At 34.2% G+C, this 52,633-nt stretch overlaps 1 protein-coding gene and 1 pseudogene across 3 annotated transcripts; both read right to left on the bottom strand.

Annotated features, from left to right (window-relative positions):
* Positions 1 to 3,009: 3,009 nt before the first annotated feature.
* On the bottom strand, positions 3,010 to 33,898 carry LOC128212205 (uncoordinated protein 58-like). Of its 3 annotated transcripts, none has more exons than XM_052917537.1 (4): positions 33,706 to 33,898; positions 8,504 to 9,016; positions 4,346 to 4,554; positions 3,010 to 4,169 (listed from the first exon to the last, which is right to left on the bottom strand). In XM_052917537.1, exons 1-4 carry the CDS (start codon positions 33,776 to 33,778, stop codon positions 3,123 to 3,125), a joined length of 1,842 nt encoding a protein of 613 aa, XP_052773497.1. In that variant the 5' UTR covers positions 33,779 to 33,898; the 3' UTR covers positions 3,010 to 3,122. The 3 variants fall into 3 exon arrangements, with proteins under 3 accessions (XP_052773497.1, XP_052773499.1, XP_052773498.1); XM_052917539.1 differs by lacking the exon at positions 33,706 to 33,898 and adding an exon at positions 11,767 to 11,870; XM_052917538.1 differs by lacking the exon at positions 33,706 to 33,898 and adding an exon at positions 11,410 to 11,534.
* A 2,854-nt stretch (positions 33,899 to 36,752) lies between these two features.
* Positions 36,753 to 52,633, bottom strand: part of LOC128211991 (uncoordinated protein 58-like) — a 21,429-nt pseudogene continuing 5,548 nt past the window's right edge.

Genomic DNA, 52,633 nt, shown 5'->3' with positions numbered 1-52,633 from the left:
AGAGAGAGAAGTCATGTATTCTTCCTAAAACACCTCACACATGTTTGCTATACATCGATTATATTATATAAAGATACAGCTGGCTCATTGTCTCATCGATTCATACAAGGCGGTCTATCGAACGGATCAGACTCACATGATAAGTATGTTTTGCACCGATAGGCATGTTCACAGATTAGCAATAATGATGCACTATTTGTCTGACACCCTTATGAATAATTAAACTATGAAACATTCTTCCATGATTGCGAGTGACGTAGCGTAATCGAGGTTCAAATGGTTTGTCTGCTGACTTGCATGAACCGTCACGCGTTTGACGTCACTCCCTTTCTTGATGAAGGTAAACTCATCCGATGCGCGCACATTGTGCTTATATGAGCAGCATCGTGCGATTTCGAGCCTTTGGTCATATATATTTTATGCTTTTATGATTTTATAGGGTATTTGAATAAAATGAAATTACAAAAAGTAACACTGAAACGCTCATAATAATATCATTTATATTTAGTAAAAAAACATGTTAACATGAGAGTATTTATTGCGCATTTCGAAAAACTAAATTTTACGTCAGGCATATGTCGCCATTCCGAAAGGACACCATTGAATGACGTGCACCATTTACGTTTTGGTATAACACCTGACACGAATTTTTTTATGAAAAAATATATTTTTGAAATTTTAACTAATTGGGTCGTTTTAAACGCAAACGATGGATACATTCAAACTTTGTTGAACGCAATCCGTACTTGCTATGGATCGATTGATATGAAGCCCATCCATCCAAACGAACGTCAAAAGTGAATTTGAATCTGCGAGATTAGAGTACTTGAATTATAAATTATCAGACAGAAAGCTCATCAAGAAATCTTCTTTGAAGGCGAACAACATCAGCATGTTAACAAATACATCAATTGAAGAAACGTCTAGCAAAATATGTTGCAATAAAACCTTCTCCAACATAGCTTTACGGAACAAACGAAATCTATTAATTAACCATTTCAACCTTATTTTGCACGATATACAGCAATTACATAGCCTCATTATTCACAGTTATCTGTTTTGGCTCTGATGCTAATAACGTGCTTCTTTTTATTTGCATACTGAAACCCCTTCATGACCCCCTTCATGGCCTATCCAATTTCTGTGTAGCAAATATTATTAAATAATTTTTAAAGTCTGCATTCTAAAAAATGCGTGAGTAGACTGCCAAATGGTAATTGCTGGTCTCCCTTTAACTCAATATGACTATTTGATTTTCCCAAGTCTTTGTTTACCAAGTCTTATCTACTTTGATAAGATTTACCTTTTGCGTTTTATCTTTATTAAGGATTGTTGGGATAAGAGTGAGGTTTGTTCACGTAAACTGGTTTAAACCCCCAGTAAATTTACATTTTACTGAACGTTCCAAGGCGGTACCTGACAATTCTTGATAAACATACCTATTTTATATATATATATATAGTATGTTTGCACTGTGCTGTTTGTGGAGTTTTTGTGCTGTTCTTCTATGTTTCTTGTTTGTGATTTTGTGTTCTATGTCTTTGGCGTTTGCCCAGTGGCACTAAACCGGGTCTATGTTTAGACGTTTTGCTACTGAGCTTGTTTCTGTAGCCTTTTGCATAAATATTCGTTTTGCCACTGGACCTTCCCGCCTTTAAATCCCACACGAGTAGTGGGACAATAACAATAGAGGATCTGCCCTATTTACTCCATATCATGATGTGCAAATTTGACGGTGAACATAAACATTCATTTCGTAGCGAGTACTTTGTCGATCTACATGATTTGGAAAAGTCGTCTATTTTTTCATAGACCTTTCTGCCATAAACCCGAATTTATAATAGATGTGTGAATGGCTATCGTACTAAAATATATTTAGAGTACATTAGAGTACAAATGTGAGTGAGTGACCGGACGTCATACTACAGCCTTTGACAAATATTCCATGTTAGTGAGCCGACGTCATGGTTACAGCCGTTGACCACTTTTAAAGTAGGTGAGCCGACAAGACAGGCGTTTAAAAAAATATTTGTATGTACAATTATGTGAGGAGCTGTTAAAATGGTTCATATAGTTTATTGCCTGGTGCTTATTCGAATCGTTGTTATCACAATAAAATAAACATGTCCAATATTTCGTAAATAATAAATAAAGGTTTCGTACATTACATAGCGAATAAGACTAAGTCAGATAACCAAGGAATATACCGTACCCCTTGATTGAAAATTCTTGAACGTATATACGACTTATATGAAGATTTATTCATTTACATCTACACAGGATCCATAATTTTAAACAGTAAAATTGATGAGTTTAAACAGTTTTAGAAATTATGCAAACAGCGCAATTAACAAACTGAAATGGCATCGCGTAAAAGGTCAAGTACGTAAAATCATAAACTTAAACAAAACAAAGAGCTGACTTGTATGTTAATGAAACACACATTGGATACTATATACAATTATGGCAGGTTTGAGCAAGATATGGATGCATGGTGGAATACACACGTCACTTAAACAAAGTAAACACAATCACAGTCATTAGCCCTTAGAACATTATAACCAAATGTCCCGCTTTTCGCATGTTGTTTAAAAATAAAACACTTTAAAACAATAAACCGATAGTTATTAATTTGCTTTATTTGGTGTTTGAAATTATATTTGTCCATTGCGATGACAGTTTCTTTCGAGTATGACATGTTGTAATTTTCGTAAATCAACAGTGTGCCGCTATTGATTTTAATCGGGTGAATCGGTCGATTTTAACAGATGCTGGAACATTAGACAAAATATAATACCATACACTAAGATAGTAAAAGAATAATTCGTACGTATTTACCAAATAATTGCGCCGTGGGTCTGCGACATTCCTGGTCAAATTATTTTGGTAAATGCATTTCAAATTACCTTAATGATTCTATTATACATTTTACGTATATATGTCATTGATCAATTTGACAAAATATACAACATACAACTCATATAATTTAATTATATTAAAACAAATGCAAATCTGTATCGCTTTAATTCTTGATTATCAACATTACATATAGACAGCAGTTAAATTATCTTGGTTAAATTGGCATCTAAACACAAACTAGTGCACCCAGGCATTTCAGATATCTATTTGGTGTCTTTCTTCACCGAAATTCTGAACGCTCCGAGTGAGGCAAATGTTTGCGTCGGCGATTTTGTAGGGGACCTTGTTGAGGATTTTGTAGGTGATGTAGGCGGTGTTGGGGCCCTTTTCTTACACTCCTTCCGATGTTTTGGTGATATTGTATTTTCACTGGTGGTTGACTGGACGTCACCAATTGAATTATATGTGTCGTCGGCGGCAGGTATGTCTTCGGGAATGTCTACAGTTGCTACTTTTTCTCTGGAAATATTTGCTGGGCTACCGCCGTCCGGAGTTGACCCTCTTTTTCTGAATTTCTCATCTGCTCGCTTTTTAAATCTGGTTGTTTCGTTTGATATGTTAGTTTTAATACCAGTAAACGCTTTGTCAGTCTTATGTTTGAACTTGGAAGTTTCATCAGTAATGTTTGTTCTTAGGTTAGTGAGACGTGCATCTGTCTTCTGCCTTAACCTGCTTGTTTCATCTTTGATATTGTTTTTCATACCTGATACTTTTTCCCGCGCATTTTTGCTTACCTGGTTTACTTTATCACCTATCTTTTTTTTTGCCTCGCCCATTTTCTGCTTAGCCCTTTTGGACATACTGTTGAAAAACTCAATCGCGACATTGATACACATAGAAACCAATGACAACCCGACAAACATGTATATGGATGAGATAATAAAAAACTTCTGATGTGCAGGTAAAACATCACCGAAGCCAATGGTTGAAAGCGACACAAATACAAAATAGAATGACTCTATAAATGTCCAGTCCTCCCATATCGTGTACATGGTCGCTCCCAGCATGATGTAAACAAACAAGATACCAATCGCAATACTGATTGGAAGGTTAAACTCATCGTCCACCTCGTACCCATACACCACCTTGGAACTACTGCGACTGCGCTGCCCTGCCGCGGCCTCCTCGTCGTCAAGACTTTGGAGGCTCTTTGCCTTCAGGCTATCCGTCTCTATTGCTTCAACGTGCGCCTGTTCTACGAGAGCAGGTGCGCTGGAGCTTCTCGTCTTCTTAAAGTCAGCCTTCGTAACCTGATTGTCACAAGTAGTTGAAAATAAGTGTTTTAAATATAAAAAAAAATAATGTTATACAAACACTAGTAGCATATACACAGTCTAAACGGTCCTCTAGACATAGCGTACAATTAATTCAATGCGTTGAGCGTTTTAATAAAAAAACACTATCAGTAGAAGACAAACAGTGCTACCTGATATTTATTCTGCAGCGTTGATCGGACCTTCCGGAAGTAGCCGGTGTAGTAGTACCTCCTAACGAACGCCCACAGGTATTTAAGACCGCGGGTGAACACTTTCCCCAGTTCCGCCAGCAGTAAGAGTGCCAGGGGGATCCCCACACTCGCATACACGATCGTTAACACACGCCCGATACCCGTTACGGGATAGATGTTCCCGTAACCTGGAAGACAGAAAACATTGTTATTTTAAACAAAATGATAACCTAAACAGTGTACATATTTACTGCTCTAAGGGCATACAATGCCCGGCATAAGCGATACGCACACACGCTCGCCCGGTAGAAGCGACACGCACCGACACTCGCCCGGTAGAAGCGACACGCACCGACACTCGCTCGATAGAAGCGACACGCACCGACACTCGCCCGGTAGAAGCTACACGCACCGACGCTCGCTCGATAGATGCGACACGCACCGACACTCGCCCGGAAGAAGCGACACGCACACACCCTCGCCCGGTTGATGCGACACGCACACACGCTCGCCCGATAGAAGCGACACGCACCAACACTCGCCCTATAGAAGCTAAATTGAAGTTTCTGCAAGCCGAAAATGTAACAATGTGATCAGTATCAATAACATAAACCTTTTAAACACGTTAATGTAACCCTACCCCCACCCACCCTCATGCGAACTAACACACCGGGTAGACGTGTCCGTAGCACGATGATTGGTCTGCAAATGGCACATTATAAAAGGAAAACATTTGCGCATGTTCATGAGTGTTTCGGAATTTTTAAATGCATTGTTATTCAAAATAATATTTGTGTTCATTAGCACGTTTTACTTTAGTCCACTTTTCTCTGTTTCATATGTTGAACACATTTCAAATGGTATTCAACTGAGGTAACACTAATGTGTCCGTCTAAAAATAATTTATATTCTAATAATTATTTTCAATCTAACTAAGAAACGCCCTAAAGACCATTCATCTAAAAATACTCATGGAACTATTCCAGCAATTTATTCATACGATTGTTTCTATTGTTCATGATCGATATATTAGAAAAAAGGTAGTTCTTCTTTATTTCTCGAAGTATATTTTAAAGACCTCCAGTATTTAAAATCGAAGCGGATACAGGAATTGACGTAAGACGTACCTTTCGGTTCTGAGGGAGGGACGCATGCCAAAGGTTGCGCCCCTCCCTCAGAAGCGAAAGTGTATGGCATAAACAGTTTGCATGGGGAATTTGGGTTACTCCGTCAATATTTTTTTTTTACAATTTGTAGTCAGGAAAGGTGAATTATAAGAGCGTATTTTATTATCATTTTCTCTGAAAATGACATAAAATTATCATTATACTGTTAAATAGATTTAAAAAGATCGGATATATATTTTGTGTTAAATTCTTCAAGGTACTACATTTCTGAAATGCATGTTACGCGTAAAATAACATTGCTTTTAAGTTTGCGGTATTTTTCTTCTCGTCATAGGCGCAGCTGAAACTGTAGGTTTTTTTAATAGTTATTACCAGACAAAAATCATGTGATAAAAAGACACTCGTCATCGTATAATACACAATTCCTTGAAATGTGTTTGCAATCATGCCAAATGCTCGTTTGCAAACTAATTTCATGAACTCGTTAAATAAATCAATTCATGTAAAATATGTTAACAGTTTTACATTGTTATAAAGTTAATATTTCATCATAAAGCAACTGACGGTCGCTGCTATTTATTAGGGATTCTTATCTTAAATACATACATCAATAAACCAAACGCCAAGAAATAATAAGCTTTAGTTTGAGGTAGACACATTTTTGAACAACGAAAGGTGTGCAGAAGAATTGACTCGTCTGAATTATAATTATATTCTTTTTTTCTCCAAATATATATATATCCGATGATAAAATACATAAAAGTGCTAAAAATATGCTAAAACATTTAAACATGATTACGCCTCGTTCAACAATAATATCACAAATGACTAAAGAGCAGTTCAAACAATCTCACAGTAGTACTGTAAAATATATTTCTTTAAAAGTCAATACAAAGGTCTAAAAAATGAAACGTTCCCATTTAACATAGGATGAGTGTGAAGACGACTAAAATATCGTTATAACCGCCCAGAGATCATTAAATCTAAAATTTAGACCATGGTTAAATAATTACAGTCGGTCGGGTAACAAGAAACATACAAGCTATTTGTTTAGGCCTAACTGAAAGTTTTGCATTGTTTTTGTTGATATCGTTTTAATACATAAAACTCGACGAGAGAAACAGAATTATGTTTCAAAACACGGTCTAACTTGTAATCTCGCTCAATGCTTGCACATTTTGCAGGAAAACAGTGTAGATATTACTTGGATATGCACTGGTTCTGATATGCCTTGAGCATTTGAAAACGTTCTCGGTTTATTGCTTGTGCTTCCATCTGTAACAAACCTGTTCATGCCACGTTTCTATAATATGATAAATTTGTTAGAAACAATATCAAAAGAAAAGAGTAAGAAATGTTATTAATAAGTAGATATTACAATTCCCGAGTAGCTAAACTTCTATACATGAGCGGAAAGCCTACGGTATTATTTGTATCATGTGTGAGGGTGTTTTCTATGTTTTCGTATATACATAAGTCTCATATTGGAACTGTACCGAATAGGTAGACTGTAAAGCGTGTGGATAAATTAAAATGCTAATCCCGTATACCACACGTGAGTTATTAAATGTTGTCATTGACAATGTTTGCTGTGCATATGGCACAGTATATTAAAAAAGCAACCATAAGCTGACGAAATATAACAAAACTAAAGCCTTTCAAATTGTTCATTTTTTCAGGCATTCATTTGTAGGAAAGAGGGAGGGAGATGATTTCAATTTAAAACTAAAGCTAAAAGCAATCGCTAGCACTATATGAACAAGATAAAAAAAACATTTATTAAAATAAAGGAAATTATTTTGTTAATCTAAAAAAGGTAGTTATTTCTCCCTTAAATATCCGAATATGCATAAGTAACGAAAAAAACAAAAAAATCGAGAAAAAAATATTTTTCTAACTGAAAACAAAAACATGCGGCCTTGTCTGAGAAAGTATACATATTATTTCCCAATCAAATACATCTTTGAATACACTACATGTACAATCAAAAGGACTAATTACATTATTGTATATAGAGCTGGTGTTTTGCATCTCATATCATAACGAGATAAGAAAACGGCATCAAATATTTCTAAGTAGAAACTATATCGCTTTGATATATCTTAGTTTTGTATCTGTAAAACTGGTAAGTTTGGATTTCTACTGCACATAGAATAAGCACATTTTGAACGTGTTCTGGTGTTTGAAAAAGTTTATGTCTTTCGCATTCTGTATACTATTTTTTTATATATTTTATTATGTTGCATCCAGTAATTACTCAGATGACTAGTTTAGCAATTATTGAGTGCTTGATAGTAAATAAATGATGCAAACATGTTCATTACATTTTCTTGTACACTTGGAACGTGACGTCACCACAATCTAGTTGACTAGCGGGTCCTGTACTAGTCTAGAATAATAGACGTTCAAAACGGGATTCTTCTAATCCCTAAATGTCCAAACGGGTTAGTAATAAACCAAAGGCCTATTATAAAAGGAAGTGGTTTATGTTTGAAATAGTTGATAAAAAATGTATTAATATTTTACCATGTAACTGCAAAAAACAAGCATTAAATACATTAAAACGGGCTTTATTTGTAAAAAAGCATCCTATTCAGATCAACAAAGCTTCTTATGACAGGCGACACTATTGCATTGTGAACTGTGGGTGCACTTTATGCATAATCGTTATGTTTTGACAAAATGGAATGAGTAAAACCCTAAAACTTACAATTGTATCAAATATAATTGTTAGATAGCTTGTTTGATATAGTAATATGTTTTTTTTATACTTTTTTAGAAGTAATTTGCTTTAACCTGAAGTCCTAATAAGAATGTCAGTTTGTAAGGATTTGCCTTATATAATTATCGTTAAAAAATCCAATTACATGCTGTCTCTTATTAAAGAACTAATATTGAATTGGAATAATGTATTATCTATCATTTTGTTCTTTGTATCGAAATGCTAAGATTTAAGACAGTACAAGGCGCGAGAATTATTTTTATATAAAATAACCTGAACACTTATTACCTATAGTGGTGTAGACAGTCCATACGAAGAAAAGGCTGCCCCAATACGTCCACACCTCTACTGTGGAGTCCGTGGTCACATCATTCTTAATCGCCTCCCGGATCGCCGATTCATAGTCCACTAAGAGCTTGTTTGTGTCCGCCCTGAACTTGTTCACGTCTTGGACCTGATTCACTGACTGCAGTAATTGAGTAATTAGATTCTTTCTAATATCCGTAATGTTGGATTTGTATTTTTGTTCATGATATGATTCCACGGCCATAAATATGGCGGCGCCGAGCGCAGTGTATGCTATAAGAATGATGATAAGCCCAACCAGGGACCGCGCCGCCTTGTACACGGCCTGGGCAACTCTTCTAGTCTTTCCAAGGCATCCCTCGGGCTGGGTCAGCTTTTCCGAGGAAATGGTGACGTCAGTGGCCAATGTGTCCGTACTTCCGGCCACTGATGCCGACAAATGGTCGTCGTCCGCGTCCATCGACTTTTCCGGTTTGTACAGGAGACGAGTGTCCTCTGAAAATATTTATGTGTAATTTGAATTGAAGCATTAACACCTAATCAATAGAGAAAATGTTCAGTTTTAATCCACTCTAATATTTTCCCTGCACCTTGTTTATTGTTATGAAACATTTATGTAAAATGAACAACCAAGTTAAACCATCAATCAACAGGCACGCACCAGATAATGGTCTAGTCTTTTGAATTAATAACAGAATCAATTCTTGATAATACAATCATGAAAGAATAATGCAACCGTAATATTTTGTATGAGTTTAAAATGTTATCGAATTTAATTTCACCGGAAATTCATTGACATTGTGCATTTTGATTTGAATGATTTTCATTCTTTTTAAAAGCTATGTAATATAGAAACAAATGATCAGCCCACGTACATTAAAGGTCGTAACTTTCCATTGATTTCTAATGTTTTGATATAAATATGAAATATAAAATCCGATAATCTTATTTATATGAGAAAAAATATATTAAAAAACTGAAATGAAAGGATGTAGAAAACCTCAAGATGGTATATCAAAGATAGTTCATAAACACAACTTTCTTTGATATACTATCTATTAGATAAGATATTTCTTCCGATCATGTAACTAGACACGAACTATGAGTGTAAATAACATGAGCCATACTTAATGAGCGAGTGATGGCTGCATGGTGATGTGTATCATGGAAACAGGCTGGAAACCGCCAAGAATGTTCACCATTGGTTTTAAAGTACCTTTGAAATGTTTAGAGCGTTTTAATGCCATAAAATGTCTGGCCATATTAGTGTCAACATGTTTTCCCTTCAATTTACCTAATTGCCTTTTTCAATTTGTTGTGGAAAGCAATAAATATAAATAGGTTAAAACAAAACACAAATAAACTCAAACGGCACAAGAAAATCCCAATCCAGAGGGACACTTTGGCAAGTACATAGGTCTGCTTTACCTAAAGTTCGTTCAACTACAAATAATGCTAGAACTCTCCTTATTTTTATGTTCTCATTACTTGACAAAAAAATGATGTTCTCTAAATCCTCAGGACAAGATTACGTTGATTACGTATTTACATCGCCAGATTTCATAGAATCGGACATGTTAGGGGATCTACACTTGAAGAAACATTTCTAATTACGGAGCATTTGATCATGTCAACAACACTTGGACCCATAAACACATTTCAGCTTATTTGTAGTTACAAAGACGAATTGAATACTGAAAAAAACAATGATGTTAGTAAGCGCTTGGTATGGTACCTAATTAACCAATTAAGTCCAGATTACGACCTTGTCCGAACTTCATAACAATAAGACGGACGTGCACGAAAGTACGTCACTACTTATATTTTCGTGGAACAAATATTGTCTGACTCATAACGGCATAATTAGTGTTAGTATATTTTAATTACTTATAACAGCAATGGTATCGTCTGCCTCTAATTGGCAAGAACTAAAGAGTAAGTTTCGAGAAATACCATCACTTCCATGTCTATTCTCATACATACATTTGCCAAGAACAGTTCGAATCCTGCCAAAACAGGGCTATGCATAAAAACTTGACAGTTTAAAGATAAAACAAAACTCATGTGTTTCATGTAGCAGACATTCCCGCAGGAAAAGCAACTACGTTTTTTTCTACGTAATGAATGCAATGAAGTAAATGCAACCTTAATTACCGAAAAAGATTTTACGGCAAGCTTAATAAAAAGAAATTTAATCACTTATTCCGTTGGCAAACATTTAAACTTCGTCTAGGCGTAAACGCTTTGGTTGGCATTTAAACCTGCATTTAATTACGAATTGTAAAACTATTACAGAACATTACAAAGTATTGGTTTTGATTTTGAATATTCTTAATATATCATGAGAATGACGGAAAGGCAAACATTTGGCGTTAGAGGCCTCAACATCAAAATACAAGTCAACACCACCGTAACTTACATCACACACATTATTGAAATTAATTTAAACCCATATCACCTGTGCATTGAAACAATTAAGCATTACTAGGATGAATGAGGGTATAAATACAAACTGGACGAGCTAAAACGGACCATGCACTTGTTGTGATAAAACGGAACTAGTGTAAAAAATAACGAGTGAGGGTTTAATGCATGTAAGAATGTTTTTTCGTACATTAAAGCGAACTGCAACTTTGAATAGAATTGAACAAGTTTATCGCTTATATGAGAGCAATCATGAAGAATGTGCAAAAGAGCCGAAAGTAAAATTTGTCAATTAGCTTACAAAAATATATGAGTAAAATATTGTTTTAGATAAATAACATTGCTGATACAACTTTTGAAAATTATGCTTTTGATGATAATCCGTTTTGTCACAAACCACCAGCTCTTTTTCATAATAAAGATGTTGTTCAGCGATAGGTTAATATAATTAATTCTACACTTACCACTTGTATCTATACCTTTCACACATATTATCTCCGAATGGTTTGGAATTTATACTTTGTATAACTTTGAAATCTCAAAACTTCAACACGTTAAAAATACTCGATAATGCATCGTAGGATGATACTTTACGCCGGTAATTAGACACGCCAAGTTAGGATCTCAGATTACTTAGCAATATTGAGGCAGAATAAACAGAACACTATTAAAATCAATACTAAGGCTTCTAGCACAGCAGGTATGATCAGTTTTTTCTTATAAGACTATTTTACTGGCACACGCCTGAACGACTAAGTGTTATCGCGATACCAGCTAAACGATTTTGTGATATAACGGAAACAAACAAAATATTGTTTTACCAAATTAATATATATCCAGTTGATTGTAAAAGCAAAATAGTGTAATGTTTATCCTTTCTTCAAAAACACGTGTTTGCCATCCGATGCTTATCTGCATTACTCATGCTGGTTCCGTCGAGATCGTTGAACAGTGTTGGCATGCTCAGCCGTATTTTCCTAGTCACTGCGCTACCCTGGGAAGTCCCGAAGAAATAAATACTTTCGCACCGAATATTAATATGCTTGTCATTAGTTCTTCGCTGAAGCCAAGTAAGAGAAACAAATCAGATAGACTTGTCAATGAAGCCTCTTACATTTCTCATCTGTGTAAAACAATCCCAGATTGAAACGAGCTTTCTCATCTACGGCTTAATCATTATGGCTTCAGTAAAAGTAGTGAAGGTATATAAACGTATTTGCAAATGAACTGTGAATAATTTTACATCAAGAAAATATCTTCTTCGTAAGCTTGTTAATTAAGTTGAAACTGTTTTATAGTATGCTTTATTTTGAAACAATACGTGAAAAACGACAAGTTATAACAACATTTATTTCTCCCGTAAGCAAGATGTGACACCAGAATGTGGTGTTGTTTCGTGTGTGTGTGTGTGTGTGCGTGCGCGTGCGTGTCCGTGTGTGTGTGTGTGTGTGTGTGTGTGTGTGTTGGGGGGGGGGGGGTGTTGAATCGGAGAAAACACTCCTGTGTCCGGCTTATTCACTAATCAAACTCTTATTCTACTTAACCTGTCGCCAAATTAATTTATTCCCTTAGCGCGATATCGGTGTGGTTTGCTCATAGCAGAATATGCATTATTAATTTGCATTGATGATATTATCGCCATGACAGCATCATATTTTGCGGAATCATTTTGTATATTAGTTTTGCTGGCACCCAAGGGGTTATTGAAGAAAGCTTGAACTATGTTTTATATGTTGAGTTCATAATATGTTCATAATACTACATATAATATAAAAATGATATGCGGTAAGTCGTCTGCAAAATAACTCAATAGTATGACCAGCCAATCCCTTTATCTACTATTTTTAAACTACAGTAGGAAGCCCTTTAGGTCTCTTTAATTTAGATTGAAGAAAACCTTGGAGAAATGTTCATATACATCAAGATACCGATCGACATGCCTCCAATATCAGGTATCCCGTGCCTTGGTTATGCTCTGCTTCTTTCATACACTTGAATGACAATGGAATGTGTGGAGGTGTTCATTTTTCAATTTATTGCAATATTCTTATACGTGAGAAATTAAACGTACTACATATTCATCTCTTCTAAGGACATCATTACATTTCCGCTGTCAAGTACTTTTTTTACTCATATTGGAAAGCGGTCTTCTGGGAAATCTAATACATCCATCATGCATTAAGCATCCAAAGGTCTAACTTAAAACCCTAATCCTAAATACAATTGTAAATAATAAATATCCGTTAAACGCACAAATCATATAAAAACCATACACAGCTCTATGTGGCCTAAAGGATAATAACACTATTGCTGAATGCTTAGTTCATACAACTTGTTTTCTAATGAGCCATATAGCATCCATGTATTATCAATTAGCATGACCGTAGCTACCCGATAGTATCCATGTTTTCACAAGATTCTACTAGAGTTCTTGGATAATACATTAGCGGACATGAGAAAAACAGTTAAGTGTTTTACCACTAGACCACGGATTCGCCGGTTTAGGTGATGAACACATGTAAGCGGCAAGAGCATGTCATTTTTTACTGGTTTGTTGACCCACATGCCTAGTGTACACAACTAACATCAGTAAATAGACCAGTTGCGAAGAAGCAAGTTGGCACCAACGTCCTTTAATGTTTTTTGTTTGCAACTATGCAGTTTTTCGCTTTATCTCATAATCGTACGAAAGACATTTTACTACAATGCTAGGAAGTCTCTGTGATTCTGTACGTGTTATTTCATTTGAATACGACCAAAAGATCGGAGCTAAAATGTTTGCATGTTTCTGTTGGGCCCGAGATAAGGGCATTATCATAAATGACATATAAACTGCAAAACATAGTCCAATTGGCTCGAAATGTCTAAACAAAAGGTGTAACACATGTTTCATTGAGCCCTGCCGTATGTTCGTACAGTGAAATTATTTCTAGAACATTCTTAAGGTTAATGACCGGAATAAAATCCCTTTTTACAATCATTGTCAGGAAATATGTCATAATAATATTTTGTCTGAATGGATGGAATATTATCATTACTCTCTGCATTTACACAGAACTTACTGACGTCACACAATGTTTCCGTATTGAGGTTCATTGGCATATTAAACTATCTGGTCATTACATGGTCATTTATATCCGAATCCCAAGTTTTGACTATTCAATGTTTATACCGTCTCCTTTATTGTCAATTTTCTAGGGATAAAACCAACTTCAAAACTTCACTACATTGCACTTCTATGCCAATTGAACGTAGTATTTATTATCTATTTGATCAGCGGCGTCGTCAATGTCGTCACTAGTTTCGACGTAAAATACAATTAAATACAATTAACGGCAATAAAATGTCACTTGGTCTATAAGTAGCATAATTGTTCTACTATTCCGATGATGTTGCGATCTTCGTACTATGAATATAATTTTAATGATGCACAATCAATGAAATGTATTCTTCAGGAAATGTTCTGTAAAATCCTCTCCGCAGATAATTCTCGCACTATTTTACTCATACCAGATTTGCTCCAGAAAATTGACTAAACCTTTTCTTTGCCTAAAAACCAAGAATGCTAAATTAACACGGAGCTTGAATTCTTACTGTTTTGCTGTAATTATATTTAATTATATTGATCGGCTAGTCCTTTTTCTGTTATTCATTTGTTTAGTGTTTGTTGGAACAGTACCGAATGCACATACTTGAATTATTACAATACCATCGTTTACATTATTTTTTGAGAATGTTTGACTGAATAATAAAAAAGAGCATGTAGCTTTTCCCATCGCCGATACACTTGATACGAACGAACGATACGATCATGCTCGTCTTACTATAAGGCCAAGGTTAACAGAAAATACTTACCTGGTTTATGGACAATGCAGCCAATATTTATATGAAAACTACATAAAGGTTGTTGTAAAAACGGGCAGGGTTGGCTAGCGGACCATTTGGTCAATGTTGATGAAACATACAGCCCCGATAAGCAGACTTAACGGCTTAGATTTGAAAACGCTACTACTCGTAGGCGTAGGACGATACAACTCAGATTAAGCGACATATATACGGCCCAGATTGAAGATAACTGAACAATAGCGAAATTGAAATTAATATAAAGTATGGCTATTTTTAAAATGATATTACACTCTTTTCGTTAGTTAAATACATTGAATAAGCTTAGCTTAATATCGTTACAGTGGCACGGTGTTCTATAACGTGAATGTTTTTATGACTATCTGTGAGGAAAATGTTGATTATATAAATACTGAAATTGATTATTAATGATATCCCTATTTTGAAGTTGACCTAGACTTCCCTGACCAGATTGCAGTACTTGTTAATTCTAAACAGCATGCATTTTACATTTTGAAAATTATGAAAAAGGGGAGGCTCGTAAAGTTGGTGCCAATTAATATCATCATTACAGGTACATGTAACTTGATAATTAAGACCAGTCCAAGTATACTTGATCAAGTGCATTCAGTTGAAAATAGGCATACGACCATAATTCTAAAAGTCCTCACAGAGCCAAGGCGATATTGCACTGATTAATAGTATTTAATACGCATTGTGTGGTAACTGTTAAAGGTTCATTTTGGAAAAAAATATACTCCCGACGCATGCCAAATACCAATTATACAACAACCATACATTTACATAGGCAACAAAAACATACCTCGAAATAAATAATTTTTCACGGAAAGTTTTTTGTGTTAGTTTTCTTATGTCGTTTTGAAATTTCGTTAATTTCAATTATCAATAAAAAAATGGGCTCTATAAAATTTTGCCTTCGAATGGGATAACTTCATAATAAGTGTCGTCGGCATCCTCAGTCTTCATTCCGTTAATTCCATTATAATAGTACCGGGGGTATCCGATAATGCATTAAACGTGTCCTCTTCAGTTTATAAGTGGCTAGGTAGGTTCATATGTTAAACGTATGTTATATTAATCAACCTGGAATTTTAATTTGCTCAAATAAAGCGGAGGAAGAATTGGGAAAAAATATTAATTATATTGATTATATATCATACTAAATATTTCTCATACAGTGACTTACGAACCATCTAATTTCAGTATGTTCAAACTTAAGAAATGATCAAAATGACGGTGCAGATTATTTTTTTAGCATACTGACAATAGATAGTCATATTATATCTTGGCATAGTTTCACAAAAATATGTAAAAGTTACTGCATGTACTACTCGAGTCATTGCAAATTTACTTACTTATTTTTACTTTATACTTATTTTCAATCACAAGGTTGTGCGTTAAGTAAGTGTTCTGAATTTTGTTGTCTGGGACTACGTTCAATAACAGACGTAATATACGCCACACTAGTTTATGGTTAGGCTCTGCCTACTGACGATTATCGTTTTGTAATGGGACCTTTTTGTTGACGATACTGACGACAACGCTGTCCCACATGGTTGACCAATTTTCATATTCTTATTATCAGCATTCTTGTGTACTTATTAGATATGCAAAACCAGATTTTAAATGATGAAAGGGCAAAACCAAACTAACAAACATTTACTATTTACCATAATAAAGTTTTTGTAACAATTGTACACTATTTTTGTTGTACAGTTGAACACCGCTATTCCGAATACCTTTTAACTGAAATTATCGCTATTTCGATTTTTTGTCGGTCCCGATTTTACTCCTTCTTTATTGACTAAATTTTTGGTCTTTTATCCGAAATCGCTATTCCGAAGTAAAAACTACGGTTCCGATTTGGTATTTCACACCTATTTATCAATTCTTATTTCGAACTCGATCAATATATATGCAAAAAGCTACAGAAAAAGGCATAGTTTTTCACACCATACTGCGAATGCACTCGGGCATCGGCTTGAGGTGACAATGGAGCACAATTAGCGCTGGTTAAAACATGACATTGAGCATGCGTATGTTACAAACATACGATACATCACATCATGCTTTAAAAAATAGACCGAACGATACTGGGTTAACAAAATGTGATTTCAATGCTATTTAAAATTAAATTTGCTCTTTATAAACTATGCTATGTTTCGAATGCATATATGTGCTGTCATTTTGTTTAAAATGTTTTACGTTGTTTCAATAAAGTAGTATAATAACGAATTATTTGTCAGTTATAAAACACTAAATCAACAAATATTTTTGTATACGAAAGATTACTCAAACCGAGTTGATCGTATTGGTAACGTGTAACCGACATTGCAATTTTCACGACTTAGTATTTCACGTCATCTATAATTCGCGAACACTGTCATTTGCGGAAAATTGTTAATCCGAAACACCGCTATTCCGAAGTATTCTTGTCAGAAAGTTTAATCCGACTACGAAGTAACTAAACAGAGAAGATCCTATTCTAGATAAATCCTCTGCTTTTATACCTTAATAGGGTAGTATAATTCATTGACTAGTGTGTCAGCTTTGGTCGACTTAGTCTTGTTTTATCTCATATAATTTCAACTTCGATTTCATATTGTACCAGTTCACCTGTTTCTACAAATACGCCTTGGGCTCCAACCGATGACCGTACTTAGTCTAGTTGTATTTAAACACAAAGAAGAAATACACTCAGCTTTTCACTTAACAAATGTTGTTTTTAAGTATTGTTTTATGACAAAATCTACTTATTCAATAATTCTGTAACTCTAGTCTATATCTCACCGCTTTGTGATCACTCAGAAAATATAGGTTTGTTTTAGTAACTCATTAATAAGAGCCCAGATGTGGTCCAATATTCACTTTCTTTATTGAACCAATGCATTAAAAGCAACTGTTTTAGTATTGCTATGCGTTTAGTTGTCATATTATCTGAAAGCACTATGCACGATGTGTATGTCGTTAATGTAGATGCGTTGTATAGTGTTTCACAGTGCTACATTGACCTTCCGGAGATTCATTCATTATTCATTAATTTCAGTCAATGCAGTGACGTCATTTATATTGCCAATATTATGAAGTTTCTCCCATTTCAGAATTTAAATCTGTATTCTGCTTTGGTCAGAGGTGTTACATCAGGGAAAGAGGTATCCTTCACGACAAATTACTAAAAACCATGATGTTGACAGCAATCAATACAATACTTAGAATGTTTCTATTAGCATTCAATGCTAACACAGACTTGGTTAAAGGTAGATTCAGTTTCAAAGAAACCCCACGTCACCGCCTCTCAACTATAATTATAAATTAATTATAACGTTTTATTTTCTGTTAAAAAATCAAGGCCAGTCGTGTCGTATTGATGCGTGCATCAATTAAGCCTTAAGTACAAAACTACCACCGTCAATAACAAGGGACTGCTCGTTTTACAAACTATTAGTTATATGTGTAATATCCAGAAAAAAAATATCTTAGTAATTAGTGTAAAGACTGGATATACCTTAGCATCAGCTGATTAAATATCCATAACGTTTACGCGAAGACATATTCGATTCGTTTGACATGTAAACGTATGTAGAACATTCAAGTAAATTTTGATGACTCTATTACATGGTTATAAGAAGCCTCCGTGAAACTATAGCATACACAAAATTTATAAGCAGCTGTTTCGCATCATCCATTAAACATCCACATCCTATTATAAACCCCTTATCTTGAATATATTTTTTTCATATCCGTTAAATACACAAATAATAAAACAACAACACAATAACTGACAACAACTATTGATTTATGCATATCAATAAGTGCATACAACTAGTGTTCTACTGAGCCATGTAGCATCCCTGTATCATCAATAAGCATTAAAGTAGCGACCTGGTTATATCCATGTTTTCACAAGTTTCTACTAGATAAGAGCACTTTGATAATACACTATCAAACACAGAAATAAACAGTGTCTTACTTCTGGACCACGGATGAATGCACACAAGGAGGGACCCTTGTTAGTTGCGAGGGCATGCCACTTTTAACTGATATGCCCTCGTTCCATTCATTCAGTACTCAACTTACAACAGGAACCAACCCAGTTGCGAAATAACCACTTGGCATCAAAGTGAATGTTTGTTTTGGTTTTATCTCCCATTATCGTACGGACGACGTTGTGTCACCAAGCTAGGAATATACATCACTTGTGACTGGAATTTCGTACATTGGGAATTAATTTGAATACGATCGAGGACTCGTATTACAAGTATTTAGAGGTTTCGGTCATGCCCGAGATTATAGCATTATCATATCAATATTATCAGCATTCTTGTGTACGGGAGTCAAATGGTTTCAAAATATCTAAACAAAACGTAAAAAACGCATGTTTCGTTGAGCTCTGTGGTATTTTCATACAGAAATACCATTTCAAGAACATACTGAGCAGAAGAAAATACATATTTCACAATTATTGTCAGGAAATACGTCGTAACAATATTTTGTCTGAATGAATGGAAATTTCTACATTGCTCTCTGAAAATGCATATAAATACGGACAAACTGACGTCACACAATGTTTTCCTATTGAAGTTTATCGTTATATTTGGTTACTGCATGGCCATATAAGTCCGAATCCCAAGTGTTTGATATTCATGTTTTATATTTTCACTCTTTATTTGCAATATTTGTTGGGATAAAAGCAACTCCAACACTGAATATTACGCTTCTTTGACAATTGACGTATTATTAATTTAACTGTTTGATCAGCGGCGGCGTCAATGACGAGACTCGTCATGGACGTTACATACAATTCACTGCCATAAAATGCCATTTGATCTATCGCAGGCATTTATTTAGTACTTTCATATGGATTCCAATTTTGTTGTATTCTTATGAACTTGAAAGCAATTTAAATGAAAGACAATAACACTTAGAAGTGTATACGTCACGAAATGTTCTGTAAAATCCTCTCTGTGGAACATTCACACACTAATTTACCATGCAAGTGAGTCGCTCCAGTTAATTATCTGATCATTATGTTTGCTGAATTACCACGGAGCCTAAGTTCTAACTGTTGTACTATAACTCCAGTTTTGGCTAGTCTATATCGGTTATTTATTTGTTTATTGTGCTTTGAAACATTACCCAATTAAACTTTCATTTATATACACGCACCTGTTGGGTGACCAAACCCGCCAGTAGTACCGTGCTACTAGATGGCGTCGTTACCGGACACTGTTTCGGAAAACAAATATGGCAGCGCGCATGGATGAAAATGATATAAAATAAAAGAAGAAAATATTTTTTTAAAGTTTTTATTTCATCGATATTTTGACCGATACGCGAACGCTCGATACGATATATATCAACCAAACGCCTTATACCTGTATTCGTTTCTATACGAGAACCGGTACTCTGCCCGAGTAGTCACAGTACCTTCGTGTATACCATTTTTGAATGTTTGAGTATCTTTGCCCATCGCCGATGCATTTCAGACGACATGACCTAGACCGTCAGACTAGAAGACACAAATCCTCCTCCTCCTCCTCCTCCCACTACTACTACTACTTCTACTCCTCCTACTCCTACCACTACTACAACGATTATAATGTTCTAAAATACAATTTATTTGATGAGCTCACCGAAAATTCAGTCAATTACATTAAGTATTATTGGTGTTAATATTATTTAGCATATTATTTAGCATCAACACAGTATTTGCAATATATATGCAACCTAATCACTGCGATGCATTTTTTATAAGATGTGATTTATGAAGAAAATGACGTGCTATGGGATCTTTCTGTTAGCTTGATGGATTCAAACATTGTAACTTTGTATGCCCGATGTGAAGTCACACAATTTCCCCGTTTTTAAAGTACGTTATTGACCCTGTGACCCTGTATCTAATAATGGTATGAAAAGCATTAAAATACAGAGGAAGACAAGAAAATTGATGATTAAGTTAACACATATTACCATTTTCAATGTAATTTCCATTGTAATTCCAACTGTAATTCTCTACCCCAATTCCAACCTTAGTTTGCATTGTAATTTCCACAATTAATTCTAAATTATATTGACGATGTGCGTATACCGTTTTGTCCATATACCGAATAATTTATTTACATTTGAATCACCAATTCCCCGAAATGTGCCAAAACAATCAATGTCAAGAAAAAACATACATTCACTACAATAAATTCCTACGCAATATACATTAAGAACACATTGGTTGTAATAACGAGGCGTTAAGGGATCTTTCTATAAGTCTGATGGATCCTAACATAGTTATAATGTTGTATGCCCGATGTGAAGTCACACCAATTTTCCCTGTTATCCCAATGAGAGTTATTTGATGCTTACCTTGTTGAAACGAAGATGCGATGTTGTGACCCTGTCTCTTATGACGGTTTGAAAAACATTAATATACACATAAAGACAAGATAAATGATTAAGTTTAAGCACTAATAACATTTATAGAATATCGCCATTCCCAATGTTATTCCCATTCAGTCTTAAATGTATGCCCACATTTCCAAAGAACTCCTAGAAATGAGCAAGCCGCTCTGCTGTTGTTTGTATTTATAACCTTTGTGTGACCTTAAATAGCGTTTATTTCTCCACGGTAAGTTTCTTATATCACTCTTATCAGATTAAAGTTGTAAGCCATAAATAAACGTGGTTGTATTAACAAGAAAATATTTAAAATAAATTTTACTCAGTTACATGAGCTTTTGAAAATAAATAGAGGGCGTTCAACAAAAGGCATCATATTTAAAATGTGGCCTTGTGCGAAGAAAACGTGATACATACATATACAAATGTTTCTTTCTGAGAAAACATATCAATTCAAACTATTTCATGTAAATCAGCAATTGGAATTAATAGTGTTCATATAAATTAACACGTACATAGTATGTATAATAAATATGCAACATAATTTCTGACATTATTTTTTTTAAAGATGTGATTTATGTGGAAAAATGAAGGTTGTGAGAGTCTTTGCATTTGTTTTGTAACATGGAAATTTATCCCGTGTATCTACGTACCATTCATATGAAAATCATTCTATAAAATAATTTGTCAGCGGTTTTTCCTTTACGAATAACTGATGTTTTAATGTCTTTCAGTCTGTTCCATGTCGTCTTCAAATCTCTGGACCGTATCGTCTTTCAATCAATCTGGGCAATATCGTCTTTAAAATATTGGCAATACGCAATTTTGTTCGATAACCAAATAATCAATTAACAAATTAATCACCAATTAACAGACTTGGTCTAAACAAAAACACACATACACTACAAAGCATCCTTCACAAAATGTTTAAAGTACATGAAAAAGGTTGAAATTACGACATGTTATGGGAACATTAGATTAGTTTGGTGAAACCCAACAATATTTTAGGTTGTATGCCCGTTTTAAAGTCGCATTTTCCTTGTTCTCACATTGAAGGTTATGGGATTCTAGTCATAGTTAAACGAAGTTTAGATCTTGTGACACTGTCGCTTATGGCGGTTTGAAAGACATTAAAATACACATGAAGACATTAAAGTTAAAGCAGATATAACCACACAAAATATAACCATTCTCAATGTTATTCCTATTGTTATTCTGACAGTGATTCACCTCCCTTTGTAGGTTCCATTGTTACACGTAATGTTAATCCAAAATTCCCGCTGTAATCTCTAATATAATTTACAGTGTAATTTGCTTTGTGATTTCTATTGTTTTTGAGGAACAAATTACACGATCGGTTATGTCATATTGGCTGTTAATAATTATATAAATAATTATATTCATGTGTTGATTTTGAGAATTATACAAAATATAGCTATTTTTAACATGACATGACACTTTTATTGTTAGTTAGATATATTGAAAAATCTTAGCTTAGTAACGTTACATTGGTAAGGTGTTGAAAAATGTGAATGTTTTCATGACTGTCTGTGTGGAAAATGTTGATAAAATGAATGTTGAAAATCATAAATAATGGTACCTTTACCTAAAAGATTACCTAGACTTCCCTGGACAGATTTCGACTCATTTTTATACTAAACAAGCATGCGTTTTCATGGTTGCACGCTATGAAACAGGAGTGTCTCGTAAAGTTTGTGCCAATAAATGTCATCATTACAGATACATATAACTAACATATAGTTTAAGGTCGACGTACGAACCGAATTCTGAAAGTTTTCACGGAGTCAAAGCGGTATTGAACTGTTTATTAGTATTTAATATGCATTGTTTGGTAACTGTCGAAGGTTAATTTTGGAACCGATATACTCCCGACGCTTGCCAAATGCCAACTTTACAGCAATCATTTATTTGCATTGGCAACAAGAGCATACCTCAAAATAAATAAATCTTCATGGAAACGTTTATTTTATAGGATTTTCTAATTTCATTTTGAAATTTCGGTAGTTTTTAATATCAATAGAAATAATTTAGGCTGTAATTAGTTTAACCTGTAATTGTACAGCTTCATAATAAGTATTGTCGGCAACCACGGTTTTCACACCGTTCATTCCGTTTTACAAGTGGATCCGACAATGCATAATAAGTGCCCTCTTCAGTTTGTAAGTGGCTAGGATGGTTCTGATGTTAAACGGATGCTTTATCAATCAACCTGGTATTTTAGTTTGCACAATTAAAGAGGGATAAATATTTATAATAAACCATTAACGCTTTTTTAAAATGAGTGCATCAAACTGAGAAGGGTTTCGCAGCAAGAAGTGAGATAAGAGTTTCTGATATTAATTCAAGTTTAGTTTTTCGCATAATTATTGATAATTTGAAATGTCATATCCTTAAATCTTCTGTTTGTGTTGCTTTGTAGACATATGCCACTTTCGAAAGCGGAAAATCTAGGACGGACCAGATTTCTACAGACACAATGAGCTCGGAAAAATACACTAAGACAGGTTTTAAATTCCAAGCTGTTTTATGTCCAGCAATAGCTTAATAAGTTATTCATAGACTAAACAAAAGACACGACTACGAACTAATGAAACAGAGGAGATGTTATCCTAGATTAATCCTCAAAAATCTGTGCCTTTATATTTTAATAGTTAAGTATAATTCATTTACCAGTGTCTCTGCTTTGGCCGACTTAGTGTTGTTACATCTCATATAATTACGATTTTGACTTCATATTGTACTAGTAAACCTATTCAGGAAACAACTGCGCTTGGCGTTGCGCTACAACCATACTTATAAAACACCTCCTTTACCCCGATATATCAAGTTTATACTTAACCACAAATTTTACAAAGACACAAATTTCAAACGATATCTGAGTCGCATCTCACCGTTAGAATGTTGCCTCAATCGTGTGTCTAAGTTTTTATCTTTAATGTCAAACAGCAGGTGATGGTCTCAAGAAGATATGACGTAAAAGTATCTTGTTAGACGTTCAAATATGTTACCGAAACAAAAAAGGTTATAACTGTAAAATCACTTATTTGTTTGGAACAACACTTCAATTATGCAAAGAAATACTCTCGGTGATAATTGTCGTTCCGTTTGAACAAGAAATCACTTGTGACTGAAAAGACGTAAAAAGGAACATTTGTATAAAGAGATAAACGTCTTGGATGGTGAGATGTCTGGGGTCTGTTAAATAGAGAGAGGAATGTACCGATTTACAGAAAAGATATGCTATGTTGATACATTTTTTTAATATTATAGTTTCTTTAAATTGAAAATATGATATCTTGGAGTCTAACAATCATAGCCGGCAAGCTTTATATGACAGACCGAGGTGTTCCGTTTGGCTATTGCCTGAACTCAAAACATAATATTACCTCAAGATTGCATACAATTGAAATTGCTAAAAGCATTACATACTAATAGTAACTTTTCATTTTTAGAACAGCAAGCTATATCAAATGAAATCGGAAGGATAAAGCAAATAGGAAGAAAATGTAGAACATAACATTGTAAACATGTGTAACGCATATAACACCACGAAAACATTCGAATGTCTTATCGACTCTAACCAACCACTTTTAACATTCGAGCTGTGTATCGACTCTACCCTACCAACCTAAACATTGGAACAACCTACCGTTTTTAACCTTCCACTCTAAACATTCGAACATCCTACCGTCTTTGACGTACCACACAAAATAATCGATCTCTGGAACACCTAAAACAGGCATCAACTTGATATGCATTTCGCACACTTGGGATTAAAAGCATGATTGAATTCATATGCACGGATCCATTCCCTTTTACCTATTGAACCATAGCGAAATAATTGAACAAGTACACAACTTTATAAGCAATTCTACACATCTATAATATTTTCATTCAATTCGTGCAGCAAACGAGTTTTCAAATCCGTCATGTAGCATACGTGCACCATAAATTAGCACGAAAGAAGCAACTCATTTACGCAGATGGTTCCTACATCAGTCGAGACTGAAAAAACCTATCATAGATCTTTGATGAGCAGGTAGTAAACAAGACGATGTGATATGATATGACCTCTTGCATGGTTAATATTTTATCAGAAAAGAATATGCGTACGATCACACTGTTTACTAACATATCAATTAAGGGAAGGCAAGATTAGCACAATTGACATTGATTTGTTTTTGTGGTAAAATGTATAACACACAGATTAGTGTTTTAATGGTGCATTAACATATTTTAGTCTGTACTTAAGGACCGGAATTTCTATCAGAAATTATCAAGCCATGCATTTTCCTCGCTGCAATTTCGCAATGAAGTCAATTCGGTCTTAGAGTTGGTAGATTCATAGCATGAAAATGATCACAAGCTTCACATAAAGAACGGATAAGTGTCTGTTTCAAGAACGTATGAATATCTCACAAATCCCTTACCATGTGAAATCAATACACCTGAGCATGACTTAGAACATTAAATTATGGCGACATATGATATGTGTTATATTACCGGACTAATAGCTACTTAGATCTACTAAGAACTACTCAGATGTACACATAACTTTTAATGTTATACTGTAAATCAATTTCCGATGGCAGGTTGTCATTTAAGGTTACTTATAAAAGAGAGGTCTCGATTAAGGCATACTCAAAATACATTTATGTTTAAAATAAAATTAAAAGGATCTGGTATGACAGCAGTTTTACATGTACTACCAATATTCAACATAAGTTTTAAACGTTTTTTTTTCTTTCATGGACATTTATGCACCTTTTATTGTAATGGTCGAACGCGCTATAGTAAAGCATTGTCATAATAATAATATAAATAACTCATTTATTAAGCTTATGTATAATATAAATAGACTGAAGAAAACAGATCCGGAAAGCGTAAACATATTTCAGAAAAGGAAAACTATAACATAAACCTCAATTTTAAAATATAACCGCCCCAGAATGAAGCTCTAAAATGTGATATTATATCATGTTTAATGTGCACCACTGCGAAAATGTATGCACTAGCGGTGAAGGTTTTTGAGCTTGGCTCTCAGAGCCACAACTAGTACCTGACGGCGTGCATAGTACGTGATATTTCTTCACTCCTGTGAATTCCTATGACACGCAGCAGAGTCTACATCGCACATGCGTTCGTCGTCGAGTATGTTACGAGAACTATCCAATAGACTCCCTCCTTTGCTTTTAGCACCAATGGTTTATAATTTTCGCTTACCCTTTTCAATACCTTATCCCTCGACCTTACCCGTCCTATGGTATTCAAAAAGCGCCCTATCATAATACCCCCTATTTATAGGTCTTAGTAGTTCTGATTAGTACTTGCCATAGCGTTCTTAAAAGTTCGTTATGCTAATATTGCTATACAACTTTGATATTATCAACAATCATGAAACGAAACAGTCTTCTTGAATAAGATCACTATGTATGACTGTTCGTTGCTCTATTTGAATAGCTAGTTTAGCTCTTTGTGTATTTTCCCTCAAAACAAATGACGTATCTCATCCTTCCTGTCAACTTATAAATGAATTATTTTTATTGGAAACAAGGGGGCTAACATGTATAGTGAAATACATTTCGAAGATTTAAGAATTTTACTTTAGGATACTGATTGGAAAGAAAAACATTTTTAGAGCTTGCCGTCCGTCCATCTGTTTATAAAGTGAGGATTATTTTTTTATTGATGAACATTGGGCAGAATCTATTTATTTTGATGAATTTAGGATTTTCGTGAGTAACATAACCAAGTGTACCGGTAAATCAAGCATGACAAGCAGCAATCTCTTCAAATGGCTGCCTTTTGGATTGAAAATAAACAGGGTTCGTATTCACTAACAATTTGAGTCTTTGTTTGAGAGCCAGACTCAGACAAGTGAATATGTGTCTGTCTTGAATATTTCATAGTTATTATTTTACAGAAATCTTAAGATAACTGTTAAATATATTTGTTTTGCAACAAAAAAGGGAAATTAAATCATTTTTTCTATTTAAATATCAACTGTTCAATAACATGTAGATATGCAGTTTTGTGTATTGAGCCTGAAACACAGATTCAAGAAGTTAGTGTATACAGTACTGCAGAACTTCATAACATACACTGAAACATAACAAGTTGGTCGAAAAGTGGCTATGCATATGTAATGATTCAAAGAGATATTCAAAGGTTAATATAAATGATTTCGTCACATCTTCAAGAGACATATATGAGCGAGAAGACAAGGCTGATGTTTGGAACAAGTTAACGTCGTTCCTAAGATCACCATTGTTAACTTTCACTCTGTAAGTGCTCTTGAAGTTTAACGTTTCCACTATTTATCTGCTGTATTTCTAACAATATCTGAGACAAGTGATTTGCTGACTATGTGGTATGACATCATTTGAATAAGTCATCCGTTGTATGCGCGGTATAAAAGTCACACAAAATTACCCTTATTATCATAGTAGGTTATGACGTACCCTTAATACTGAAATAGAACAACAATGCTAACTAAAATGTAAAGTGATGAGGTTTTTAGAAGGAATTATTCCCTGTCTCTAATAATAGCTTGAAAGGCATACATATACCCAGAAAGTAATAGTAACTGACAATGTAAATTAATTAATGAAGGCATTAATTGTTTTCTCAAATACCCACACTATATTGATCATGTTATGGGTAACAGTTATGTGTTTGATTAGCCCATAACATTACTAAAAAGTCCAGTAAAATGTTCGGTTAAAATTGTTCATGTTAAAAAATAGTGCACACCGTATACTGTGTATGGACTGGCACTGCGTATTTGTCATTGGATGAAATTTTAGTACCAGCTTTAGTCGAGTGCGTCTTTGACGTTCCAATACAGATATCTTTATTTCCAAAGGCGTGAGGCTATCCAACCAGATAAAGATTCACGTGATTTCTAAATTATATGAAGGTATACATGGCTATTAAAGTCACATATATCTGTTTGAAGAAAATATAGAACCGATAACTGTAAATTAAGGAGCACAAACTTGCCAAATTGTATATATAAATAAGTCTTAGCTCACGATTGAGGCACAAAGGTTGGGAGTGTTCGTTCTTCCAAAACGTAGTCGTAATAGCATATTATAGTGTCTTTACGATATTTGGTACCTTTCTTAAGTCATAATAAACGCAAATGTAAGTGAAATAGTTTTCATGTGTTTTAATATACATTTCTCAAAGCAATTTACTATGCGATATGCTTACACATATATTCGTATCCGTTCAGAAAAGCTGCTGTAAACGTAAAGCTTTATATGTTCTACAATATAACCGTGACCTATATTTGGCACGAGTGTGTTGCATTTTAAGGAAGGTCAGTCGTGGAGGGTCTAAAAAACTATGAAACCCCGTTTTAATTGACCCGGTGAAACCACCACAAATTAGCTTGCCAGGTTGTAAAGCCCGAGCATTTAAATGTCTGAGCCTCTCAATCCTAAATAGCAGTTGCATGAAAAAACAACAATAGTACTGGGTTTCTCATGACTAACAATAACTTCGTCAAATGATGACGAGAAGACATTTGTGAGAAGGTAAAATCCCCAGAACTAGATTTCTCATACAACGAATAAACAAAGCAGTAGTTTACAATACTTACATAGGCTCTAATTTCGTTGAGCAAATTATAAATAAAAAGGGGTAGTGCAAAGAGTGTATTCAATTCATCGTTCACAAGCAGAATGTTTAGAACAGATGTATGAGGTTTCTTTATTCAGGCTAAGACGGAATATTACATTAACATTAATGCTTCTATAATTTTGTTGAAATCGGTAAAACAGTGCTTCTTGTCAAATAGTGTTGTACTTTAAGTACGAAATTAGTCATGCTGGCGACAAGGGACAGTAATATTGTGTTTGACTTGCTGTTGTTGTTTGATGTCAATTGTAGTCAAAAGTAATTAACTAAGCCGGAACCGACGGTAGACTCCACAGCAATGCTTTATATTTATTAACACATGTTTAAATAATATTCATTGATTCATTACCGGAAGCTTTGATAATATCATCGATAGTATTGTTTCCTGTGAGATAAAACAAGCCTTTGTCATATGTTATAGTAAAATTGACGCGAACTTCAGGTGCTGCTTTTCTATGAGTAAACACCGAATCAAAGAGTACAGGATTAAATACCTCTAAGCAAAGAAGGTTCAGCAATTTTACAGCCTTATTCTTATCATTTATCTTGTGAAGGAGGTATCAATTGTCTTCTTGTAGACCTACTTTGAAAACTTATAGGTTTGTTGAATCATATACGATGCCAAATGTTCAAGCCCCTGAATTAGCATTGTAGATTGATTCGGTATCTTAAAGTAGACGCCGTATATTTTATTGGTCGCAACTGGATTTGTAATTCATGGTTTCAATTCCTTCTTTTTGTTACCTTGATATAAGGGACGTTCAATATGTAATGTTCCTTAACTTGTATTGTCTGTATAAGTCGTTTTGATAGTTTTCTTTGCCAGGGCCTCGAAAGAAAAAGGTGAATATGAATTAGCACCTTCTGGATATTTTGAAATATTGTACAATGGGGAATCATGATACCTTTTCATTCACCCCATCAAATTCCAATGCATCAGGTTCTTCCTGCAGTTCTTTGCATTTGAAAACGTAGTTTTTAACTGTTTCTAAATCACCAATCTTTTTATCTGCTAGATTTGATCATTGACATTGACTGTAAAGTTGACTGTAAATATTATTAACTTTTTGACAATTGTTTATGCGAAAAACAAAAATTTGAAGCTCCCTAAAAATTGCCATCAAGTTAAAATCTTGAAAATCGTTCATTTCTTTTTAAAGCGTTTGCAATTTTTAAACCAATATTTCCATGCCATATCAATGAATACGAAGAATATCTTGCTGAAATTAAAAATGATAATATACGAAAACGTTATTCTTCCAGTATGTTATCTGCCAACAGGTTTAAATTGAAACCGGAAATTATACTGGTAGAAAATGGACTATGCAAATGCTGTAACGCTAATCTAATTGAAAATTAATATCATTGTTTAATATGCTGTAGTAAATTAAGATTCTTAAGCTTTAAATACCAAGGTAGAATACCATGGCCAAATTTGGATATGTTTAAACGACCTATGCTAAGCAAAAGAACAACTATATTAAAGAAGCATGAATAAAAGAATTATTGTCCTTGTACAATAACAATGTTCCTTGTAATAACAATGTGAATCTTTGTTTATTTATTTTTTTCTAAAGGTGTAACAACTTTTGCTTTTTTATATAGTTACATAATGTCTATGTTAATATTCCGCAGTTCTCTATAGTTTATATTATGTTATTGCCATATTTATGTTGTTAATGGCCAATGGGTATTTTATGCCGATTTGCCAATAAAATCTGGAACATTGAATGTTATGCTTTAGTTATGCGTGGATACAATGGGCAATTATTTATTTATCGTTTAAAGCATGTGTTTACGATTCATGGAATAACAGTTAACTAGTATATGCATGACTTAAACAGGGAATCGCTTATTCAAACTGAAACCTAACCATGAATATACAATACTACAGCTTTCATGCTTTAATATAAATCCTTTTTGAAATATTATTGTTATTTGTCAATCATATTTAACCCTTGTTATCATCCGCGTATAACGTTTGATCGTTTGAACATTTAAATTTTAATATTCTTAGAAATAACATGTATTGTATTTGGATTTACAAACAAAATTGCATCTGATAAACGAATCATTAATATTTCGTGCAACAGAAATGTTTGTTTTCATAGAATTTATAGAGAATATTTGTTGATTTCGTGTAAGATAGTATTTAATTTCACGATATATATGAATTTTCATTATACGTTTCTATGAAATGGAATACCATCTTGCACTAAAATAAACATTGTATTGTTAATATTTTGTTTATTTTTTGAGGATAATTATTTGTTTTTGCTAAAAGTACACGCCTTTGTGCGGCCTCCCGTCCACAATGCACTTTTAATATAACAAGCTTTTCACAAAATATGTTTAGAACAGTGAATTGTATTATAGTTGAATATTAAAACTAAAAAAAAAATTGCGAACAAATACATTACTTTGAAGGCGCAAGAATAACCTGTGAGACCTCTTGCTATTTTGAGTTTGACGGCCATGAAGAGATAAGAGTGAACTTTCGAGCTCGTCGTATTTTGTTTGATGGGATAATACCATTTCCATGGCAACTTTACGCAGTTGAAACATCATTTTTGCGAAGAAATATTTTAAACGTTCAAATGATGTATGTGGGGTAAAAAAAATAATTGATAGTTTCAAACATAAATTTAACCGTAATTATATACTCATAGGTAAGACAAGTTTCAAAAAAAATACAGGATGATAAAACATATTATTTATGATGATGCATGTTTTGTTTTCGTTTGAAATGATGAGCAAAAGGAATCATACACTATTATTCAGGTCAAAGAAAATGTTGAAACATGCTTAGGATTGCTATTTTAAACGCTATATTTTTTTTAGTTACCAACAAATTAGTAATTACATACAAATATAAAATCTATAAAATATTGAATTTCTTAATCAGTCGTTACTGTGATTTGGCTTACGCTGTTTAGAAGTGTGGTATTCATGACCAATAAAAGAAGAGTTACAATAATTGGCAATAAAAGTAGTTCTAACCCAGCAAATACATACCGTGATGTGTTAATGTTATGGCATGATTAGGTTATTGTATAACTGTGTCACAAGGTTGTCACAACGCTATCGCCTAAATATATTTGTAAGCTGTATGACAACGTTATTTTGCAAGATTGTCCCGACTATATGAAAACCTTGTATGAAGGTTGTGTTTTGGTTTCCAAAAGTAACCTTGTTACAACGTGAAGAAAACCTCAAGATTCTAACGTCGTGACAACGTTATTTATAGAATAATACATGGCTAAAACCCTCGGGCAATTATTCCGTCCACTGGGGCAATTATCAACCAAAAGCCATGGTTAACCATGTATTATATTGTATAATACATATGTTTGTCATTTGTCAATGATTTCAAATGGATTTAAAATTATGATTTGGTGGAATAATGAAGGATATGTCATATAATTAGCATGTAGTCTGAAAGTCTTAAAAATGACATATAACAAAATGGTATTGAATGGCAATAGCTGCGGAAAATAACGAGTGGCTTGAAATCAAAATAGCAAACCTTTTCGTACGCGTTTTCAAAATAAGCCTTCAAATGTTCCATTCTTCAAATATTTCCTTTTTTACATCAGCTGATTGTGATGTTCATTGTTATAGGTGAGCACAGCTAGGGTCGATCAAGCCTAGGAGCAGTTTCATAAGAATCTCGGCTTGAATGACCCTAGCAATTATGCTTTACATACTGAACTTCCGTCGTACACTTACTCACACTCAAAAGTTAAAAAGGGACTCGTTGTCGTTTTATTGAATTAGACATTGAAACGTAGATTTAAAATGACAACAAATGTAGTTTTAACAATGATAAAACATCATCACGAGTTTCAAATAAGAGCTCCATTGTTAACCGATATAGGAAAATGCGACACTTAATGTTCTGTTGTGCCGATAGTGTTAGTAAAGTTATAAAAATATAATTACTTAAGGCTTATTTATTTGAACAACGATTGTGAAACAAGATTTTTCAATATTATTGAAGTCATCTCGAACGTTACATCTTGTGTTTAACATAAATACAATTATGTTCCTATGTATCTGCCAGTTGATTCTAAGTATTTGCTCATAAAAGTAAGTTCAACTACTCAATTAGAACAGCTTAAATACTGTTGCCGAAATTCAATATGTTTACTAGACCCTTTCTAAAGGCTTCAATTATCCGCAAATGTATAAGTAACGTAATTAAAAATGAAATAGTGTTTTGCTTAAATATTTCTTATCTTTTAAATTGAGTATCGTTCTGTAGCTATTTGATTTTGTTTTCGAAATAAAATGAAATGACTCAATTTCAAAAAACAAATAAGATGAAAAGGCTTTGTTAGCAACATAATATTTGGGATTAAAACTTTCCTCGTTAAAACATAAAGTGTTCCTTTTTATCAATTGAATGATTTTAAGCAGAGGAATTGCCGTACAACTATACATGTTTCTATGGTTTAATGATCGAATGCAAGTCACAACATACAGCACTGCCTATGTGACGAAGGACTATCTGTCTACCTGTTTCAAGAGACTAGTCTTTAAGACAAAATTGCTGCAAATCTGAGTACAAATGCATTATGGGTCTCAGCTAATTAAAAATCCATAACATTTACATCTAGTACATGTAGAGCAAGTGAACAGCTTCTGCTCTTTTATTGCATGGTTATACGAAGACTACTCAAAATTATGATAAACACCACATTTTTATGCAGCTGATAACATATATTGGCATGCAAAAATGAAAATAAAAACAAGGCAATACTTTCTCTAAATTTGGTTCTTATACCTGTATCTGACAAAAGCAAAAGAAGAAATAAAAATATCTGTTCATGACTGTTTACCTTGACCCTCTGTCTCCAACCTGCTGCTGTCGTCAAGGAGGTCATCACCGTCACCAGTAGAAACAGTCGCCATAGTTAAACGGATCCTTGTTTAAACTTTCACTGATTTTCACACACTATATTATATTAAAAGTACAATCGAAATGTTTGCTAAAAAACAGCACAGCTGCATGTACAACGTGAAAGTGTTTTATCTGAGTACACCACTTAAACTGAGGGGAAGTTCATATGATGTCTGCGTGCAATACAATGCGTTAAAACTACTTAAACCTGCTTGCGTTGTTTACATTAAATAAACACAAAAAGTTATACAACGAATGAAGTCGGAAGGATGGTAGTAGATTACTCGTCGACTGGCATGAGTCAGAATATTACAACAGGATTGACTTTTTTACAAATGTACGTCGAAAATGTCTATTGTATTTGTATTGTATATCTATATTGAATAGACTTCCCTATCGCCATGCATGTTCTAAAAACTTTATAAGAGAGAGAAGTCCTGTATTCTTCCTAAAACACCTCACACATGTTTGCTATACATCGATTATATTATATAAAGATACAGCTGGCTCATTGTCTCATCGATTCATACAAGGCGGTCTATCGAACGGATCAGACTCACATGATAAGTATGTTTTGCACCGATAGGCATGTTCACAGATTAGCAATAATGATGCACTATTTGTCTGACACCCTTATGAATAATTAAACTATGAAACATTCTTCCATGATTGCGAGTGACGTAGCGTAATCGAGGTTCAAATGGTATTGTCTGCTGACTTGCATGAACCGTCACGCGTTTGACGTCACTTCCCTTTCTTGATGAAGGTAAACTCATCCGATGCGCGCACATTGTGCTTATATGAGCAGCATCGTGCGATTTCGAGCCTTTGGTCATATATATTTTATGCTTTTATGATTTTATAGGGTATTTGAATAAAATGAAATTACAAAAAGTAACACTGAAACGCTCATAATAATATCATTTATATTTAGTAAAAAAACATGTTAACATGAGAGTATTTATTGCGCATTTCGAAAAACTAAATTTTACGTCAGGCATATGTCGCCATTCCGAAAGGACACCATTGAATGACGTGCACCATTTACGTTTTGGTATAACACCTGACACGAATTTTTTTATGAAAAAATATATTTTTGAAATTTTAACTAATTGGGTCGTTATAAACGCAAACGATGGATACATTCAAACTTTGTTGAACGCAATCCGTACTTGCTATGGACACATGAGTAAATTAATGTTCGTTAAAGTGTTTCCATCGTTATTGACGAGAAAAACCGCAAATTAGATCGATTGATATGAAGCCCATCCATCCAAACGAACGTCAAAAGTGAATTTGAATCTGCGAGATTAGAGTACTTGAATTATAAATTATCAGACAGAAAGCTCATCAAGAAATCTTCTTTGAAGGCGAACAACATCAGCATGTTAACAAATACATCAATTGAAGAAACGTCTAGCAAAATATGTTGCAATAAAACCTTCTCCAACATAGCTTTACGGAACAAACGAAATCTATTAATTAACCATTTCAACCTTATTTTGCACGATATACAGCAATTACATAGCCTCATTATTGACAATTATCTGTTTTGGCTCTGATGCTAATAACGTGCTTCTTTTTATTTGCATACTGAAACCCCTTCATGACCCCCTTCATGGCCTATCCAATTTCTGTGTAGCAAATATTATTTAATAATTTTTAAAGTCTGCATTCTAAAAAATTACTCTATTTACTCCATATCATGATGTGCAAATTTGACGGTGAACATAAACATTCATTTCGTAGCGAGTACTTTGTCGATCTACATGATTTGGAAAAGTCGTCTATTTTTTCATAGACATTTCTGCCATAAACCCGAATTTATAATAGATGTGTGAATGGCTATCGTACTAAAATATATTTAGAGTACATTAGAGTACATTACAAATGTGAGTGAGTGACCGGACGTCATACTACAGCCTTTGACAAATATTCCATGTTAGTGAGCCGACGTCATGGTTACAGCCGTTGACCACTTTTAAAGTAAGTGAGCCGACAAGACAGGCGTTTAAAAAATATTTGTATGTACAATTATGTGAGGAGCTGTTAAAATGGTTCATATAGTTTATTGCCTGGTGCTTATTCGAATCGTTGTTATCACAATAAAATAAACATGTCCAATATAAGGTTTCGTACATTACATAGCGAATAAAAATAAGTCAGATAACCAAGGAATATACCTTACCCCTTGATTGAAAATTCTTGAACGTATATACGACTTTTATGAAGATTTATTCATTTACATCTACACAGGATCCATAATTTTAAACAGTAAAATTGATGAGTTTAAACAGTTTTAGAAATTATGCAAACTTCGCAATTAACAAACTGAATTGGCATCGCGTAAAAGGTCAAGTACGTAAAATCATAAACTTAAACAAAACAAAGAGCTGACTTGTATGTTAATGAAACACACATTGGATACTATATACAATTATGGCAGGTTTGAGCAAGATATGGATGCATGGTAGAATACACACGTCACTTAAACAAAGTAAACACAATCACAGTCATTAGCCTTTAGAACATTATAACCAAATGTCCCGCTTTTCGCATGTTGTTTAAAAATAATACACTTTAAAACAATAAACCGATAGTTCTTAATTTGCTTTATTTGGTGTTTGAAATTATATTTGTCCATTGCGATGACAGTTTCTTTCGAGTATGACATGTTGTTATTTTCGTAAATCAACAGTGTGCCGTTATTGATTTTAATCGGGTGAATCGGTCGATTTTAACAGATGCTGGAACATTAGACAAAATATAATACCATACACTAAGATAGTAAAAGAATTATTCGTATGTATTTACCAAATGATTGCGCCGTGGGTCTGCGACATTCCTGGTCAAATTATTATGGTAAATGCATTTCAAATTACCTAAATGATTCTATTATACATTTTACGTATATATGTCATTGATCAATTTGACAAAATATACAACATACAACTCATATAATTTAATTATATTAAAACAAATGCAAATCTGTATCGCTTTAATTCTTGATTATCAACATTACATATAGACAGCAGTTAAATTATCTTGGTTAAATTGGCATCTAAACACAAACTAGTGCACCCAGGCATTTCAGATATCTATTTGGTGTCTTTCTTCACCGAAATTCTGAACGCTCCGAGTGAGGCAAATGTTTGCGTCGGCGATTTTGTAGGGGACCTTGTTGAGGATTTTGGAGGTGATGTAGGCGGTGTTGGGGCCCTTTTCTTACACTCCTTCCGGTGTTTTGGTGATATTGGATTTTCACTGGTGGTTGACTGGACGTCACCAATTGAATTATATGTGTCGTCGGCGGCAGGTATGTCTTCGGGAATGTCTACAGTTGCTACTTTTTCTCTGGAAATATTTGCTGGGCTACCGCCGTCCGGAGTTGACCCTCTTTTTCTGAATTTCTCATCTGCTCGCTTTTTAAATCTGGTTGTTTCGTTTGATATGTTAGTTTTAATACCAGTAAACGCTTTGTCAGTCTTATGTTTGAACTTGGAAGTTTCATCAGTAATGTTTGTTCTTAGGTTAGTGAGACGTGCATCTGTCTTCTGCCTTAACCTGCTTGTTTCATCTTTGATATTGTTTTTCATACCTGATACTTTTTCCCGCGCATTTTTGCTTGCCTGGTTTACTTTATCACCTATCTTTCTTTTTGCCTCGCCCATTTTCTGCTTAGCCCTTTTGGACATACTGTTGAAAAACTCGATCGCGACATTGATACACATAGAAACCAATGACAACCCGACAAACATGTATATGGATGATATAATAAAAAACTTCTGATGTGCAGGTAAAACATCACCGAAGCCAATGGTTGAAAGCGACACAAATACAAAATAGAATGACTCTATAAATGTCCAGTCCTCCCATATCGTGTACATGGTCGCTCCCAGCATGATGTACACAAACAAGATACCAATCGCAATACTGATTGGAAGGTTAAACTCATCGTCCACCTCGTACCCATACACCACCTTGGAACTACTGCGACTGCGCTGCCCTGCCGCGGACGCGGCCGCCTCGTCGTCAAGACTTTGGAGGCTCTTTGCCTTCAGGCTATCCGTCTCTATTGCTTCAACGTGCGCCTGTTCTACGAGAGCAGGTGCGCTGGAGCTTCTCGTCTTCTTAAAGTCAGCCTTCGTAACCTGATTGTCACAAGTAGTTGGAAATAAGTGTTTTAAATATAAAATAATGTTATACAAACACTAGTAGCATATACACAGTCTAAACGGTCCTCTAGACATAGCGTACAATTAATTCAATGCGTTGAGCGTTTTAATAAAAAACACTATCAGTAGAAGACAAACAGTGCTACCTGATATTTATTCTGCAGCGTTGATCGGACCTTCCGGAAGTAGCCGGTGTAGTAGTACCTCCTAACGAACGCCCACAGGTATTTAAGACCGCGGGTGAACACTTTCCCCAGTTCCGCCAGCAGTAAGAGTGCCAGGGGGATCCCCACACTCGCATACACGATCGTTAACACACGCCCGATACCCGTTACGGGATAGATGTTCCCGTAACCTGGAAGACAGAACACATTGTTATTTTAAACAAAACTATAACCTAAACAGTGTTCATAATTTACTGCTCTAAGGGCAAACAATGCCCTGCAGAAGCGATACGCACACATGCTCGCCCGGTAGAAGCGACACGCACCGACACTCGCCCGGTAGAAGCGACACGCACCGACACTCGCCCGGTAGAAGCGACACGCACCGACGCTCGCTCGATAGATGCGACACACACCGACACTCGCCCGGAAGAAGCGACACGCACACACCCTCGCCTGGTTGATGCGACACGCACACACGCTCGCCCGATAGAAGCGACACGCACCAACACTCGCCCTGTTGAAGCTAAATTGAAGTTTCTGCAAGCCGAAAATGTAACAATGTGATCAGCATCAATAACATAAACCTTTTAAACACGTTAATGTAACCCTACCTCCACCCACCCTCATGCGAACTAACACACCGGGTAGACGTGTCCGTAGCACGATGATTGGTCTAAAAATGGCACATTATAAAAGGAAAACATTTGCGCATGTTCATGAGTGTTTCGGATTTTTTAAATGCATTGTTATTCAAAATAATATTTGTGTTCATTAGCACGTTTTACTTTAGTCCACTTTTTCTCTGTTTCATATGCTGAACACATTTCAAATGGTATTCAACTGAGATAACACTAATGTGTCCGTCTAAAAATAATTTATATTCTAATAATTATTTTCAATCTAACTAAGAAACGCCCTAAAGACCATTCATCTTAAAATACTCATAAAACTATTCCAGCAATTTATTCATACGATTGTTTCTATTGTTCATGATCGATATATTAGAAAAAAAGTAGTTCTTCTTTTTTTCTCGAAGTATATTTTAAAGACCTCCAGTATTTAAAATCGAAGCGGATCCAGGAATTGACGTAAGACGTACCTTTCGGTTCTGAGGGAGGGACGCATGCCAAAGGTTGCGCCCCTCCCTCAGAAGCGAAAGTGTATGGCATAAACAGTTTGCATGGGGAATTTGGGTTACTCCGTCAATTTTTTTTTTACAATTTGTAGTCAGGAAAGGTGAATTATAAGAGCGTATTTTATTATCCTTTTCTCTGAAAATGACATAAAATTATCATTATACTGTTAAATAGATTTAAAAATATCGGATATATATTTTGTGTTAAATTCTTCAAGGTACTACATTTCTGAAATGCATGTTACGCGTAAAATAACATTGCTTTTAAGTTTGCGGTATTTTTCTTCTCGTCATAGGCGCAGCTGAAACTGTATTTTTTTTTGTTAGTTATTACCAGAAAAAAATCATGTGATAAAAAGACACTCGTCATCGTATAATGCTATTTGTTTAGGCCTTACTGAAAGTTTTGCATTGTTTTTTGTTGATATCGTTTTAATACATAAAACTCGACGAGAGAAACAGAATTATGTTTCAAAACACGGTCTAACTTGTAATCTCGCTCAATGCTTGCACATTTTGCAGGAAAACAGTGTAGATATTACTTGGATATGCACTGGTTCTGATATGCCTTGAGCATTTGAAAACGTTCTCGGTTTATTGTTTGTGCTTTCATCTGTAACAAACCTGTTCATGCCACGTTTCTATAATATGATAAATTTGTTAGAAACAATATCAAAAGAAAAGAGTAAGAAATGTTATTAATAAGTAGATATTACAATTCCCGAGAAGCTTAACTTCTATACATGAGCGGAAAGCCTACGGTATTATTTGTATCATGTGTGAGGGTGTTTTCTATGTTTTCGTATATACATAAATCTCATATTGGAACTGTACCGAATAGGTAGACTGTAAAGCGTGTGGATAAATTACAATGCTAATCCCGTATACCACACGTGAGTTATTAAATGTTGTCATTGACAATGTTTGCTGTGCATATGGCACAGCATATTAAAAAAGCAACCATAAGCTGACGAATTATAACAAAACTAAAGCCTTTCAAATTGTTCATTTTTTCAGGCATTCATTTGTAGGAAAGAGGAACGGAGATGATTTCAATTTAAAACTAAAGCTAAAAGCAATCGCTAGCACTATATGAACAAGATAAAAAACATTAATTAACATAAAGGAAATTATTTTGTTAATCTAAAAAAGGTAGTTATTTCTCCCTTAAATATCCGAATATGCATAAGTAACGAAAAAAACAAAAAAACGAGAAAAAATATTTTTCTAACTGAAAACAAAAACATGCGGCCTTGTCTGAGAAAGTATACATATTATTTCCCAATCAAATACATCTTTGAATACACTACATGTACAATCAAAAGGACTAATTACATTATTGTATATAGAGCTGGTGTTTTGCATCTCATATCATAACGAGATAAGAAAACGGCATCAAATATTTCTAAGTAGAAACTATATCGCTTTGATATATCTTAGTTTCGTATCTGTAAAACTGGTAAGTTTGGATTTCTACTGCACATAGAATAAGCACATTTTGAACGTGTTCTGGTGTTTGAAAAAGTTTATGTCTTTCGCATTCTGTATACTATTTTTTTTATATATTTTTATTATGTTGTATCCAGTAATTACTTAGATGACTAGTTTAGCAATTATTGAGTGCTTGATAGTAAATAATTGATGCAAACATGTTCATTACATTTTCTTGTACACTTGGAACGTGACGTCACCACAATCTAGTTGACTAGCGGGTCCTTGTACTAGTCTAGAATAATAGACGTTCAAAACGGGATTCTTCTAATCCCTAAATGTCCAAACGGGTTGGTGATAAACCGAAGGCCTATTATAAAAAGAAGTGGTTTATGTTTGAAATAGTTGATAAAAAATGTATTAATATTTTACCATGTAACTGCAAAAAACAAGCATTAAATATATTAAAACGGGCTTTATTTGTAAAAAAGCATCCTATTCAGATCAACAAAGCTTCTTATGACAGGCGACACTATTGCATTGTGAACTGTGGGTGCACTTCATGCATAATCGTTATGTTTTGACAATATGGAATGAGTAAAACCCTAAAACTTACAATTGTATCAAATATAATTGTTATATAGCTTGTTTGATATAGTAATATGTTTTTTTTTACTTTTTTAGAAGTAATATGCTTTAACCTGAAATCCTAATAAGAATGTCAGTTTGTAAGGATTTGCCTTATATAATTATCGTTAAAAAATCCAATTACATGCTGTCTCTTATTAAAGAACTAATATTGAATTGGAATCATGTATTATCTATCATTTTGTTCTTTGTATCGAAATGCTAAAATTTAAGACAGTACAAGGCGCGAGAATTATTTTTATATAAAATAACCTGAACACTTATTACCTATAGTGGTGTAGACAGTCCATACGAAGAAAAGGCTGCCCCAATACGTCCACACCTCTACTGTGGAGTCCGTGGTCACATCATTCTTAATCGCCTCCCGGATCGCCTGATTCATAGTCCACTAACAGCTTGTTTGAGTCCGCCCTGAACTTGTTCACGTCTTTGACCTGATTCACTGACTGCAGTAATTGAGAAATTAGATTCTTTCTAATATCCGTAATGTTTGATTTGTATTTTTGTTCATGATATGATTCCACGGCCATAAATATGGCGGCGCCGAGCGCAGTGTATGCTATAAGAATGATGATAAGCCCAACCAGGGACCGCGCCGCCTTGTACACGGCCTGGGCAACTCTTCTAGTCTTTCCAAGGCATCCCTCGGGCTGGGTCAGCTTTTCCGAATAAATGGTGACGTCAGTGGCCAATGTGTCCGTACTTCCGGCCACTGATGCCGACAAATGGTCGTCGTCCGCGTCCATCGACTTTTCCGGTTTGTACAGGAGACGAGTGTCCTCTGAAAATATTTATGTGTAATTTGATTTGAAGCATTAATACCTTATCATTACAGAATATGTTCAGTTTTAATCCACTCTAATATTTTCCCTGTACCTTGTTTATTGTTATGAAACATTTATGTAAAATGAACAACCAAGTTAAACCATCAATCAACAGGCACGCACCAGATAATGGTCTAGTCTTTTGAATTAATAACAGAATCAATTCTTGATAATACAATCATGAAAGAATAATGCAACCGTAATATTTTGTATGAGTTTAAATTGTTATCGGATTTAATTTCACCGGAAATTCATTGACATTGTGCATTTTGATTTGAATGATTTTCTTTCGTTTCAAAGCTATGTAATATAGAAACAAATGATCAGCCCACGTACATTAAAGGTCGTAACTTTCCATTGTTATCTAATGTTTTGATAAAAATATGAAATATAAAATCCGATAATCTTATTTATATGAGAAAAAAAGATATTAAAAAACTGAAATGAAAGGATGTAGAAAACCTCAAGATGGTATATCAAAGATAGTTCATAAACACAAATTTCTTTGATATACTATCTATTAGATAAGATATTTCTTCCGATCATGTAACTAGACACGAACTATGAGTGTGAATAACATGAGCCATACTTAATGAGCGAGTGATGGCTGCATGGTGATGTGTATCATGGAAACAGGCTGGAAACCGCCAAGAATTTTCACCATTGGTTTTAAAGTACCTTTGAAATGTTTAGAGCGTTTTAATGCCATAAAATGTCTGGCCATATTAGTGTCAACATGTTTTCCCTTCAATTTACGTAATTGCCTTTTTCAATTTGTTGTGGAAAGCAATAAGTATAAATAGGTTAAAACAAAACACAAATAAACTCAAACAGCACTAGAAAATTCCAATCCAGATGGGACACTTTGGCAAGTACATAGTTCTGCTTTACCTAAAGTTCGTTCAACTACAAATAATGCTAGAACTCTCCTTATTTTTATGTTCTCATTACTTGACAAAAAATGATGTTCTCTAAATCCTCAGGACAAGATTACGTTTATTACGTATTTACATCGCCAGATTTCATAGAATCGGACATGTTAGGGGATCTACACTTGAAGAAACATTTCTAATTACGGAGCATTTGATCATGGCAACAACACTTGGACCCATAAACACATTTTCAGCTTATTTTTAGTTACAAAGACGAATTGAATACCGAAAAAAACAATGATGTTAGTAAGCGCTTGGTATGGTTCCTAATTAACCAATTAAGTCCAGATTACGACCTTGTCCGAACTTCATAACAATGAGACGGACGTGCACGAAAGTACGTCACTACTTATATTTTCTTGGAACAAATATTGTCTGACTCATAACGGCATAATTAGTGTTAGTATATTTTAATTACTTATAACAGCAATGGTTTCGTCTGCCTCACATTGACAAGAACTAAAGAGTAAGTTTCGAGAAATACCATCACTTCCACGTCTATTCTCATACATACATTTGCCAAGAACAGTTCGAATCCTGCCAATACAGCGCTATGTATAAAAACTTGACACTTTAAAGATAAAACAAAACTCATGTGTTTCATGTAGCAGACATTTCCGCAGGAAAAGCAACTACGTTTTTTTTCTACGTAATGAATGCAATGAAGTAAATGCAACCTTAATTACCTAAAAAGATTTTACGGCAAGCTTAATATAAAGAAATTTAATCACTTATTCCGTTGGCAAACTTTTAAACTTCGTCTAGGCGTAAACGCTTTGGTGGGCATTTAAACCTGCATTTAATTACGAATTGTAAAACTATTACAGAACATTACAAAGTATTGGTTTTGATTTTGAATATTTTCAAAATACAAGTCAACACCACCGTAACATCACACACATTATTGAAATTAATTTAAACCCATATCACCAGTGCATTGAAACAATGATAGCATTACTAGGATGAATGAGGGTACCAATACAAACTGGACGAGCTAAAACGGATCATGCGCTTGTTGTGATAAAACGGAACTGGTTTAAAAAAAATAACGAGTGAGGGTTTAATGAATGTAGGAATGTTTTTTCGTACATTAAAGCGAACTGCAACTTTGAATAGAATTGAACAAGTTTATTGCTTATATGAGAGCAATCATGACGAATGTGCAAAAGAGCCGAAAGAAAACTTTGTCAATTAGCTTACAAAAATATATGAGTAAAATATTGTCTTAGATAAATAAAATTGCTGATACAACTTGATGATAATCCGTTTTGTCACAAACCACCAGCTCTTTTTCATAATAAAGATGTTGTTCAGCGATAGGTTAATATAATTAATTCTACACTTACCACTTGTATCTATACCTTTCACACATATTATCTCCGAATGGTTTGGAATTTATACTTTGTATAACTTTGAAGTCTCAAAACTTCAACACGTTAAAAGCACTCGATAGTGCATTGTAGGATGATACTTTACGCCGGTAATTAGACACGCAGTCATTCGAAACACCAAGTTAAGATCTCAGATTACTTAGCAATATTGAGGCAGAATAATCAGAACACTATTAAAATCAATACGAAGGCTTCTAGCACAGCAGGTATGATCAGTTTTTTCTTATAAGACTATTTTACTGGCAGCCGCCTGAACGACTAAGTGTTATCGCGATACCAGCTAAACGATTTTGTGATATAACGGAATCAAACAAAATATTGTTTTACCAAATTAATATATATCCAGTTGATTGTAAAAGCAAAATAGTGTAATGTTTATCCTTTCTTCAAAAACACGTGTTATAAATTTGCCATCCGATGCTTATCTGCATTACTCATGCTGGTTCCGTCGAGATCGTTGAACAGTGTTGGCATGCTCAGCCGTATTCTCCTAGTCACTGCGCTACCCTGGGAAGTCCCGAAGAAATAAATATTTTCGCATCGAACATTTATATGCTTGTCATTAGTTCTTCGCTGAAGCCAAGTAAGAGAAACAAATCAGATAGACTTGTCAATGAAGCCTCTTACATTTCTCATCTGTAAAAACAATCCCAGATTGAAACGAGCTTTCTCATCTAACGGCTTAATCATTATGGCTTCAGTAAAGGTAGTGAAGGTATATAAACGTATTTGCAAATGAACTGTGAATAATTTTACATCAAGAAAATATCTTCTTCGTAAGCTTGTTAATTAAGTTAAAACTGTGTTATAGTATGCTTTATTTTGAAACAATACTTACGTGAAGAACTACAAGTTATAACAACATTTATTTCTCCCGTTAGCAAGATGTGACACCAGAATGTGGTGTTGTTTAGTGTGTGTGTGTGTGTGTGTGCGTGTGTGCGTGTGTGCGTGCGTGCGTGTGTGCGTGTGCGTGTGCGTGTGGGGGGGGGGTGTTGAATCGGAAAAAACACTCCTGTGTCCGGCTTATTCACTAATCAAACTCTTATTCGACTTAACCTGTCGCCAAATTAATTTATTCCCTTAGCGCGATATCGGTGTGGTTTGCTCATAGCAGAATATGCATTATTAATTTGCATTGATGATATTATCGCCATGACGGTATCATATTTTACGTAATCATTTTGCATATTAGATTTGCTGGCACCCAAGTGGTTATTGAAGGAAGCTTGAACTATGTTTTATATGTTGAGTTCATAATATGTTCATAATACTACATATGATATAAAGATAATATGTGGTTAGTCAACTGCAAAATAACTCAATAGTATGACCAGCCAATCCCTTTATCTACTTTTTTTAAACTACAGTAGGAAGCCCTTTAGGTCTCTTTAATTTAGATTGGAAAACATCTTGGAGAAATGTTCATATACATCAGGATACCGATCCACATGCCTCCAATATCAGGTAGCCCGTGCCTTGGTAATACTCTGCTTTTTTCATACACTTGAATGACAATGGAATGTGTCGAGGTGTTCATTATTCAATTTATTGCAATATTCTTATACGAGAGAAATTAAACGTACTACTTTTAAATCTCCTCTGAGGACACCATTACATTTCCGCTGTAAAGTATTTTTTTACTCATATTGGAAAGCGGTCTTCTGGGAAATCTAATACATCCATCATGCATTAAGCATCCAAAGGTCTAACATAAAACCCTAATCCTAAATACATTTGTAAATATCCGTTAAACACACAAATCATATAACAACTATACACAGCTTTATGAGCCCTAAAGGACAATAACAATACTGCTGAATAATTCGTACATACAACTTGTTTTCTAATGAGCCGTGTCGGATCCATATATTATCAATTAGCATGAACGTAGCGACCCGATAGTATCCACGTTTTTACAAGATTCTACTAGAGCTCTTGGATAATACATTAGCAGACACGAGAAAAACAGTGAAGTGTCTTACCACTAGACAACGGATTTGCCGCTATAGGTGATGAACACTTGTAATTGGCAAGAGCATGTCACTTTTCACTGATCTGTTTTACCCGCATACCTTGTGTATACTACCAAGATCAGTAAATAGCCCAGTTGCGAAGAAGCCGTTTTGCACCAACGTCCTTTAATGTACTTTGTTTGCAACGATGCAGTTTTGTGCTTTATCACATTATCGTACGAAATACATTTTACCACCAATCTAGGAAGTCTCTGGGATTCCGTCCGTGTTTTTTTAATTAGAATACGATCAAATGATCGGAGCAAAAATCTTTGCATGTTTCTGTCGGGCCCGAGGTAGAGGCATTATCATAAATGATATATAAATTGAAAAGAAAGTCAAATGGGCTCGAAAGTTCTAATCACAAGGTGAAACGAATGTTTCATTGAGCCCTGCTGTATGTTCATACAGTGATATTATTTCTAGAACATTCCTAAGGTTAATGGCCGGAATAAAATCCTTTTTTACAATCATTGTCAGGAAATATGTCATAATAATATTTTGTCTGAATGGATGGAATATTATCATTACTCTCTGCATTTACACAGAACTTACTGACGTCACACAATGTTTCCGTATTGCGGTTCATTGGCAGATTAAACTATCTGGTCATTACATGGTCTTTTAAGTCCGAATCCCAAGTCTTAACTATTCAATGTTTTTACCGTCTAATTTATTGTCAATTTTCTAGGGATAAAACCAACTTCACAACTACACCACATTACACTTATATGCCAATTGAACGTAGTATTTATTATCTATTTGATCAGCGGCGTCGTCAATGTCGTCACTAGTTTCGACGTAAAATACAATTAAATACAATTAACGGCAATAAAATGTCACTTGGTCTATAAGAAGCATAATTGTTCTACTATCCCGATGATGTTGCGATCTTCGTCCTATGAATAAAATTTAATGATGCGCAATCCATGAAATGTATTCTCCAGGCAAATCTGTAAAATCCTCTCCGTAGATCATTCTCACACTACTTTACATATACCAGATCTTTTCCAGAAAATTGACCTATCATTCTTTTTGCTTAATTACCAAGAAGGTTAAATTAACACGGAGCCGCCTGAATTCTTACTGTTTTGCTGTAATTATATTTTATCATATTTACAGGCTAGTTTTTTTTTCTGTTATTCATTTGTTTAGTGCTTGTTGGAACAGTTCCAAATGAGTATACTTGTATTATTACAATACCATCGTTTACATTAATTTTGAGAATAATTAAAAAGTGCAAGTAGCTTTTCCCATCGCCGATACACTTCATACGAACAATACGACCAAGAGCGTCTTACTTACTTCCAAGGTTAACATGTCTCTGGTTTATGGGCAATGCAGTCAATACTTATATGAATAAATACATAAAGATTGTTGCAAAAGCGGATAGGGTTGGCTAACGGACCATTCGGTCATTGTTGATGACACATACAGCCCCGATAAGAAGACCTTACGGCTCAGATTTGAAAACCATACTCATCGTAGGAAAGGACGATACGACTCAGATTAAGCGACAAAATACGACCTAGGTTTAAAACCATTGAACAAAGGCGAAATTGTAATTATTATAACTAATTCGTATTTGATACTGTTCGTTAGTTAAATACATTGAATAAGCTACGCTTAATATCGTTACAGTGATACGGTGTTCTATAACGTGAATGTTTTTAAGAAAAAATGTGAGAAAAATGTTGATAAAATATATGTTGAAAATGATTATTAATGATCTCTCTGTTTTGAAGTTAACCTAGACTCCCCTGACCAGATTGCAGTACTTGTTATTACTAAACAAGAATGCATTTACATTTTGGCTATGAAAAAGAGGAGGCTCGTAAAGTTGGTGCCAATAAATGTCATCATTACAGGTACATGTAACTTGAACTGTAATAACATTCAAAGTATACTTGATAAAGTGCATATAATTGAAGGTCGACTTACGAACAGAATTCTGAAAGTATTCACGGTGTCAAAGCGGTATTTCACTGTTATAAGTATTTTATATGCATTTTTTGGTAACTGTTGAAGGCCAATTTTTGAACCGATATACTCCCGACGCTTGCCAAATGCCAACTTGACAGCAATAATTTTATTTGCATTGAGAAACAAGAGCATACCTCAAAATAAATAAATATTCATGGAAACGTTTATTTTATAGGTTTTTCTAATTTCATTTTGAAATTTCGGTAGTTTTTACTATCAATAGAAATAATTTAGGCTGTAATATAAGTTTAATCTTTAATTGTACAGCTTCATAATAAGTATCGTCGGCAACCACGGTTTTCATACCGTTCATTCGGTAATACTAGTGTACCGGGGATCCGACAATGCATAATAAGTGCCCTCTTCAGTTTATAAGCGGCTAGGATGGTTCAGATGTTAAACAGATTCGTTATCAATCAACCTGGTATTTTAATTTGCACAGTTAAAGAAGGATATGTATTTATAATAAACCATTGATTCTGTTTTTAAATGAGTGCATCAAACTGAGACGTTTTTCAACGCAAGAAGTGAGATAAGAGTTTCTGATATTAATTCAAGTTTAGTTTTTCGCATTATTATTGATCATTTGAAACGAATATCATGTCCTTAAATCGTCTGTTTGTGTTGCTTTGTAGACATATATATCATTATCGACAGCGAAAAATCGACGTAGGACAAGCTTAAACAGACACAATGACCTCGGAAAATACACTTAGACAGATTTTAGATTCCAAGCTGTTTTATGTCCAGCAATAACAACCTGAGGTATTGGTATATGGGTACAAACAGAGCATAACAATGCACCACAACATTTGGTTTATCTGAGTTATTCATAGATTGAACAGAAGACACGACTGCGAACTTATGAAACAGAGAAAATGTCATTCTAGATAAATCCTCAAAAACTTCTGTCTTTATATTTTAATAGTTAAGTATAATTCATTTACCAGTGTCTCTGGCTGACATAGTCTTGTACATCGCATATAATTACGACTTTGATTCAATGTCCTAGTTAACCCGTTCAGGAAACATCTGCGTTTGGCGTTGGGCTCCAACCATACTTATAAAACACCTCCTTAACCCCGATATATCAAGCTTACACTTAACCACAATTTTTACAACAATACAAATTTGAGTCGCACCTCACCGTTAGAATGTTGCCTCAATCATGTTCTATGTGTCGCAGTTTTTATCTTTAATGTCAAACAGCAGGTGGTCTCAAGAAGATATGACGTAAAAGTATCTTGTTAGACGTTCAAATATGTTACCAAAACAAAAAAGGTAATTGCGCGATGGATAACTGTAAAATCACGTATGTGTTTGGTACAACACTTCAATTATGCAACGAATACTCTCGGCGATCTCTACTGTCGTTCTGTTTAAACATGTAATAACTTGTGACTGAAAGGACATAAAAAAGGAATATTGTAGAAAAAGATAAACGTCTTGGATGGTTAGATGTCAAGGGTCTGTTATATATAGAGAGAAAAAAACAAAATGAATGTACTGATTTACAGAAATGATATGTTTATACATTTTTTGAATATTATAGTTTCGTTAAAAGACACGTTATTTTTCTTTAAATTGAAAACATGATATCTTGGTATCTGACAATCATAACATGGAACAATAAACGCATTAATAACAACGGTAGCAAGCTTTATTACGGAGATTGGTATAATAAAGGTGTACAATTCATACAACACATATTTGATAATCGTTCAAAAGACTTTTACAAATATTCAATTAGATATTTACACAATATAAAAAAATAATGATTACCTAAAATATTATCAACTAACAGTCTGTTTGCCACAGTCAATGAAAGATTAAATGAGAGCTGCCATGCCAATAAATGACTCTCAAGACACGCTAAAACACAAGATCGAAACAAGCAAAGTAAAACCTAACACATTGTTATACTCAATCCAACTTTATAAAGAAACTTACAGCAAAATAGATGAAAAATGGAAACGGGTCATACCAGATGAACATATAGATAAAACTTTATGGAAATCAATCTACACTTCTTACTACAGATGCACCAATGATGTTACCCTTAGAAGTTTTTAATACAAAATTATAAACAGAATTATACCTACTAACAAATTCTTATACAAGTGTGGAATCTCAAATTCAAGTTTATGTGATTTTTGCGGGAAATACATCGAAACACAGGAACATATATTCTGGGAATGTAGAATTATACAAAATCTGTGGTTTCAATTAAAAAAAAGAATAATTGATCATAATCCAAATTAGATCAATTTAAACTTAAAAACCATAGGGTTTGGCATCTTTGAACAATTACAACATAACACAATAATTAACATTTTAATACTGCTAATGAAGTTTTTTTTTATATTTTGAATGAAAAACAGAAACACTTTACCAACATTTAAATTATTTTTGAACTATATAAAACTTAGAGAAAAAATAGAGCGCGAAACAGTTCTAGTCGACAACAAAATAAACTTCCATGAAAAAAATGGCATCTGCTGAAAAACTAAATAAATGCATAAATATCTCCTTTCTATCCTTTCTATCCGTTCTACCCTTCTCCCATATTATCTTCTTACTCTCATTTCTTAATATTATTAATAATAAATATTGAATGATTAAATAACTGCTAACTGCTCTGGCAGTCACATATGTAGACCCTTTTGTACAATATGTTTTTGCATGTGATATCACTCATACACCAATACTTAAAAAAAATATTTTTTGGTAATACAAATAACAAATACACTATATAAATGTCTCAATGATATGTATATATATATATATATATATATATATATATATATATATATATATATATATATATATATATATATATATATATATATATATATATATATATATATATATTTGCAATGTGCTGTGTTGTAAAATATTTGTTTATATTGAATAATAGAAAACACAAAAAGCACACAAAAAACCAACAATCATAGCCGGCAAGCTTTATATGACAGACCGAGGTGTTCCGTTTGGCTATTGCCTGAACTCAAAACATAATATTACCTCAAGATTGCATACAATTGAAATTGCTAAAATCATTACATAACAATAGTAACTTTTCTCTTTTAGAACTGTAAACCATATTAAAAGAAATCGGAAGGATATAGCGAATATGGAGAAAATGCAGAACATAACATTGAAAACATGTGTAACAGATATAACATGACGAGAACATTCGAATTTCTTATCGACTCTAACCTACCGCTCTTAACATTCGAGCTTTGTATCGACTCTAACTTACCAACCTAAACATTTGAACATCCTACCGTCTTTAACGTACCACACCAAATAATATGCATTTCGCACAATTGGGATTAAAAGTATGATTGAATTCATATGCACGGATCCATTCCCTTTTACCTATTGAACCATAGCGAAATAATTGAACAAATAAACAACTTTATAAGCAATTCTACACATCTATAATATTTTCACTCAATTCGTGCAGCAAATGAGTTTTCAAATCAGTCATGCAGCATCCGTGCACCATCAATTAGCACGAAAGAAGCAACTCATTTCACGCAGATGGTTCCTACATCTGTCGAGACTGAAATATCATAGATCTTTGATGAGCAGATAGTAAACAAGACAATATGATATGATATGACTTCTTGCATGGTTAATATACTATCAGAAAAGAAGTTGCGTACGATCACACTGTTTACTAACATATCAATTAAGGGAAGGCAAGATTAGCACAATTGACATTGATTTGTATTTGTGGTATAATACAAAAATATGGTTAACACACAAATTAGTGTTTTTATGATGACTATAGGATAATTGTGCAATAACATAGGAAACTATGAAACCCAGTTTGAATAGACCCAGTGAACCCACCAGAAATTACCTGGCCAGGTTGTAAAGCCCGAACAGTTAAATGTCTGAGCATCTCAATCCTCAATAGCAATTACATGAAAAAACAACATTAGTACTGGGTTTCTCATAACTAACAATTATTTCATCGAATTATGACGAGAAGACATTTGTGAGAAGGTAAAATCCCCAGAACTAGATTTCTCATGCAATGAATAAACAAAGCACTAATTTACAATACGTACATAGACTCTCATTTCGTTGAAATTATAAATAGTATGATAGTGCAATGAGTGTATTCAATTCATCGTTCACAAGCAGAATGTTT

The sequence above is a fragment of the Mya arenaria genome, chromosome 12 (genome assembly GCF_026914265.1).
Source record: "Mya arenaria isolate MELC-2E11 chromosome 12, ASM2691426v1".
NCBI classification, from domain to species: Eukaryota; Metazoa; Mollusca; class Bivalvia; order Myida; family Myidae; genus Mya; species Mya arenaria.
The sequence above is the reverse complement of the archived record's forward strand: the minus strand, read 5'-3'. Positions and strand labels throughout refer to the sequence as shown.

What these genes read in the sequence shown, in the direction of transcription:
- LOC128212205 (XM_052917537.1), bottom strand. Translation starts at nt 33,778, where the DNA reads ATGGCGACTGTTTCTACTGGTGACGGTGATGACCTCCTTGACGACAGC. An exon ending in GTTGGAGACAGAGGGTCAAG is followed by an intron (nt 9,017 to 33,705) that starts GTAAACAGTCAT and finishes AAATATTTTCAG; the next exon opens with AGGACACTCGTCTCCTGTAC. An exon ending in GACTGTCTACACCACTATAG is followed by an intron (nt 4,555 to 8,503) that starts GTAATAAGTGTT and finishes TCTGTCTTCCAG; the next exon opens with GTTACGGGAACATCTATCCC.